General features: G+C 42.7%; 1 protein-coding gene and 2 pseudogenes across 1 annotated transcript; 1 reads left to right on the forward strand and 2 right to left on the reverse strand.

The window, feature by feature from the left end:
• Nucleotides 1–21394: 21394 nt before the first annotated feature.
• LOC122756450 lies at nt 21395–26192 on the reverse strand (annotated as a pseudogene).
• A 5890-nt stretch (nt 26193–32082) lies between these two features.
• On the forward strand, nt 32083–32931 carry LOC122756460. Its single transcript, XM_044006065.1, has one exon. It carries the CDS (start codon nt 32083–32085, stop codon nt 32929–32931), a length of 849 nt encoding a protein of 282 aa, XP_043862000.1.
• A 5167-nt stretch (nt 32932–38098) lies between these two features.
• On the reverse strand, nt 38099–41710 carry LOC120448554 (annotated as a pseudogene).
• Nucleotides 41711–70462: the final 28752 nt, after the last annotated feature.

The raw sequence follows: 70462 nt of genomic DNA on the forward strand, positions 1-70462 counted from the left end.
GATAAATGTAACTTAAAATTTGCCGCGAGTCCAACAGAATAGCGCCTGGGTGCAGAAACTCTTTGCACGATATGATTTTCAATACGTGTGGATACGGAGTGGATTGCTACCGCCAACACCCCGGAAACAAGAATCCATGCACGTCTCGATTCCATGAGTCCACTTGTCGTTTTTGCCAGAAGTCAGATAAGGACGATAAACCGGGAAACTCGTCATACCTTAAGCTCAATCAGAATTACCGATCACATAAGAACCTAGAACAACGAGTTGCTAGTACGATTTGTATTTGAAAAGTAGCAGAAGCATTCTTAAAGAAAAAAAAAAAATCACAACCGATAACATCTATCTTTACATAACAGCCCGGCTAGCGCAGTCAGCAGTGTCGTGGGTCGAAGCCACACGCTTATGGGTGCATAATGAGAACAAGAAAAGAAAATCTACTAAAAAAACAAGAGAGAACGCTATAGTCGAGTTCCCCGACTATCTGATACCCGTTACTCAGCTAGTGGAAGGGAGAAGGAGAGTCTTAAACACGATTTTTGGCGGTTTATAGGCGTTATAGTGGGCGTGGCAAAAAGTTTTTTGGCAAATCGATAGAAATTTACAAGACCAATATAAAAATGAAAAAATATCAAAACATTTTTCAAAAGTGTGGGCGTAGCAGCTTTGGGCGGTTTGAGGGCGTTAGAGTGGGCGTGGCAAAAAGTTTTTTGGCAAATCGATAGAAACTTACAAGACCAATACAAAAATGAAAAAATATCAAAACATTTTTCAAAAGTGTGGGCGTGGCAGTTTTGGGCAGTTTGTGGTCGTTAGAGTGGGCGTGGCAATATGAATCGATAAACTTGTGCTGCTTCTATGTCTCTGGAGTCTGTATGCTTTATCTCAACTTTCTAGCTTTTGTAGTTCCTGAGATCTCGACGTTCATACGGACGGACAGACGGACGGACAGACGGACATGGCCAGATCGACTCGGCTATTGATCCTGATCAAAAATATATATACTTTATATGGTCGGAAACGCATCCTTCTGCCTGTTACATACTTTTCAACGAATCTAGTATACCCTTTTACTCTACGAGTACGCCAAAAACTTGTTTAAGACTCTCCTTCTCCCTTCCACTAGCTGAGTAACGGGTGTCAGATAGTCGGGGAACTCGACTATAGCGTTCTCTCTTGTGTTTGTGTATATCTTATTATTGTTCGGTTACAATTTATTTGGTGCACGAAGGTATATGTATGTAAAACTCCATCACTATATATATAGCAACACCCATGATCCAACGCGTCGAGATCTCATCGCTCTGGATTAAAGTGGGGTAAGTTTGAAGGAACCCTGTTCCCGAGTTTTCTCTATATTCATATATATACATGTATTCTCGTGTGCATTTTATTTTTACGCCATTAGTAAATATAAGTATATTTGTGTCAAGTTTAAAGAAAATTATTCTATTGTTAGCCTCTTCCAGGCAATGTATTTCATTAATAGAAGTTTAATATTTTTTTGTGTTCGATATTGTCTTAAAAAATATTACTTTTCAGCGGCGAGTATCAGCCTTGTTTTTTTTTGTTATGCAAAAACAAGAGCCCTCAGAGCCATCCAGGCCCAGGAGCTTCATGACGAATCTGGCAGACCAAGTCAGGCAGAGGAAACAGCGTTTCAAGGACTACATGGTGGAAATGCAGACCCTAATGCGGCCCTTGGGGATGTCCCAGAAAGAGACTCTGGAAAGAATAAGGGAGAACAGCATTCCAGTTCCGCGCATGTTGGATGGAGTGCGCGAAACTGAGCGTAACGATTCCAGTGGGACAGGCGGTTCGAAGCAGTCCACGCGAGAAGCTGTGAGTGGCAAACGTGGAGAAGGCGACAGGTTGCGGAGGAGGATATTAGCGGCTTCCTGGAGTCAGAGTTAGCTGAGTTGGGAAGAGTACAAGGGACATCAACAGTGGCGGTGCACAAAATCACGATGAAAGTCGATTAACTGGTCAAACAGCGCTTCTACCCGAAGAACCGCAATATGGAGGTAGAGATCAACGCCAAGGTCGACGAGTTGTTACAAAAAGAGTGCATCGAGCCGTCTAGGGGCCCGTACAGCTCACTAATAGTGATATGAATCCGGAGAAGGTAGCGGCAATAGCACAGCTGAAGCCCCGGAAAACGTGAAGGAGCTGCCACAGTACCTGGGAGTGGCGTTGTGGTACAGACGTTTTGTACCTGATTTTGGGACGCTGGTACAACCGCTGAATGCACTTCTCACAAAACGGGCCATCAAAACCAGACCCTATCCTGCCATGCCCCGATATCGCAAAAACATTAGTGTTGCAGACGGACGCCAGCGAATGAGGGCTGGGCGCTATCTTCACACAGCAGTCCGAGCAAGGCGAGCGGGCTATATCCTACTCCAGCAGAGCGCTGAACGGAATGGAAAGGAACAGCAAAGGAATACTTAGCAATAGTGTGGGCCGTCAGAAAATTAAGACTATACCTGGAGGGTTACCACATTAAAGTGATAACAGATCACATGGCCCTGAAGTGGCTGAATAGCATCGAGAGCACGTCCGGAAGGATCTCGAGGTGGGCACTGGAACTCCAACAGTACGATTTCGAAGTCTCGTATAGGAAAAGCCAACTGAAGGTCATCGCGGACGCGCTGTCGAGACAGCCGCTGCAGTAAAGGAGCCGCAGGATGACAGCGAAGGAAAAAGGGCAGCCGGACGAGCAGAAAGGATGCAGGTGGACAGAAGAAGATGCGGAGAAAGGTGAACAGGATCCCCAAAAATTCCCAGATTACCTAGAGAAGGCCACCAGTCGTACAGGTCGTGTCATGGAAGCTGTGTATACCGACCAGGAAATCGAAGCACGGAAATTCGATGCTACTGGTCCTGGTGGACAGGTTCTCCAAATGGACGAGATCGTCCCGATGCGTAGGGCAACCACCGAGATAAAGGAATTCACGTCACCAGTGATTTGTACATTGGAGCACGCGGCAACCAAAAAGACGAAAACGACTCATATTAGCGACTTGAAGCCGGAAAGCGCGTGCGCTGGCGGGCCAGAGGATACCGAGTGCGGAAAAAACAAAAACCAAACCCTTTGTTTAAAAAGTGGGGAACACGATACGGGGTATCGAAAGCACAAAGTCACTCAAACACACACACACAAGCCCGTTGGAGCGCGAGAGTGGGACAGGGAGGCTACGCAACCGCAAAATCCTCTAACGCATACAGTTGCGAATTCCGTGGGAGGCAGGTACACGGAGGAGAATCCCGTTACCGGTACAGGCCCCGCGGAATAACGTCACAAGGAGCAACAGGAAAACCGAGGTTTCGTCGCGTCGTCGACGGCTAGAATCCGTCTTTTAAAATCGAGTCGGCAGAATGGCTACAGCACGCGCAACGAGTACCAATCGGGAGGAGCGGGAGACCGGCACTGGGGAACAGCCCGGAGCGATATGGAGTAGGGATTCCGATTCCTATCTCCAGCTTCTGGCGTGGCGAGGCCCAGGATGGCGTATCGCAGCGTACGGCGAGCGACGCAGGGGTACGGCCGAATCCGCCTCGGGGACGCGATGCCGACGTGGGACCCGGAGAATCTGCGCGAGTTCGCGGACGCACGGAACGCCACTCTGCGACGCTTCGAGCGGATGGTGGAGGAGCGGAAGGCAGTCGCCTCCAATGCCGCGTGGCAGGAGCTGCTAGCACAGTGGCAGGAGGAGGAGGAGGCACTGTGGGCACCACAGTAACCGCCGACGTTGCCGCAGCCACGGATACCACCGCCGCCATCGCAGGCGCAGCCACCGTTGCCACCGACACTACCGCCGCCGTTGCAGCCACCACCGACGCCGTTGTCGCAGCCGCAGCCACCGCCGCAGCCCCAGGCTCAGCAACAGCCGCCGTAGCCGCCAACGCCGCAGCCACCACCACCGACACCACCACCCCATGGTGAGGAGGGGCCCCGGTGCGAGCGACAGCAGTCCTGGCACGTGGACCATTCGCACGTCGCGCAGACGTTGCGCACGATCGGCATGGGCGGCCGCCGGTGGCACCACGTGGACGTGCCCCACACCAGCGTAAGCGGAGGACACGCCGGAGGCCCGCGTGTGGGAGGAGGTTGGCGCAGCAGCAGTCGCTAAACGAGAAGCCTTGGAGGGAGCTGATACGCGAGGAGTGGCCACCCCGGGTGGTCGAGGAGGCCAAGCTGCAGGCGTGCAGACGGCACGTTTTGAGTGGGTCAGGGGAGGGTTTTGGGCACTGCACAGCACGTAAAAAAATAGGGTGCGAAATCATCCGCAGCAGCCAGAAGCGGACACGAGGGGTGACGCGGGGACATGCACGCGGGCCGGCAATTCGACGGGAGGCTGCTGCAGGCGGGGAAACGAGATGGGGCACTTGCTGCAGCAAGATGACCTAAAGGGCGCTCGGGTCCAGGGCGCTCGGGTCAAGAGCATGAAGGGGCATCTGTTGGTGGAGCTGAAAATCAGAAGAGAGGATAAGTAAATGCAATCCGCACGACGTAGAAATATCGGTAGGAACAGGAAGTGGCAACGCCAGTCGCCAACATCGATAACTCGATCGTGGTGAGTATCGGTGGATTTGCCAGAGGGAAAGGTGACAAGAAGGCGGGACAGAGCTTGTGACGAGAAGCAGACGGCAACTTATGTAGGAGGTGCTGAACGATAGGGTCTAAGGGGCTGAGACTGCCAGGCTGAGGTCAAGGAGGCGCAGGTAGACGAAAGGAGTCAGGAGCAATGGATTTTGAGGATCAAGATGCCACGTCGAGATGATAAAAGACAGGGTCAACTAGGCTGAGACGCCAAGGCTGCGATCAGGAAGGCGCAAGGATATTCGAGATGCCAAGTCAAGATGCTGAACGAAGGGGTCTATTGGGCTGAGACTGCCAGGCTGAGAACGAAGGCCGCGGGGTTGACGAGAGAAGAAACGAGGAAGCTGCCTATGTGAGAAGACACCGAAGCGAAGGACCGCCAGAAACATCATATTTTTGAAAACTTCCGAAGAAAGGGGAAGATGTGAGGAGTCTTAAAACTCCCCACAAATGCGAGTGCAGGAGATCGGCCTAGCAACAGCGAAGATGGCTGGAATACGAGAGGAGTCAAGGGCGGTCAGGTCAAACTGTAAATAATGTACCTGGACCCCGGCAAAGCGGAGAAACCGTGAAGTTAGGGTACCACGCTGGACCTTGGACTCGAACCGGCCAAGGGCACAGAGGTCGAACGGTGTGGTCTTTGGACAAGCACAAAGAGGACACACCGTGAACTAACGGGACTTGAGTTGGACTTTGTCCCCGAGCGAGCCGTGCGCAAAAGGGAAATAGCGGGATCCCCGCGGCCTATAAGAAGGACGGCGCAGGCGCAGCTCGGGACAGTCAATCAGTGCGCGGTGTACGGTCAATCAGAAGAGCACGCGGAAGTCCATACAGTCAGACAGTCTATCAGTGAAAGTACGCGGAAGTGGGGGGATCTATTTGAGGTTGTCCTTATGGGCCACCTTCCCCTAATAAGAATAGACGTTCCCAGGTCTGCCTGCACTTTTTGTTCCGTGCATAATGGAGTTAGCTTGTTTTCTAACCTTTTATTGTTTTTGACAAATATCTCTTCTCCCACCTCAAAAACACGGTTTCGCCTAGCTGGATTACATCTTTCGATCTTGTTTTGCTGGGCCCGTCTTTAATTCCATCATCGGAACCCGTGTGGAGGATCTCGACCGATTTCTCTTGAGTGACCGAGTGTAGGGTTTTGTTATATTCTACCGTTGCCCTCATGATTAGTTCTACCTTATCGCTGATTTTTTTGTCTAGCTTAAGACATCTGGCCATTTCTGTCAAGGTGTTGTGGAACCGTTTCACTTCATCGTTTGACGTGCTATGCAGCGGGGTCGCGTCAATGTGGTAACTGTTTATCAGTAAAGAGTTGATAGTTACAGAATTTAAGGCGGCATCATTGTCACAATATATTGTTCTCATTTTGGGGCACAAGCTTACGAGTTGAAGCAAGTGCCCTGTGACATTCACTATCGTTCTGGACAGCACCGGTTGTACTACTTCAAACTTCGAGAACTTGTCAACGCATGCTAAGAATTGCTTCCTATCGGTTGAGAAGATGTCAATGTGCAACATTTCGCCGATGTATCTTGGTATGGGTGTTTCTCCGAGCTCCTGCTTTTTTGGGTGCCTGTCATATTTTACTTAGGAGCATATTCTACAATTTGTAAACACCTCCTTTGCTAGTTTGCTCATTTTGGGGAAATAGTAATCGCGGAGGATTTGCTTGATATTTTCCTGAGCCGCTCTGTGTGCACGATTGTGTCCTGCCGTCATAATTTCTAACTGTTCGTTTCTATTGGTTACGTCCCATACAACATTTTTATTTTCAAAATGCTACTTTTGTCGGCGAAATTTCTTTAGTGGCGAGTTTTGCTACAACACCTAGCTTCGTTTTAGTTTAAAACGTGCTTCTTCTAAAGTAATTTAATGGTTGGTCTGTCATTTCGACAGTGCAGGTCAGTGACAGTTCGCTGTGAATAGTCGCAGCGTCTGGCTGAGGTTCATTTTGTAAGGCGTTAATATTCTGCCTGGAAATAGCGCCGGCCACATGATTATCTTTACCCGGTTTGTAATGAATTTTTGCGTTATGATCGTCAATATCCGCTTTCTTTCTTCTTTCTTTATCTTCGGATTTGGATTCCGATCGGACACCGCAAATGTCAAAGGCTGATGATCTGTATAAATATTAATATCACAAGTGCTGTACAGGTAGTGCGGCAACTTGCCTAAAGCCCTTACTATAGCCAATAATTCTCTTTCATTCGTGGCATATTGTGACTCGCTTTCTTTGAGGGTTCTAGAGAGCATTGTGATAGGTATTTTATCTTGCGATACAACCGCACCAATACCGTTCGCGGAAGCATTCGTTGTTAGAACGAATGGCTACCTGAAATCAGGGTATCTGAGTACTACATCTTCGGAAACCAAGACATTTCTCAGCCTCTCGAATGTATTTTTATGCAAGTCACCGAAGTCAATAGGACATGTTTCATAGACATGTGTTTGCTGATAGAGCAATTTTCTCCTTTCAGCAAGCTTGTCAAAGGCCTCGCGATCGCAGCAAAATCTTTAACAAAGCAACGTTAGTAACTGTATAGACCCAAAAATTACCTTAGCTCATACAGATTATTCGGTTCTGGGTATTCCTTTATGGTTTTTACTTTTTCTGGGTCGGTTTCTGCACCCCCATTGGTAACAATAAATCCCAGATATTCAACACTTTGCTTAAAAAAGTGACTTTTTTCGTTGGACACCTTCATGTTGGCATCACACAGGCTTTTTAAAACCAAATCTATATGCCATGGTCATTTTCATTTTCAGAAAAAATAATGACGTCATCTACGTAAACGTAGCATGATGTGCCAATTTGTTCTCGTAAGACGTCGTCGATCGCTCTTTGGAAGATGCTTCCCGCATTCTTCAAACCGAACGGTAATCGCTAAAGCACATTCTTTCTTGGCCAAGTATATAGCCGGACTTTAAATTTACCAGTATCATGGGAATATTTGGCATTAGGTACTTGTCAGCGATGGTTTTTTCGTTAAGTTTCCTAAAGCCTATCACCAAACTATTATTTGTACTCCCCAGATCATCATGTTCTTTTTTGTCCACATCCTATGCACGTCGACCTTGAAGTTCTAATAATGCCTTTCTGCAATAAATCTGTGATTTCTCCCTTTACAAACTCAGACACACCCATGGGATGCGGGTACAGTTTGGAGTATACCGGCTTATTATCGCTTGAGCGAATTGTGGCAACAACAGAAGTGTTAAATGGCAGTTATAAGCTGAAAATGCCTTGGATCTGTTTGTGATCATGTTTTGAAATTCATCTTTTACAGATTCCGGTACAGCGATGTCATTTACATTATTAAAATTTATATTGTCGCAGATATTTTCCCAAAAATGTTCATTAAACATGAATGGAACTAACTGTGATAGGGGAATCGACCGGCCCTTCATTTTTAAGCTCCTTTAAGCACTCCCTAGAAAGTTTATCTGATCATTATAGTCAGATTCGTCGCCTATTTCGGTCACAGCCGCTACGGCCGCGCTTTCGTATCGGCTGACATTTTTATCGTCAGCCTGTTGCATGGTATTTTGCCTCCGACGCCTTTTACCTGTCATGCTTGTGAAACCAAATCTTTTATGGCCCCAAGTACTCTCGGCCTTGGCATTTGTAGGTTGACTGCTTCCGAAGGATGACGGTTGCCCATGTTGTGCCATAGGCTCAGGTGACTGACTGCGGTAGTTGTTATTGTTATTGGCAGAATTATTATGTTGAGGCCTATTTTGTTTTTTATAAAAATGAGAGTTTTTACCCTGGCCATTTTCGCCCTGCTATTTCTTCCCTGTGGCTCCTGTGAGCGGTTTTGATTTCTTCGATTCTCCTGGGTGAGTGCCCTATCCTCTAAATCCTTTGCATATGTGGCAGCAAAGGCAGTGCGTTCTATGGTAGCTTAGAGGGTATGGCCCTCAAGGGCTTCCTAAGACCAGCAATAAAGGCATGGAGGGCATCTTCCCTAACCCCATTATTAAATAGAATAGCACTGTTCGGTTCGTGTGTCATAACGATCTTATTCGTTATTAACGTTAATCGTTTTTCTACGTCGTCGCAGTACTGCATTAGGCTAAGTTCTCTTGCCTAACTGTTTCAAGTACCTACCGAAGGACACGAAACGACGTTTTGTACGCGTCAGTGCAGTCTAATCGAGCAATAATGGCATCGAAATTCAAGACTGTGTTATCGGCAACTAATAGCCCTCTTGCCGATCCCCCGCTACCATGATATTGTTTGAAAATTTCGTATGCGTCTACGGCTTACTGTCGCCACGACACATAGTCATCTTGTTCTCCCGTAAAATCTGGCATGGTTTTTACAATGCCCAGCTTGACTTCACATTGAATATTTGGGTCTACGGTTCTTACGTTAGCATCCACTTGTGGTGCATCCACGCACGAGCTTTGCACCTGTTGCTTCACTTCATTTCACTGTGATTGAAATGCCCGTTTCAGTCTAGCTTGTTGCTGGCCTCCAGATATAATTGCTTGTAACTGGGCAGCGTCCATGTCTGTAGTGTTATCTGTCGTAGTGGGACGAGTTCTCTCTTGCTGTGCGAGGCAGAAATTTTAGCATTGACCGTTTTGGGTGGCTTGTTGGCGTTAGAGTGGGCGTGGCAACCTGGGTCAACAAACTTGCGCCTCGTCTAAGTCTCTGGAGTCTGCATTCTGAATCTCAACTTTCTAGCTTTAAAAGTTCCTGAGATCTCGACGTTTATTCGAACAGACAGGCAGACAGACGTATATGGTCAGATCGGCTATTGATCCTGATCAAGAAAATATATATTTTATATGGTCGGATACGCTGCCTTCTGCCTGTTGCCACGCCTACTCTAACGCCCACAATCCGCCCGAAGCTGCCACGCCCACACTTTTGAGAAATGTTTGGATATTTTTTCATTTTTGTATTAGTCTTGTAAATTTCTATCGATTTGCCAAAAAACGTTTTGCCACGCCTACTCTAACGCCCACAAACCGCCAAAAACTGTCAGTGCTGAAGACTCACCTTCGCACTTCTACTAGCTGAGTAACGGGTAACAGATAGTCGGGGAACTCGACTATAGCGTTCCCTCTTGTTTATTATGAGGATTTTAAAGAATAAAGCTTTTCAAAAGATCGGTATAAGTTTTCATATGGAGAATGAATATGTCACTACCCTGCAGTTCCATTCACCGACTTTTAAGCAGTAAATCATCGATCATTAAAAATTTCTAGCGCTTAATCACCGCTCAATTTCCGTAAAAGCAAGCGATGATTTTAACATTGGCATCTCATAGGTAATCATCGTTAAGAATAAAGCTTTTCAAAAGATCGGCTTAAGTTTTCATATGGAGAATGAATATGTCACTACCCTGCAGTTCCATTCACCGACGTTTAAGCGGTAAATCATCGATCAATAAAAATTTCTAGCGCTTAATCACCGCTCAATTTATGTGAAAGCAAGCGATGATTTAAACATTTAAACAAATTAGTTAGCTTACTACACAAGCCTCTTACATTTTGATAACAGATAGAGAGACTAGATTTTAGTTTTTTGAAGATAAAGAAGTATAAGTAGTAGTGGGGGCTGGGACAGTGATCTGGCCACGTGAGGGCAGTTTAATTCCCACGGGCCCTTTTTTCTACTTTTAATCTTAGCTTCGAACTTTTTCACAACCATACTATCCGGCCAAAAATCACCAGAACATATGCTCGAGAATAGCTCATTAGGGACAGTTATCTTGAAAAATGAGATGTCTCTAGCGTAAGAAAAGATAATTTTTTCCACTTTTATGTTGTCGGTTTTGTCTTGTATTTAAGACAATACATCAGATGATCAGGGGAAAGCCGAGAAGCGAAAATTTGTTTCTTTAGTGGAACAGTGCGGACCAAATGGAATCTGTAGCAATCCCAGGTTGGACTCCCTCCACAACGGATTGATCGGATTGCTCCGAATCTTTTTTAGCTGCCGATCTAAGCAACATTTGAGGGTTTGCTGCGATCGTCAACTGATCAGCCGTGGAGTCCTGTTGATCGCTTGGAGGTTGCGGGGCATTCCCCTTAGGCAGCCTACCACCAGCGGCATTCTTGCGCTTTGGAGATCATCAGCTCGACGAAAACTATCTCTAGCCACGCCAAAATTTCAAGCCACCATTACTTTTGCGCATAAACAATTTCATTTCATTCGCAACTCATAGGCAAGTATCACAACAGTATTTTAGATTAGGGCCTTTAGCTAGGTCATCACTTGTTCGGCCGTTAAAACCAACGCACTTAGTGTGTACCATTCTATCACTTAGCCAACAGTACACTTTTGACTGCTCAGACTTAATTACCTGACGGCATTTGTTTTGGAAGCAGACAACATTGTTTTCCATATCTAATTGGTTTCTGACCACTGTGCCAAAAGACAAAATCAAAAATGTACCGCAAGAGCGCAGTCTGCACTTTAGGATTTTGTGTGGGAAAGCGAGAGAGCGGGTGCACCGTGCAGTTAAGTACAAAAACAACACCAAACAGCCCTACGGACAACGCACAAAAGAGAGAAAACAAACCGCAAAGACAGAAAAAAGAACAGATTTAAATAATTTATAAAAATAATGCACAAATTCACAGATTCAATCGTGAAGCGAACGGAACTTTAACTGGTACCGATTACGAAATTGAATTATTCAAGAATTTATTAAAATCCACCGCTGGATTTGGCAAAACAAAAATAAATTAGGAGCGCAGAAAAAACCCACCGTTCGCTTTGAAGCTAAAAGAAGTTTTTATCTTAAAACAATTTACCTTAAATGATCACTTCTGTGAGTTGTATTTGTTGAATCCATTACCTGGAATAATTCATTAATTAAATTCGAATATAATTATAAATTTTATTTAATTTACTTAGGGGCCGTCCATAAACCTCGTGACGCTAATTTTGGGCCATTTTGACCCCTACTACTACTACAACCCCTACTGTGATATTACGTGACTCTTCGGCGCACCCCCTCCCCCCCTTGGAGCGCCATGAGGTTTATGGACGACGGCCCCTTATAACTTTCTTGAAACTGGCACTCCATATAAATCGCATCTGCTTCTTACAAAAATGTATTCGGAAAAAACATCGCGAAAAGGGAGCGTGCCCTTTAGAAGAGGAATCCGTTAATCTTTTTCGTTCTCTTATTTTTATTTTCCTTTTGGTCGTCCCCATATAATTTGTGGGAAATTTAAAGATTCTTAAGATACCTAAGCGATCGCCATCTGTAAGCGTCAGCTTTGCAGTCGGCTGAAATTAAATTTGATGATTTCCTTCAAAATATCGCCCCATATTAACCACCTGGATTAGTCACATTAACATAGCTTTTTACTAATTTTTAGGAGAAAGGTGGCGGGCGAGAGAATTGGGAGAGCGTCGGCTGTGCAATCGAAGCAGTTGGCTCTGCTGGCTTGGTAATGATGTTTTACAGATGCGATGAATTGTGGAGCCGGAACCGTTGTTCCGGTCTTTCCTTTAGGACGATGATTCCTTCGTAGAGTTTAGTGATGCAGGTCGCTTTGTTGCGTGTCGCAGTGTGCTGTCTCACCTACAGGAAGTTCTTGACCGCCCGTGCCTATTGTGGATAGCTGGCAAAATGTGGCTCCCGGCTCTACGGAGCAGTTCTTAATCGTGTGGACCTTTCCTTCACATTCTACTTTTATATTATCTACTAACCTCAACATCGTATCATTGTGGGCCACGGGAAGGATGGTAGCCTTATTACAAGCTATCTTAACTTTAGAGAGTTTATTATAAAGTGTAAAATCTTGGGGGGTTGTAAAACCTTCACGGATTCAACGGACAAAATATCCTTGATAGGAGTATCGGTGGGCTCCTCGATTCAAACATTTCCAAATCTGCATGGTTCAAGAAATTTAAATTAACTACGTTAATTTTGGCAGGAGCTATAGCAAGCAAGGTTGTACAATTCCATAATATTTATTCTATTACGAGCTAATAACAACTCATACAAGTGGCCTGAATCTATTTGTAAATTTTTTGAGGCTTTCAAAATTTGATTGACGGTTTTAGTGTGTTCATAAACTTGATTTTGCGTTTTAGTGTTGATATCAACTTGTTAATTGTTTGCATTTGTGAATCGAGCATGTCACGGAAATGATCGATGTCAACAAAAATTGTTCGCTATTCACGACTACAAACGTCTCTTGTCTTTGCATATCAAAAACAAGGCGGATACTGGCCACTGAGAAATAATTGTTATTTAAGCAATATTAAACATTGAACATTTAATTTTTATCAATAAAATATATTTCCTGAAAGAGGCTAACAATAAAATTGTCACGAGGATATATGCATATATAAAAATATAGAGAAAAACACGGGGACAATGTTCCGTCAAACTTACCCCACTTTAATTCGGAGCGATGGGATCTCGACGAGTTGGATCCAAGGTGTTACTATATATACTGGCGAAATTATAAATACATATAAATTCGTGCACCAATAATTGCTAAACCGAACAGTAACGTAATACACACAAACAAAAAAAAAATACACACTAAGTAAAGGTCGTCTTTCTTGACATATATGTATATTTATGTATGTTTTTATGAATGTTAGCGGTGGCACGCTTCGGCTGCTACTCGATTCTCAGATTACTTGAATTGTGCACTCGTTTGGAAAAGTCACTGCTGTTATTTTTGTCTTTGCTGATATCCACATAAAAAGAAATGCACCAGTTCACTTATTCAATGTTTAATTGTTTGGTCGGCTTTCATGTTATGCTTGGTAGGAGGCGAGAAAGTGTTCATTGACGAATTGTTTTGCCCGATACACTGTTCATATCTGTTGAGCCGCCCATTTTAAGACTTCTGTAGGATTATCGTTTTTCTTCAAGCGTGTTTCTTGTATTGGTCCAGGATCCTTCCAGACTACGTCCTGTTATCCTGGGGGTCGATGGAGTCCTCGTTCCTCGGGATCTTTCCTTTGACCTAAGTTATAAGCGTTTTAAGGCAGTCTTAACTAGTATCACAAGGATAAAGACTCGGGAAAAAAAATCAATCGATTTTTAGACATCTAGCAAGTTTTACCAAGGTGCTATAATATCGTTCCACTTGTCCATCGGAAGCCAAAGTAGTTTTCTATGATGGCCGTAATCGTATGTGAGTTGAATGACGGTTCATTGTCACAATAGATGGCCTTGACTGTAGGGAAAACATTCCTACAGGGCACTATGGGAAATTTACTTACTTTTTCTGGCCAAAACCCAATTTCTGAAAGTCGGAATATTACAATAATATTAAATGTACGCATTCATAATCGACCAATCTTTAGTGCTGCATAGTAGAAATTTTAATAGATGGTGCTACAACAAAGAAATCAGCTGTTAAAAACTGCTGTTCCACGTACAAAAACTACTAACTGCTACGTTAAGTTTTTCCTCCCTTACAAAAGTTCTAATATCTTGCGAACCAAAGCTTTAATTCCCAATCTGTAGCTTTTTCAATAGCTGTTGCGAATAATAAGTAGCCGAATATTTTCCGATACTGTTGGTTTTGTTTATTATACTGGCAGCATCGGCCGATCAAGAGCTATATTAAATTCACAAGTTGAGTCTTTGCCGAAAAACGAAGAAGTGACAATTGGCGGGACAGACAGCCGAAATGCAGCGCCCGAGCTTAATGTAGGTAGATAACAAAGAGAGAGAGAGTGCGATGCAGTATGGGCATCGCAACTGCTATTAATTCCCGCCTTATTACTCCAGACGCGGTCCTCAATTCTGCAACTCGAGCGACGCCGTCTCTGCCAGGAATCAACTGCATGACTCTCGCCAAAGGCCATCTCATTGGGGGTAGATTCTCATCCTTAATAAGAACGACGCTGTCCACGGCTACGCCAGGCTTTGGGGTGCGCCGATTATAGTTTAGGCCCGTTATATCTGGCTCGTCAAACGACGATGGCGGACCACCATTGAGAAAATGCGCAGGAGTGAAGACGTCCAGATCGGCTGGGTTCTCTGAAATGGGAACTAAAGGTCTGCAGTTAAAAACTGCCGAGATGTGGCACACCAGCGTCCTCAGCTCGTCGAAGGTCAGAACCGCCGTACCCACAGCGCGGTAGAAATATGCTGGGCCGTTTTCACCGCCGTTTCCAAAGTCAACCGAAATGGGGGACCGTGGAGGGATGAACCGCCAGTCTATCGTCTCCAAAAGGCAAAAATTCTGAACGGAGCCTTGATGCTCGCTGCTGAGAAATAACCTTCGAAGTTCCAGAAGTTCATTCTTGGCGCCGACAAAATTGGTGGCGTTGTCTGACCATATATGCTTCGGCTTCCGCCGGGTGCATATGAACCTCTTGAGTCCGCACAGAAACGCAACTGTCGAGAGATCCTTAATCAGCTCCAGGTGCACTGCCTTGGTTGCAAAGCATATAAATACGCAGACGTAGCATTTAACCTCAGGCTCCAAGCGCTCCTTGGGAAGGTCCGCTATTATGTGCTCTATCAGCCGCGGCTTAATCCGAAGACATATGATGCATCTGTTCACGGCCTTGGTAACCGTCTTCCTCCCCCCAATAGGCCAATATTGGGATCGAATTGCACCCAGAAGAGCTCGAGGTCCGGCATGAAGATTGGTTTCATGGTAATGCGAAATAATCGCCAGTCACCGGATGGGACCTTCGTTGGATTTTCGGGTGGCGGCCATCAAAATCCAATGACGAATTCCGGAGGCGACCTCCTACTCTAAGAAGTCCAAATTGATCCAGGGACGGCGAAAGCGAGGATATGGGACTAGACGAGGAAACTCTTCCCAGCGTTTTTAGGCACTGCATGTCCTCCCATAAATGCGCGCGCTGCACCAAACGCAGCATCATCTGAGTACTCTCTTGAATGTGTGCGACGGTGAGCCCAGGATGACGAATTCCACTACAAAATTTGTAAATGTATGCAAACACTCGTTGCAGTGAGGGGTAAAAATTGGCAAATTTGGAGCTAGCAATTACATCCACGTACGGCGACTTTACGATGAACACACTTCGACGAAGCTCAAGCAACGGTTTGTCAGGACAAACAACTGTTGGCCAATCTCTTTCAGGCTCCGTACGATAGGCGGGTCCATGACCCCAAGGTTGACGACTCGCTAACCTCAGACGGCAGGGATCCTCTGGATAAGATGTCAGCCGGATTTAACGCTGTGGGAACATAACGCCAAGCCGTGGCATCTGTCAGCTCTTGAATGGTAGCAACCCTATTTTCCACAAATATGTTGAACCTGGCGGGCTCATCTCGGATCCAGAAAAGTGCCACCGTCGAGTCGCACCAACAATAGTAGCGTCCTTTAAATACTTTCAAGCCAACTATTTTCCTTATGATTTTGGCCAGAAGATCCGCACCACAAAGCTCCAGCTTTGGTACTGTTATGGTCTTCAACGAAGCTATGCGCGACTTCGAACAAAGCAAAGGGCTAAAACTTTGATTTCCTTTAGAAACCACATAAACGCAGGCTCCATAGGCATCAATGCTTGCATCACAAAAACCATGCACCTCAAGACCAGACTCTGCGCTAAACACGAACCGAGGGAAACTAACAGACTTATTGTTTCAAAACTGCGACATATATCAAGCCATTTCGTGTTATGAGTTTCCGGGAGGCTTTCATCCCAGGACAGCTTTTCCTTGCAAAGCTGCTGCAAAAAGATCTTACACCTTGTGACTACAGGACCGACCAGGCCGAGAGGATTGTAAAATTTAGCAATCGCAGACAAAACAGAGTTCCTGCAGAGTCTCAATGGCGACTGAAAGGCAGAGAACGAAAGCAATAGCCGGAGGCGGGATCCCAAGCGAGACCAAAAGTTTTGGTGAAATCGCTTCCATCTTCAAACTTCAGGAACGACTCCTTATCCTCGCCGGGCACACCCTCCAGCACAAGCGGAATGTTAGAGCACCATTTCCTTAGCTTGAGCTTGCCCTTCGCAAGAATGCCAGCCGTCTGCTGCATTATGCTGACAGCATCCTTTACCGTGTCGGAGCCGGAGATAAGATCATCCACGTAAAAATCGCGCCGAAGGATTTCTGATCCAATGGGAAACGCTGCCTGCTCATCGATTGATAATTGGTGCATAGCCCTTACGGATAAGAAGGAGTCTGGTTTGGTGCCGTAAGTAACTGTGTCGAATTTGTATACTTGAAGGTCATCGAGCGGGGAGTCCATCCACACAATGCAGTGCAAATAGCTATCTCCTGTAACGGCAACTGGGTGTGAGCGAAATCGAATTAGGATGTGAAACAGCTTGGGCTGGATGACCGGGCCGGCCATTAACACATTGCTAAGTGAGTAACCGGTCGAAGTAGCAGCTGATCCGTCAAAAACAACTCGAAGCTTGGTGGTAGAGCTATCCTCCTTCATGACGCAGTGATGTGTTAAAAAATATCGGCACGAGCTGACCTCGGAAGCAGGCACAGGCGACATATGTCCCAGATGACGATATTCCTTCATGAACGCCGCATATTTAACCCTCAAGCCAGGGTGCTTTGTAAGCTTCCTTTCCAGCGACAAGAATCTCCGCACAGCCTGAGGATAGGAATCTCCTAAAGAATCCAAATGGAGTTTTAGCGGCAAACTTACCGAGTAATCGCCAGCTGGCAATCGGGTGTAATTTTTAACAAAGTGGGCCTCGCAATCTAGCTCCTCCTTAGTGGCTTAAACTATTGGGCCGGGACTATTTTCTACCTCCCAAAAGCGCTGCAGAAGTGAATCAAGTACAACATCAACGCTGTTTTCCTCGCTAACTGCAGAACGAACGCGTGAAGCTATTAAGGCGCCACCGCATGGGCGCGCGCAGCCTCCAGACACAACCCAGCCCAGACGAGTTTTTCCTGGCAACAACTTTATCTGACCTACGCACAGCAGCTCATAAAACAGGCTAGCTCCTATTAACAGGTCAACACGCTGAGCCTTATGAAATCCCGGGTCGGCGAGCTGCAGGTTTTCTGGAATCTTCCAGTCCCCAATGTCCACATTAAGGCTTGGCTGGCGATCCGTGATATGGAAAGCGATAACTGCTGTTATGCTCGTTGAGAAACTCGAAGTGACAGACCGCCTCGCAATTCCTACCGAGAATCCATCAGTCGCGAAATTGGAATCCCCGATTCCAGTGAAAGAGCCAGACGACCTCGACCTCTTAAGTTGCAGTTGATTTGCAAACCGAGAGATTTGCAGTTGAATCTCTCTAGGCCCAGAATCTAACAAGGCCCTGCAGGGAACGAACAGTCCCGACCGATTCTGCACTAGAACGGTTGCAGTGGCTAGCAGCACAAGGTCACTACCGAGATCCTGGGCAATTAGAGTAGAAGAACTCGAAAGCGGGGCAGAAGGCTTAGTGTGGGAGCTTGAAGACACTGGAACATACGCTGTATGATGCCTGATTCCACAGGTGCGGCAGCGGCTCGAGCTGCATTGCCGTAGCTGATGACCTGCCTTTAGGCAGTTTAGGCAATGTGCTAGCCTCTTTGCCTCGCGCAGACGATCTACTGGCGCTAAGTCTCTAAATTGCGGGCAATAATATATGGCATGCTCTGCACTATGGCAAAGCATGCAACCAAGAGAGTTTTGGGTGGTAGCAACTAGCGTCGAACGATTTCTGCCCACCTGAACGCCTTGCGTATAGGTTGCCATGGCGCAATTCACGGCCTCCAAAGTCCTACATCGCTGCTCCAAGAATGCCGCCATCGATTCCCACGACGGAATAAGGTTCGCTCCTCCCACTTAGCTTGCATCCAGATTTTGCAGCAGCACTTGCACTATAATGCAGCCAGCGATTTGCTCAGTGGTGCCCAAACCCTTCAACGCACGAATGTGACCGTTAAACTTGTCCGACAATTCCCGAAGCGATGCCACTGAACCATTCCGTACTTCCTTTAGAGACAGAATTTTGGTGATGTGTGCCGGAAAAACTGGCATCAGACGGCTGCGTCTGATGACCACTACACTGGTGGGGCACAACACCTTCCGCAAGCGTCGAGTGCGTCGCGACATGCACATTGCGTTTGGCTATTTCCGCGCGCACACTAGCCTTAAATTCTACGATGAATTCATCGAAACTCTCACTCATTTCACTGCCAATTTCGTCGAAATCCAATTCCTCCAGTTCTGTATGCAGAACATTGAAGGCACTTTGCAGCTCATCAATCTGCTCCAGCCTCACTGTAAGAGTGGGCTCGTCGTAACCGCTTAGCGTCTCATTAGACAGCGACGTTTGAAACCTCTGCAACCTGCTGAACAGCGCATTGGCTTTGCTCTTTTAAAAGGTCACCATGTTTTTGTCACTTTCAGCGGGCATAGCAACAAATCGCTTTAAACTCGGTTCAGCAGGAAGATGAGTACAAAACAAATGCCGAAAATGCAAGCGGAGTCAATGCACGTAACGTGGCGGCTGCACTTGATATATGTAGCAATGTATGTATATAATGCTAGCTCGCTTAAACACAGCCACTATCACATAAATCACCACTCACTTGTCCAACCGATTGCGTTTTAATATATTGATATATTTATTTATAAACGGGATAAGTGTATTAATTAATGCATGCAAATTAACACGATCACCACGCAAATTAACAATCACACGGTCACCAAATGTTAAGCTATTGAGCTTTTTCAATAGCTGTTGCGAATAATAAATAGCCGAATATTTTCCGATACTGTTGGTTTTGTTTATTATACTGGCAGCTAGGGCCGATCAAGAGCTATATCAAATTCACAAGTTGAGTCTTTGTCGAAAAACGTAGAAGTGACAATTGGCGGGACAGACAGCCGAAATGCAGCGCCCGAGCTTAATGTAGGTAGATAACAAAGAGAGAGAGAGTGCGATGCACTATGGGCATCGCAACTGTTATTAATGACTATTTCGGCTTACAATATTAAGATTATAAATGTAGTCTACTGCACAGTTTTTGCGGCTGCATGACTCAACACTGTTGCTTAAATAATTCTTGTTCAGATTATTGTAATTGTTGAATGCTGGGGGTGTGCTGGCCTGGAATTTCCCAAATCGGCTGAAATATAATCACTCGAAAAAAGCTAACACTAGACTTTTGTAATTGCGCGGTCGCGACCGGGTGTAATGTTTATTCGGCGAATACCAATTAGACCCTAATGCTTATTCTAATCAGCTAGGCTCTCCCGAGCGCAGCGGAGACTCCAATTTGAGCTGCCACGGGGAGAGTAGAGTTGGAGACTCTGTGGTGAAGTGCGTGAGAGAGTGAGAGGGAGTGGAGAGCGGGTGACAGTCCTCGCCACGTAACTTGGACATTCCGCCCCCCTTGCAATCACTGGGGTTGCAACATATCCATCCTACGGCATGCTGCAGGCACCGGACACGATCCACCCAAAAACTGTTTTTTGGGCGACCGGCATTCTCTCGTCGAAGGTCAGGAATCCGGATCGGATGACCTTTTGATAAACGTCTGCTCCCAGGACCATGGAGACGGTAGCAGGCCGATGGAACTGGTCATCAGCCAGCATGATGTACTGGAACTTGGACACCACTGTGTCGCCCAATGCCCGGACAGGTGTGCGGATCCGCACACTGGGCTCGATCTTTAGTACGACCTCTAGTTTCGTTTTCGCCCTTCGTCGTCGTACAGACCTTCTCGTCGCCAACATTGGTCATCGATAACGAAAAGGCTGACGATGCAGCTCATGGGGGTGTATGGATCGATGAGTGCTGCGGTCTCGAAGGTCTTCGTTCCGGTCTCCAACTTGACCACCGTTGTCGGAAGGATGTTCACGCTGTGGCGTTGCAGCAGCGACGAGAGCGATGGGCGTGGAGTGGCTTGGTCGATTCCGGGCGTTGTGGCGGTGAACTCCTACGCTGAGTTGGCGGATTTTGCCGGCGGGAACGCTGGGACGAGGCCGAAGCTGCTTGCCTGGTTGGCACAGGTTGGAGAAGAGAGCGCGCTCGCGACCGCCACGACGACCTAACCTGCTCGTGCATATGGAGCATCGTGTGGTGGGATCGGTCGCACTTCTTGCAACGATCACCGCTTCGGCAGTCTCCTGTGGAATGCTCGTGAGCGAGGCAATTGGCGCAGTATATGTTAATGAGGACTGCTCGCAGACGCTTTTCAGCGCTGAGCTTTAGGAACCTCGCGCACTTCCGAAGAGGATGGATACCGCGGCAGACTGGGCAATGGTAGGATTGAATACCTCGGGTACTTCTGCTCTCCAAGGCACGAGCACTGCGTGCGTTTTGTTGACGATGGGCCATAGTGCGCGTAGTTGAATGGCGAAAGGAGATCGAAAACGAAATGAAAAATAATGGATGATTAGTGCTAGTGAACTACATTTAAGGACGAGAGGCGGGCCTATTTATTGTAGAGATTCGAAAGACCCCGTCGGCAAAATCACCACTTTTGCCACTGGACGTTTAACAACTCCACGTGCAGTACGGATATTTGCTACATGGACGTCGCTGTCGGCTTCTGGAAACACAGACACAATTCTGCCGAGCCGCCACTCATTAGAGGGTAAGTTGTCGTCCTTAATGATGACCATGTCATCGATGCGCAGATTTTTGGACGGGGCCTGCTATTTAGTGCGCTTATGGAGTTCTTTGAGGTACTCTTCTTTCCATCGCATACGGAACTGCTGATGGAGAGCCTTCAAATGCTGCCACCGATTAAGAATGGATTTCGTTTCTCCCTTTACTTCGGGTTCCACCATGGACATAAGGGGTCCCCCGACAAGGAAATGACCTGGCGTCAGAGCCAGCAAATCTGTCGGACTTCAGACATAGGAGAGAGCGGCCTGGAGTTAAGGCACGCTTCTATTTTTGACAAGAGCCTGGAGAGCTCTTCGAACGTGTATTTTCGTGTGGCAGTGCATTTGTAAAATAGCGTCTTAAAACTTTTTACGCCTGCTTCCCAAAGGCCTCCCATATGGGGTGCCCCCGGAGGAATAAATTGCCATTGCATCTCTTTATGACTATAGGCATTCGTCACCGACTCTTTTACGGCTTGAAGGAAATCGCGGGAAAGCAGGGTGGCAGCGCCAACAAAGGTTTTGCCATTGTCTGATTGGACTTGACGTGGACACCCTCTTCTGGATACAAAACGAGCGAAAGCGGCAAGAAACTTTTCGGTCGTTAAGTCAGATGTAGGCTCTAAATGGATGGCCTTGGTGGAGAAACAAACAAAAACTAACACATACCCCTTTGTAATAAGACATGCTCTTCCCGTATAGTTCTTTATATCGAACGGACCGGCGTAATCCATGCCAGTATACGTGAATGGTCGGGAGAACGATGCTCTTTCTTTGGACAGGTCACCCATCAGTTGGCTTTGCAACCGCTTTTTGTGGATCACATATACTTTGCACGAATTTACTACTGCTTTTATCAGGTTCTTAATTCTCGGAATCCAGTATTTCGACAAGATCAGGCGCACCATTAACTGGTTACCACCATGGAGAGTAATGCGATGAGTGAAATTCGCAAGGAGGCGAGAAAGCAGGCAGTTATACGGAAGAATCACTGTATGCCATTCATTGTATTGAAGGCTTTCGGAAGCCTCCACACGGCCGCACGCCCTGATCAGTCCTTGCGGATCTTGAAAAGGGTTCATGCTTAGGATGGAACTGTAACTTGGCACTGGACGATTTTCACTTAGGCAGTGATATTCCACAGGGAATTCTCTGCGCTGTGTTCGAAATTAGGAACTGCTTGAGGACATAAGCGAGGACCCGTAGTGCTTTCTCAAGCTTGGAAAAACGTGCCAACAACTCTTCAGAAGGAGCTTTTGCGAGATGGACTTTCAGAGCACGCTTCTCCAGATCGGTCACCGGAGCGTTGTCGACCTGAGTCGGCCATTGGTTGCGTGGATTTTGCAACCAAGTCGGTTCGTGCCACCATAACTGGCTATCGGCTTGATCTTGTAGGGAAACTCCTCTACTTGCAAGGTCTGCTGGATAATGCTCAGATTGAACATGAGACGAATTTTCAGCTTTTGTGGCCTGTGCGATCTTCGTCACAATATTGGCTACAAATGTGGTCCACTGGCACGCTGGCTTGCTAAACCATGCAAGCACAATTGTGGAGTCCGTCCAGCAGTAAAGTTCATCTGTGGAATGATGGCTGCAGCCATTTCGGAAAGCAATAACGCTCCGCACAGCTCCAGTCGCGAAACCGTTTTGACTGGTGCTACCCTGGTCTTCGCGGTTAGGAGTTGCACCATAATGGTGGTGCCCACCACCGCGGACATATATTGCCGCCTAATAAGCCTTTTGCTATGCATCGCAAAAGCCATGATGCTCGACCTTAAAATCTCGATGAAACGAGGCCAGCGTGGAATGCGTATCTGCTCTAAAAACGAATAAGCCATCGCTGAAAAAGCTCATTTGGAATGTTTTCGTCCCACCCAAGCTCCTGTAGTTAAATCTCCTGCATGAAAATTTTAGCTCGAACGATAAACGGCGCTAACCAGCCTGCAGGGTCGAACAATTTGGCAATTTGGGACAGGACTAAGTGTTTTGTGAAGGACGTTTCAATAGCCAACTGTGGCGGAACGAAGAAGAATTCGTCGGAGGTTGCCTTACAGCGAATACCGAGGGTTTTGGCAATGCTTTTTGCATCGATCTCGAGAAAAAAAGTATTAAAGAGATGGTCGCTCTGAATGGCCGCTAAAACTTCCTTTTGGTTGAAGGTCCATTTCCTCAATGGGAATACGGCGGAATTCAGAGCGTCTTGGAGCTCTTGCACCATGAGCTGAGCTTCTTCCTTGGAGTCCGCTCCGGCTAGAACATCATCCACATACATGAAATTTCGAATGATATTGCCAGCTTTTGGATGGCTGAGGTCTACGTCAGCTGCTAGCTGCTGCAGTACTCGGATGGCCAGGAAAGGCGCGCAATTGGCTTAAAAGGTTACTGTTTTCAATTCGAAATCTCTGATTTCCCCTCTATTATTTCGGAAAAGTATTCTTTGGAATGGAGTGTGCTTTGGATCTACCCAGATCTGCCGATACATTTTTTCGATATCGGCGCTAAACACGGATCGGAAATAGCGCCACTTCAGAATTTGAATGGTCAAGTCGGACTGTAAGACAGGGCCAGCATGAAGGATATCATTTAAACTTGTACCATTCGATAAAGGGCTGGAGGCATTGAATACTACACGGAGTTTAGTAGTTACGCTCTCCGGTTTTAAGACGGCGTGATGTGGCATATAATAGGCGTTGCAATCATGGGTAGGAAGAACTTGTCGCATGTGCTTTAAGTCGAGATATTCCTGGATCACCGAATCGTATCTCGCTTTTAAGGCCTCATCTCTTTTTAGACGCTGCTCATTCCTTAAAAACTGAGCCAACGCGAAAGACCTGAAATGCCCTAGCCCGGAACCGATGTGTTCTGGGTCGCGAAAAGGCAAAGTAACGACATATTTGCCGCACTCGTCTCTCGTGGCCGTTTGAAGGAAATTTTTCTCGCACATGGAATCGGATTCTTTTACCAACATTATTGGTATATTCTCCACCTCCCAATATTTTGTGAGTAGTTTGTCCAGTGAATTGTCGTACACGTGGGAGATCTGCGTCGAAAAGGAGGAAATTCTGCTTTGTGCTGAGGCTGACAATGGCCCAGTTAATACCCAGCCGAAAATGGTCTCTAGCCCCAAGGGAGAGCCCCAGATCTTGGTTTTCGCTCCACTCAGAAGCACCAAAGGCAGAATGTCGGCTCCGATAAGGACATCTATTTGTGCGCTCTCATAGAATTTTGGATCCGCCAGTGGAAAATCGGGAAGGTCCCGAAGGAAATTTTGCGGAATTGGGTAGGAAGGCAGATTTCCGGCTAGTTGAGGGAGGACATAGGCCGTCGTCTCCAACTGCAAAAAATCGAAAATCGGATGGTGAAACTGCAGAGCTTCTTGGACTGAGCTGCTACTGTTTGGTTTAAGCCTGAGACTTGGGCTTGAACCACCTGGAATGACAATTTAATTAGATTGAACAGTCGCTCGGTTATGAATGTTGCCTCTGATCCGGAGTCGATCAGGGCGCGTACCTTAAAGTTAGTGCCCAAATGGGAAATATTGTTCACGGCATTGCGAAGAAGAATAGCTCTCGAGCCCGTGGCAAAATAATTTTGAACACCGGCTTGCTCATTAGGAACGAAATTGGCTTGATTAGCAGAAATTGGCTTTGCAGGATTTGAAGGACTTGAATTGCTGGAAAAGAGGTTGTTTCGGTGCAACAACGTGTGATGCCGGCCACGGCAAGTAAAACAATTGTGCGTGCTTTTGCACTCACGAAGCTTATGTCCCTTTGCAAAGCAGCTTAAGCATAACTTCTTCCATTTAATGCAGGCTGACCGGTCGTCAACCGACATTTGGAGAAAACGCGGACATACACGGACAGGTTTTTTTTCCTTGTTGCACAAGTCGCAACTTTTGGAGCCACTTTCGTCTCATAGGAATTTATTTTTCTAGAGGGCCCTTTTGAATTCATCGCTTTGGAGTGCGACTGACTTGGTACGGGCGGTCTCACATCATCGATGGCCTGTAGGGTTCGATGGCGTTCTGTCAGGAAGGGGTTCAGCTCCACCCATGTTGGGATGTCGGCTTTCTTATGGAGCGACTGCTCCCATAAGGAGAGAGTTATCTTCGGGAGCTTGGATGAACACACTTATACCAGCAGGCAGTCCCAGTTCTCAATGTTGATGCCTGACATTTCTAAGACAGTCAAGCAACCTTGAACAGTACTTTGTAGTACCTTTAAGGCATCCCCAGATTCCTGTGGTATCGACTGCACATTAAAAAGGATTTTCAATTGACTGTTTACCAACAATCTTTTATTTTCAAAACGCTCTATTAGGGTTTCCCACGCAGAGCGGAAACCCTCGTTGGTGAGAGGCGAAATCGAAACGATGGCATGCGCGTCGCCAGTTGTTTTGGCATTTAAATGGAAAAACTTTTCAACCGGAGTCAGCCGAGGATTATTGATATAAATGGCTGTGAAAAGATCCCGGAAAGTCGCCAGCGAAGATAGTCGCCTGCGGAAACTTCTGTATCGCATGGAGGCAACCGACAGCCAGAGGAAAAGTACGCCTGGGGCGCAGCGTTCGCGGCTGGGATGGACTGAGACGTTCCCTGCTCGATTTTATCAACGAGCTGGGCAACACACCTTTTATAGACTGAATAGCAATAACTGTATTTAGCCCTGAGAATAGGCATGTTGCCTGCTGCCGCTTCGCCTTCTGACACAAGGCACTCTGAGCAGAGGTCGAATTCCTTTTCCACCTTTTCCCATAGGGTTCGGACTTGGTCGCGACGGACGCTAAGCATCGTGACGGTTGGAGCTGCAGATTCCGGAGTGTTGATCTGTGCCTCAAATTCGCTTAAGCGATCAGAAACCGAAATGAATTTGGCTAGCACTAGATTGGAAGCAGCCATATTTTTAGCTGTGCGCTGTACTGTGGCTTTGGATGGAGTAGCACAGTCGTCGGAAATCTGCGCAGGCGTTTTCACCGAAATGCTTGGAATTCTTGGACTCTTCGGCCCTTGTGGTGAAAAAGTAGACCTCGGCTTGTCAGCGGACAATTTCTTCTTATCGTCCCCGATGGGCATAATCGAAGAAATGCGAAATGGAAAGGAAGCGGTTTTGGAGCACGGTCACACTTTTTCAAATATGGACAGATTCGTTAGACTGCACTTAATAAGTTTAAGATTGCAGCCGTGAACGGAAGAAAGCAGCGAAAAAAGACCGTATAGGATGTAAAGGGTAAAAAAGTGGTGTAAAATTCACTAAGTGGGAACGCCGTAGTTTGGACTAACTGGACAGCTGACTTGGAGTGAGCAGCGAATTGTATAAATGACCGGTGATTTATGGTAATCAGGTCCACCTGATTTACGGTTGGAACACTTGGAAGTTTGAACACGTTCGAAAAAATGTTTATTAGAACGTAGAAAATTTTATTATTTCTTTATAACTGGAAACGGAGAAATTTGGAATGGTGGAATTCTCCGCGTTGTAAGTACTTCTAAAAACAAACACAAATTAATATCCAAGCACTACAGGAAAAAATGTTTGTCGGGTGAACGACTTATATTTGGCGGTCGTCTATTTATTATACCCGTTACTCGTAGAGTAAAAGGGTATACTAAATTCGTTGAAAAGTATGTAACAGGCAGAAGGAAGCGTTTCCGACCATATAAAGTATATATATTCTTCTAGCCGAGTCGATATGTCCATGTCCGTCTGTCCGTCTGTCTGTCCGTCCGTATGAACGCTGTGATCTCAGGAACTACAAAAGCTAGAAAGTTGAGATTAAGCATACAGACTCCAGAGACATAGACGCAGCGCAAGTTTGTCGATTCATGTTGCCACGCCCACTCTAACGCCCACAAACCGCCAAAAACTGCCACGCCCACACTTTTGAAAAATGTTTTGATATTTTTTCATTTTTGTATTGGTCTTGTAAGTTTCTATCGATTTGCAAAAAAACTTTTTGCCACGCTCACTCTAACGCCCACAAACCGCCAAACCGAGATAGACGGATAGTACATCGGAAGACAAGAGTTAAAAAATGATTTATTTCCAGTATACAAAATATTTATGGCATCGGCTATTATTTGCAAGAATAAAGATCGAACCAATTAAAGCCAGATATAAAAAGATTTAGCCTCCGAAAGTTTGCCCTACGAGAACAATGATCTCGTTTGGTTGACTTTTCTGGTCTCTCTTTTATTACGGTACCTGTCTCAAAAGTTGGATGGTTTGGATCTTCTGGTTGACTAAGAGGTGCTACTCTAGTCAGAAACACATTTTCAGGACTTGTAACAAAGCATAGATCCAATAAACGGTCCAATTTGCGACAACGATATGTCGAGCAAGCCGTCAATAAAGTCATGCTGTGCTGTAGGCAGAAGATTGTTCGACTGTTCTTCTGTGGACCACTTAGTGCCTGGTATATTAAAGTCACCTAGAACAACTAGTTGGTCCCTATCGGACAGTATATTTGAAACGGATTTGATAGCGGACAAATGGTTTATATATTCTGGAAATTCAGAAGAGGTCGGAATGTAAGAGCTCATAATATAAACATAGCTATCAGAAAATGACAGAATTCTAAGTTACGGAACTCGTCAAAAAGTACCTCCTCTGACGTGAGGAAAGACCTAACAGCAAATAGGTCTCCACCTCCCCGCCTGGAGGGACGATCATGCCTCTAGACTGTGTACATACCTGGGAAACACAATAATATGGGATGCAAAGGAAAGGCTATCTGAATACAAATTAGTTAGCTTACTACACAAGCCTCTTACATTTTGATAACAGATAGAGGGACTAGATTTTAGTTTTTTGAAGATAAAGAAGTAGAAGTAGCAGTGGGGGCTGGGACAGTGATCTGGCCACGTGAGGGCAGTTTAATTCCCACGGGCCCTTTTTTCTTCTTTTAATCTTAGCTTCGAACTTTTTCACAACCATACTATCCGGCCAAAAATCACCAGAACATATGCTCGAGAATACCTCATTAGGGACAGTTATCTTGAAAGATGAGATGTCTCTAGCTTAAGAAAAGTTAAATTTGTCCACTTTTATGTTGTCGGCTTTTGTTTTGTCTTGTATTTAAGACAATACATCAGATAATGTTTGACCGGGGGAAAGCCGAGAAACGAAAATTTGTTTCTTTAGTGGAACAGTGCGGACCAAACGGAATCTGTAGCAATCCCGGGCTGGACTCCGTTCACAACGGATTGATCGGATTGCTCCGAATCTTTTTTAGTTGCCGATCTAAGCAACATTTGAGGGTTTGCTGCGATCGTCAACTAATCAGCTGTGGAGTCCTGTTGATCGCTTGCCGGAGGTTGCGGGGCATTCCCCTTAGGCATCCTGCCACCAGCGGCTTTCTTGCGCTTTGGAGATCATCTAGCCACGCCAAAACTGCTGATCAATTCTTTCAAGCCACCATTAATTTGGCGCATAAACAATTTCATTTCATTCGCAACTCATAGGCAAGTATCACAACAGTATTTTAGATTTGGGTCTGTGGCTAGGTCTTCACTTGTTCGGCCGTCAAAACCGGCGCACTTTGTGTGCACCATTCTATCACATAGCCAACAGGACACTTTTGACTGCTCAGGCTTAATTACCTGACGGCATTTGTTTTGGAAGCAGACAACACTGTTTTCCATATTTAATTGGTTTCTGACCACTGTACCAAAAGACAAAATCAAAAATGTACCGCAAAACCGCAGTCTTCACTTTAGGATTTTGTGTGGGAAAGCGAGAGAGCGAGTGAACCGTGCAGTTAAGTACAAAAACAACACCAAACAGCACTACGGAAAACGCACAAAAGAGAGAAAACGAACCGCAAAGACAGAAAAAAGAACAGATTGAAATAATTTATAAAAATAATGCACAAATTCACAGATTCACTCGCGAAGCGAACGGAACTTTAACTGGTACCGAGTACGAAATTGAATTATTCAAGAATTTATTAAAATCCACTGCTGGATTTGGAAAAACAAAAATAAATTAGGAGCGCAGAAAAAAACAGGACCGTTTGCTTTGAAGCTAGAAGACAAAATATGATAACACCCAAAGCTGCCACGCTCACACTTTTGAATTACTCTACAAGTAACGGGTATAAAAATGTTTTGATATTTTTTCATTTTTGTATTAGTCTTGTAAATTTCTATCAATTTGCCAAAAAACGTTTTGCCACAAACCGCCAACAACTGTCAGTGTTGAATACACTCCTTCGCACTTCCACTAGCTGAGTAACGGGTATCAGATAGTCGGGAAACTCGACTATAGCGTTCTCTCTTGTTGTTTATGTGTTTTTGTTTGAAAATGGGAAATGTTTAATTTATTTTTGTTTATGTTTTGGTACCAATTTGATGAGTGTTAATGGCTTCATAAATGACTATTATTTCTGCTGTGTAGACGGTAGAATAGGTTGGAAGAATTCCCATTTTTAAGATGCTAGAATTGGTTGTCACTGCAAAGCCAGTGAGATCCTTTATTTGTAACCCATCCGTGTAAATAAAGGATGTTTTATTGCTATTGAGTTCGGTTTGTATTCTGACAAATTCTTTTCTAAACGTTTCGGGGGATGTAACGTTTTTATTCAGGTAGCTAAGGTAGGTATTTATGGCTTTTTGGTTAAGTGCCCAAGGCGGTGAATTTGGGATATGTTGTAAATAATTGTATTTCGAGGTGTTTTTGCGATTCTATAATTTTGTCTAAAACAGACAATTTTTTTTCTTAGGGGCTTTATATTTTTTATAATATTGCAAATGGGCGCCTCTGCGCTATTTGTGATGCTTGTAAATAGATTGGTGGTAAGGAGCTTTTGTCTGTTGGCCTCAAACACCAAATTTCGTGTTGGTGTTGAACGAACGGCACCAAGAGCAGTTCTAATAGCTGAATGTAAAGTTGAGTAAACTTTATTAAGGACATTTTTTGGGGCAGATCTGTAGAGTGGTAAAGCCAAATAAATGTTTAATACTATTAAAGGTTCACTACAGAAATTAGTGTTAATGTGCTACAATTATATTTTGGATTAGATAGGCATTTAATAATATTAAGCCGTTTAAGCAGAGCAACGACAAGGTGGTCTATGTGTGAGTTCCACTTGTGTTTATTGTTGAATATCAGGACTACAATTTTTAGTGAGGTAACATTGGGAAGTTGAAAGCTGCCAAAAGATACATCGTATCTGCAATGGTGTTTGTTGCATATATGCATGTGCTAACACTTTTCGGGTGAAAGGATAGCACTGATAAAGGCGATCCTTGTGGGATACCATTATCGAGTGGTAGTGTGTTGGAGAAATGTTTGCCAACTCTAACTTTTATCTTCCTGTTGGTCATAAAATTGCGAACATAATTAATAATTTTGGAGCCAAGTTTCCACTTTAATAGTTGGTTGATAATCGCAGGTAAACCAATTTTGTCAAATACTTTGCAAAAGTCGAGCGAGATAATAGAAAGGTGATCCTTGGTAAACAAGGTTTTGTTAACAAGATCGTCTATAAAGAGTAGACTGTCCATAACTGACTTGCCTTCTAAATCATGTTTGGCTATTGTGGAGAAGTGTGTAGTTTACACACAATTTTATGGAGAAGTTGACCATGCAAGAGTTTAGCGAAATTGGGCGATATAATAATGGGTCGGTTTTATCTTTGTCAGGCTTGAGAATGGGAATGATTACAATAATTATACCCATTACTCGTAGAGTAAAAGGGTATACTAAATTCGTTGAAAATCCGACCATAAAAAGTATATATATTCTTGATCAGGATCAATAGCCGAGTCGATCTGGCCATGTCCGTCTGTCTGTCCGTATGAACGTCGAGATCTCAGGAACAATAAAAGCTTGAAAGTTGAGATTAGGCATACAGACTCCAGAGACTCCAAGTTTGTCGATTCATGTTGCCACGCATACTCTAACGCCCACAAACCGCCAAAAACTGTCAGTGTTGAATACACTCCTTCGCACTTCCACTAGCTGAGTAACGGGTATCAGATAGTCGGGAAAATCGACTCGGTATGTGGCCGCGTAGTATAAGATTATATAAGTCGATTATCAGGTGCTGGAGGTTCATAGATAGAGCTTTAATCATATCGTAATGAATTCTGTCAAAGCCTGCTGACGAGAATTCAATAAAGTTAACGTCAAGCCGCATCTGGCCAATCACCAGATCGGTCGAAAAACTTACAACGATTACTGAAACTAATACGAAAAAATTTAGACATAAACGGCTCCCCAAATTCGATAACGACCATAGGCATCTCAAAACGGACACGAATTGGACAATGGAACGTTACATCTCTAAGAGAACCATCTAGGTTAGCACAGTTCGAGGCGGAGATGGAAAAACTCCACATTGCAATAGCTGGAATCAGCGAGATGAGGTGGGCTGGCAGTGGGGAAACAACAACATCAGATAGCAACCTAGTCCTACACAGTGGCAACAGTGACGGCAGCAGATATGGAGTGGTAATTTTCGTGTCAAAGCGCATAAAGAATGCACTGGTTTCCTGGGAACCCATTTCTGATAGAATCATGACCGCCAGGTTCAGATGTAGAGCTAGATACATAAACATTACTTAATGCTATGCCCCAGGGAAGACGTAAACGACGACCCCAAAGACGACTTCTATGCTGCCCTTACAGCAACCCTCAACAAGCTACGGCAAGGTGACATTAAAATCTTCATGGGTGACTTCAATGCAAAAATTGGCCCCAACAACACCGGTCTAAGATCTGTCATGGGCCAGCATGGAACTGGGACTCGCAACGATAACGGAGAGAGATTAGTGGAACTCTGCCAGCTATTCCAACTGGTCATCGGCGGCACATTCCCACACAAAGATGTCCACAAATACTCCTGGACATCTCCAAGTGGTAATACGCGCAACCAGATCGACCACATATGCATTAGCAGCAAATGGAGACACTCGCTACTGGACGTACGGAACAAAAGGGGAGCAGCCATAGACAGTGACCATGAGTTGGTCATTGGAGAACTTTCAAGAAAGCTCAACTGCAAACACTCAAGGAACACTGGCAACAGTCAACACCGGCGAGCGCCCCCCCCTGAACCTGCACCTCCTTAGGGACTCTACTCTGAAGACGAGAATGACGTCCACGCTGCGAGAACAAATGATCCCCCTAGAAGAACACCCATGTGAGCACACCTTCAGGCAACTAAGGACCACGGCGAAGGAAATACTCGGCCTGCCACAACGCGGAAGATCGGACTGGATATCTAAAAGGACCTGGGACCTGATTAGAAGGAGGAACCACCTGAAGCCTCTGGCGGACCAGCTCACACAGTACCGTGAGGAGTATCGCGGACTATGTAGAGCGGTGAAAAGATCGCCCAGAAAGGACAAAAGAGCACAGCAGCAGATTGCACGGATCACAGGAACCCATCACAAACAGAACAAACCAGTCAGAGATCTAGAAGGTAACCTCTTATCCAATGATGACGCACAAATCCGAAGATGGCGCAAACACTTCATGGGAATTAGCCACACCACATCACCAAACGTTGCCATAGACTACAGGAGTGTTGTGCCGCCAAGTGGGAGTAGCAGGATACCCTCTGCACCCCCGAATGTAAGAGAAATCGTGAATGCAATAAAGAAGCTGAAGCACAACAGGGCAGCTGGCGAAGACAACATACCAGCCGAATTGCTTCAAGTTGACACCCAACTGATGGCTGAAATATTGCATCCACATTTCTCCCGCATATGGGAAGGCGAGACGGTGCCAGCCTCCTGGAAAAGCGGAATCATTGTGAAGCTTCCCAAAAAAGGCGACCTTAGTGACTGCAACAACTGGAGAGAATAACACTGCTCAACACCAGCTACAAGATCTTAGCTACACTGCTGAACCAACGCCTCCCGGAAAAAATCGAGCCAACAATCCGAGACGAACAGGCAGGCTTCAGACCACACAAGAGTTGCGTAGACCTGGCAATACACATAATAACCGAGCAAGCTGTGGAATGGAGAGCCCCGCTTTACCTCCTGTTCATCGACTTCAAGAAGGCATTCGAATCAGTTGAAAGAGCAGCAATATGGCGAGCACTTGCAAGAAAAGGAGTACCTGCAGATCTCATCGCCATCATCAAATCGATGTATGGCGATGCCAACCTGGCGGTACTGCACAACGGAAAAACTAGTGCACCTTTCCAGACAAACACCGGAATTCGGCAAGGATGCCCGCTGTCACCACTCCTCTTCAACATCGTAGTCGACGAGTTAATGAGCGAAGTATGCTCTTTCAAGCGCGGAATTACGTGGAACCTCACCAGACATCTTGAGGACTTGAACTACGCAGACGACATCTGTCTCATATCGCACAGACTCGACGACATACAGAGGAAAAGTGACGACCTCGTCAGGATAGCCAGCAGCGTAGGGCTCGAGATAAACATAGCGAAAACAAAAGCTATGCGCTTCAACCACTACAGCCAAGGAAACATCAACATAAATGGGAACCCAATCGAGTTCATTACCAGATTCCCATACCTTGGCACCATCATATCCAACAGTGGTGAAATGGTTGATGATGTTTCCAGTCGTCTTGGCAAAGCCCGCTCAGCATTTGGGAGATTATACCGCATATGGAGAGACCGACAAATCAGCCGACGAACAAAGCTCAGGATCTACAATGCGTGTGTGAAATCCATACTGCTATACGGAAGTGAGACATGGCTCGCCACGAAGAAGATAACGCAGAAGCTACAGGCTTTCAGCAACAAATGCCTGAGAGTCATATGTGGGGTATTCTGGCCAAACAGAATAGCCAACACAGACCTGTGGCGCGTTACAGACGAGTCCCCGATTCACATACAAATAAGGAAGAAAAAATGGATGCGGATAAGGCACGCTCTCAGAAGAAACCCGAGTAGCATAGTGAGGATGGCACTAGACTGGAACCCCCAAGGAAGCAGGCGAGTAGGAAGGCCAAAAGCAACCTGGAGATGAACCGCTCACCAAGAACTAGTCCAAATAAACACCACATGGGCAAGTGCAAAACAGACAGCTCAAAATAGAGTTAGATGGAAAGCTCTCGTAGAAGCCCTAAGTTCCCGAGAGAAGAAAAGGAATTAAAAAAAAAAAAAAAAAAAAACGTCAAGCTCAACTGGGAGAGCTCTTTTGTCGGGTGTGAGTCGTGTGTTATCTTGAATTATTATACCCGTTACTCGTAGAGTAAAAGGGTATACTAGATTCATTGAAAAGTATGTAACAGAAGGAAGCGTTTCCGACCATATTAAGCATATATATTCTTGATCAGGATCAAACCGGCCATGTCCGTCTGTCCGTCCGTCTGTCTGTATGAACGTCGGGATCTCAGGGACTATAAAAGCTAGAAAGCTTAGGCATACAGACTCCAGAGATATAGACGCAGCGCAAGTTTGTCGATTCATGTTGCCACGCCCACTCTAACGCCCACAAACCGCCCAAAACTGCCACGCTTACACTTTTGAAAAATAATTTGATATTTTTCCTTTTTTGTATTCGTCTTGTAAATTTCTATCGATTTGCCAAAAAACTTTTTGCCACGCCCACTCTAACGCTCACAAACCGTCAAAAACTGTCAGTGTTGAAGACTCTCCTTCGCACTTCCACTAGCTGAGTAACGGGTATCAGATAGTCGGGGAACTCTGTTCTCTAGCGTTCTCTGTTGTTTTTTCCTATAATCGATAATGTTTTTGATAGTTATATTTCTTTTAAGAGCATGCCATGCAGTATTTTTGGGAATGAGTAGGGTTTAGAGCTCTTTGTTCCACCAAGGTACTGACCTTTGTGCTTTTAAAGAAAATTTGGGTATGCTTTGGTGTGCACTTTCTAAACTAATATTATTGATAATGGCTGCTTCGTGATTGATATTCAGGCTATTGGGGTTGTCAGATTAAATGAGTTGGCCAGCGAGTCAAACAATTTCCAGTCAGCTTTATCTGTATTAAATGGGGATCTATTTATCATTGAGTTGTTTTTTGTGGAATGAAATAAATGCGTGATGACTGGAAGGTTATCACTTCCGAAAAAGTTGGTTTCTATTTCCCACTCTGCATGTATTGCCAGCTCTGCTGAGCAAAGAGTGAGGTCTATGCGTGTAAGAGTGTTGTGTGTCCTCAAGTGTGTGGGGCCCTTGTCATTAAGAATGATATAGTTCGACTGCATAATGAATTTTTCCAGGATGGTTCCTTTTTTCTTGTTAGTGCGGGAACCCCAGCTTCTATGAAGTCCCCAGTAACTAGCGTTGGCTTGTTGTTTGAAGGGAGCAGTACTGCTTGCAGCTTTTTGATATTAAACACTGATTTTGGTTTGAGGTAAGTGGAGATTATATTAATTTTATTTTGGGAGCATATCTCAATGCAGATTGCATCAAAATCAGTGGAGAGAGTAATTTCTTTGAACTGGATTGTCTAATTAATAAGTATTCCAACACCACCATAAGAAGGTGATGAGTTGAGTGTAAGAAAAAGATAGTTTGTGGAAATAGGGTACATTGAGTTGAATCTTAGATGAGTCTCTTGCAATGTTAATATATGTGTGTAATGTTCTTTTATTAATGCTTGCAGCTCACAGTAGTTATTGACATAGCCATTTATGTTCCATTGTAGAATTTTTAGAGACATAAGATTCGTAGGGAATTAGATAAATGCTATTAGAGACGGAGTTAAGATGGTATGCAGATGTCTGGAGGCCTACACTCTCCGCATGGACTACTGTGAGTACCGCTGTAATTCAGAGCCACTCCCCCTCCCCCGCCAAGCGGAAATAGGGTGGAATAGGGTACATTGAGTTGAATCTTAGATGAGTCTCTTGCAATGTTAATATATGTGGGTGATGTTCTCTTATTAATGCTTGCAGCTCACAGTAGTTATTGACATAGCCATTTATGTTCCATTGTAGAATTTTTAGAGACATAAGATTCGTAGGGAATTAGATAAATGCTATTAGAGATGGAGTTAAGATGGTATACAGATGTCTGGAGGCCTACACTCTCCGACATGGACTACAGTGAGTTCCGCTGTAATTCAGAGCCACTCCCCCTCCCACGCCAAGCGCCAGTCCCCACGCTGCTTAGTGCAAATCGATTGATTTGCCGGCACCGGGAGGAGCGCTCGGCGGAGAAAGGGGAGCGGACTCAGTGAACTACGGCAGTTCATTAATTGTCAACATCTGAGTTGTCGGGTTACATGTCAATGTCTGAGAAGTTGACTTCAATCGTCTTCTTATAGCTTGAAAGTGCGTCGGAAAATAAATTCTTTTTTAAAGTGTTTAATTGTTTTTTTTCTTTCGCCTTAAGTAGGGTCTTCGCACGATTAAATAAGTTTTTGGAAAATATTAAACGAGGGAGTTGAGAGGGGTAGTTGTAGGTGAGGTGGAAAAGTGTTTGATTTCACTAGTGGTGTTTAGTGGTGTAATATCATTGTAGGTGATAGGTTTTCAAGCAGCCATATTTGCAGCATCTTTGGATGTGGATGGGCTTGAATCAGATTTATGCGTTGAATCCTGGTTAGTGGGATTGTCTTTCTTATTATAATTAGTTGATAGATTGGTCTTAACTATACTGGAGTACATTGATCCATCGTGGGCGTGCCTCGAGTTGTAGATTGAAATAGCCTTTTTAACATCGACTTTTTCTAGAGTTTTTATGGCTTGGATTTCTTTCTGCTTGACAAGGATCCTCTGTAAATTGAAGAGTGGTTGCTGTCGGTTAACTTGGCTTCTTTGCAGCTTTTATCATAAGAACAAGTTTTATAATTTTCTGGATTGGTGTGGAAATCGCATGCAAAGTTGATGCAGAGTTTACTGTGGCGGCATACGTTGGAGATGTGTCCGAATCGGAAGCAATGGTTGTAGCGAAGTGGTGAAGGTATGTAGACACGGACTTTAACTAATTTGTAGCCGATTTTTATATTCTCTGGCGTTGAGACAGAGGCGAAAGTAAGGATGACTAAACCAGTATCGACTAGAATTTCATGTGATTTTTTTATTTTTTTGTTGTCACATATGTTTTGTGCTTTTAATTCCTTCTTTATTTCTTCTTCAGTAAGGGGCGTAAACCATTTGAGTAAATAACACCTTTTGTGATCTTGAGCGTTGAGTGTTCCGAAACTTCAATTGCGAGCTCTCCCATGATTTTAAGTCTTAGTAATTTAAATGCTTGGAGGCCATTTTTCGTTTTTACCAAAAGATTCCCGTCACGTGTCTTTTTAGCAAATATAACTTCTTCATTACAGGTAAAGTCAATTTGTTTTTTTATCAAAAACGGTTTGCCATAGATTCATTGTCTTTACGTTTGATAATTAGAAACACTGGTTCGTTAAGGTTAGGGGGCTTATCAGGTGGATCATCTGGACCCATTGTAGCATATCTAAATCTACTACTAAATATACTATATTAATGGGTACAACTTAGCTTCAAAACATTGTTACACTTTGTCATAACCCTTCAGTACCAGTCCCTAAGGATTCCCTAACGAGTCCCTAGGAAGTCCCAAGGACTCATAGAGGAATCCTAGGGGAAGTCTCCATACAAATCTGACAGGAATTTCCATAAAACAGGCGTTCGTGGCGAGGAATTCAAAGTTCCCGAGGAAATCCTCTGGAATTCCTCAGGTATTCCTCGGGAATATCGAAAAATAAACAACGGGTTTTCCCGAGGAATTACCCAGGAATTCCCGACTAATTCCCGAGGATTTTCCCAAGGAATTCCTTGGGAATTCCTCAGGTATTCCTCGGGAATATCGAAAAATAAGCAAGGGGTTTTCCCCAGGACGAATTCCCGAGGATTTCCTGGACGAATTCCCGAGGAATTCTTGGACGAATTCCCGAGGAATTCCTGGACGAATTCCCAAGGCATTCCTAGACAAATTCCCGAGGAATTCCTGGACAAATTCCCAAGGAATTCCTGGACGATTCCAGAGGAATTCCTGAGGAATTCCCAAGGAATGTACCTGTAAATCCAGAAAAATCTCCCAAAAAATTAAAAAAAAATTTTAAATTGTAAATTAAACTTGTTTTTTTTGCTTTATTCGACTAGTTTTTTCCTTTTTTTGTTTGCATTATTTTTAACACATGCCAGTGCGGGGGCCAAGGCCTTCTCTCCTGGCTGCTGGCCTTCTAATGTGCTTATGCTATCTGTAACGAAAAGTATTTTTATAATAATATTATTAGATTATAGCAAAATAACAAATATACATACCAATCAGAACGGAAAAGAATTTGGGAAATGCTTTTAATGACTTTTTCCCGTTTAAGCCGTCTATGTTGTAGACGCACAACAGCGTTTCTGACAGTAACGCCCTTTATTGCCTTTAACAAATTGTTGCTTTTTAAAATTTTTGTTATTGCTTCCATCTGAAAGAAAAAAATAAAAACACAGAATGAATTTTACGATCACTTAGACCATATATACTTTACTTACGTAGCGTTCTTGGGACCCTGAGCTTATGTTCTGATCTAAAGCCACCAGGTCTTCCTCCGATGTGACTGGGAACGCCACATTCTTCGCCTTCCCCTTTACGAAAATCTCCAACAAGGCCGTCATCCTCGCAACCTGGTTCGTGGTCTCCGCAAGCTGCTTCGTGTTCTCCGCCAGCTGCTTCGTGTTCTCCGCCAGCTGCTTCGTGTTGGCCTCCAACACCGTCTCCAATGACCGAACCCTTTGGCTGATCTCGGCCATTTGGTCGTTTATTGTCGGGGGTTGCCGGGTTTCCATTACCAGATCGTCCTCTATTAAATAGAAATTGTACTTATATAAAAATGACTGCAATAACATTTTATATGGTTCACTTACCCTCAAGGGAGAAAACAAATTGGGTGAGCTTTTGGCTAGTTGTCGGCTCTTCAGACATCTTAAAAGAACTATAAAAAATGATATTGTATTTTATCTGTTTTTCTTGTTATACTTTAATTAAATACGTTTTTTTTTTCGGTCATCGAACCGAGGCAGGTGAATCTTCTAAAGATACCTTAAACGCCGTCGTTTAAGGTATGCCCGATTCATATTAAAAAATACGCCTACGGACTAAACACCTCCAAAATAAAATTTAAATAAAATTAACAAAGGGAGAATGTAAACCCTACGAAAAATGTATATATGGAACTAGCACTATTTCGCTCTACCGCATCTACCGCTTTTCTAACCATATTAGTAACCTTAAATCTTTCTAAATCGAGTGCCATATTCCCACTTGCTAAGCAAATACCTAGAGCCAAAGACGATACAGGCGCATTATAAAAGCTACGAATATCTAAAAATCTCCTACCTATAATAAAAATACCTTCTGCGTCCTGTTCAAAAGTATCTACTTCAATCGGGATGTGTTCTAGTACATAACAATAACTATCTGGCTTTTTATTCCTAAGCGTACATCCCTTCAACTTCAAAACACTACCTTCTAAATTTACGGGATCATTGTCCACTCGAATTACACTATCCTCAACAATCTTCCTATAAATTTGTTGTAATATTTGTGTCGGCTTTCGGACAAATCTCTTAAGAGTTTGTAAATAGTTCTCGAAATCGTAAGAAGAGCCTGAAACCGGATCTCCGATTTGCTTAATCGTCTCTTTTACATGAAGTAAACCGTGAACATTGTATGAAACTCTACTTTCTCCATAAATAATTGAAAAATTGTTCACAAAATAATCCAACATTTGCTGGGCATTATTTATGTTCGACTCTCGTTGCACAGTGCAGCAAAAGGAATGAGTAATACTGGTCATCATTAATTGTATCTTTAAGAGCTACAATACCAGTGTATAACAAAAATTGACTAAACTCTGTGGCTTTCCAATGCGGCAATTCATCCAATGTTCTTGGTTTTCGAGCAAACTCTTGCGGGACGCAGCTCTTTATCGATAGCAAACATTGGGATATTAGCTGTTTCCTTGGTTTGGAAACCCTTTATTTTTGCTCTATTTTATTTTCCACTATTCTTTTTTGAAAATTTTCGCATGACACCCAAATCAATAAGGTGCATGCAATCTAAAGGGACTTGAGTTACCATTAGAACCCCAAGTTTTTCTAAAGCGGACTGAACAGTTAAATATTCTACTTTATGGTGGTTACGATATGTCCTTTGCCTAAAGTTTTCATCTGTAATTAATTCACCACGTTCAGTGCTAAATGTCAATACAGAATCTACTTTTCGTCCTACCTGGCTACATTTGCTGCAACCATGGCTAGACGTATGTCCAGGCGTGCCAGTAATAAATGCTAGAGCAGGAGCATCACAAACTATGGCTCTAATTTCCAAACCAACTTTTTTATTAGAGATTGTCAAACCATTTTTAATAATTTCGGAAGTTTCAGACACAAATTTAGATAAAAACTCTTCGCAATTAAATGGCTTATTATGTCCCATAAAAACTCCAATTGGCAATACGGGGCGGCCATGGATATTATTTATTCTTAGAAGAATGGGCCATAACTGTGCTCTAGAAATCTGAAAAATTGGAAGTCCGTCAATGTTTATATCGATGATCAGTACGTCCGGCAATTGGGGAAATACTGATAGTTTATTTAATTGTTTTGCTAAACCGATATGTAAATAGGAGCCGCCCGCTACTTTACTTATATCGGGTTTATCAAAACAATTAAATTTATAAAAGGGCTTAATTTTTAACTTATGAGCGTTTAAAATCTCAATAAGTTCTATGGCACATGTTCGTGTTGGCTTATGCTTTAAATACCAATTTTTTATCTGTGTATTTAAGTCAGAGCTATCACGAACATGTGAATCTAAGCTACCTACATCAAAATTACTAGCTCCTATCTCATCTTCCCCCATAAGTGGCTCCAAATATTCCCTATTTACTGTTGTGCTAGGCCCTGCTACTTCACCTATACCCTCGCTTTCGATTTGATTGGGCCTTTCTAGAGCACATCGCCTCATAATATTTTCCCTTTCCTTAGCTGCTAATTTATTAATATATCTAGAGCCAACCATTTTCTTCCTTTGCTAATTTTAATGAGGACAAAAGAATTACTTTATTTTAACGTATTTAATTAAGTGTTATTTATTTATTATTTTTATTTATTTATTATTTTTAATATTATTTAATTTATTATTAGCTTTATCATAAAATAATCAGTAATAAATAATAATAATTACCACCGTAGAAGTCCACAGCAAAAAGCGATTTTTTCAACCAATATTTATATTGTGATTGGTTTTTTGTTGTGGATTTTTTCGCGCGATTAATCAAAATTAAAATTTTTATGCTACTCTATTTGTATGACAAAATAAAAATAGAGGCGCATGAAAACTTATCTTTAAAAAAATAGCGCGGCCCATTTTTAACTTTAATTTCGACTTGGGCGTGGTATATTTTATAATGAATATAAAATTAACATAACAATTTCATTCCATAGTTTTTTTTCTGTGCACATTCTTTTAGCACTTCACATTTCTTGCGCTTAACATATTATGAACTTTTCGCAAAATCATGCACTTTGGAATGCAATTAGCTATGCTAACTTATCAACACGAATCACTTTACTTACCGGATTTATATTTTTTTTTGTTGAAAACAAATTGCATTTTTTCACAAACACGACGTGTTACTTTCACAATTAATTGCAAATGCAAAAGAAAAGGGGTGACGGAAAACGAAACCGAAAATTCTGACAGGCGCGTGCCAGGGTATTTCCGACCATAATGATCCCGTGTAATTAGAATTACATAGGGAAATAATTAAAAACGGACGCACTTGCGTTGCCTATAGCGACAGTTTAATTTCTTAAAAAGCTTAAAATCCTTAAATCAACAAATACAAATTATTTATACACTTAAAACAATATAAATATCCCACCAATTATTAGATCGGTATTTAGAAGTCTATACATTGCGTTTTTTCTCGACTCTGATTTTGTCTCCTCTCATCTCTCACTCTCATTTTCGGTCACTGCTCTGCAGCGGCAGAGCCACGACAGAATTCGGCGTGACTTTGCTGTTTGAAACGTTGCTAGAAAAAGCCTGTGAGATTTGTTTTTGTTTTTCGAACTCTGGCGAGGAAAAATATGGGCAAGGAATTTTGGTACTGAAGGGAATAAACATAACGTTCAAGTAATACGATCTAACACTTATACATAAGCCGATCGCGGAACGTGGGAATGCTGAGCTTGCACTTTGCACTTTATGGTCAGGCCATACATGACATATGCATGCCTTCTGCATACATATGTATATGTATATGGAACTATATGTATATAGAATAAGTACTATATGTACGGGTCAGCTCACCCCAAATTGAGCGCACAAGAAACATTCGAATAAAGTAACTCTAACTGAGCAGACGCTCTGACTCTACAACACCAAACCTTCTTTGGAATCCTTTCACACATCATATGGCGACCGTGACAGGACCTCAGGTCCTTAAGACATCAGGTCATGAGACTAAGTCTCGCCAACACACAACAATTGATGGCAGAGGAGGCACAATTTTTAAACGCGCAGCCCACGATACAAAGGGGCAAGTCCATTGACAACGTTTTATTTTACTCCAACTCCAATCAACAATATATATATTATTCCACATGAATTTCATTTGGAAGACCCAAATTTTGCAATACCATGTGATGGAATAATAGGCATTAATATTATAAAGAAATTCAATTGTCAACTAGATTTTAAACGAAGTGAAGACTGGTTTATAATTAGACCCCAAAATTTAAATTATCCAATATATGGTCCGATAACATATAGCGCTGGCAACAATACAGTTCTTCTGACAGCCAGATCACAAGTTATTCGGAAAATAGACATTAATGCTGTAAATAATTACATATTTGTTCCTAATCAGGAAATACACAATGGGATTTATGTTGCAAATACAATAGCAGCATCCAAACATTTATACATTCGACTTCTAAATACAACTAATTTCGACCAATTGGTCAAAGTAAACAAAATCCAATATGAAAATTTAAAAGATTATGACATTCATAATACCAACACAGAAAATAGAAGCGAACAAGTACTTTCAAAACTAAAAAAAAATTTTCCAGACCAATTCAAAAATCAATTAACTGAATTATGCACACAGTATAGTGATGTGTTCGGACTGGAAACCGAACCAATATCAACAAACAATTTTTATAAACAAACATTAAGACTTAAAGATGATGGACCCATTTATATAAAAAACTACAGAAGCCCGCATAGCAAGTTGAAGAAATTCAAAAACAAGTAGGGAAATTAATTAGCGACAAAATCGTCGAACCGTCTGTATCTGAGTATAACAGCCCAATCTTGTTAGTTCCGAAAAAATTATTACCAAATTCACAAGAGAAGAAATGGCGATTAGTAATTGACTATCGTCAAATAAATAAAAAACTACTTTCTGAAAAATTTCCACTCCCTAGAATTGATGACATTTCAGATCAACTAGGTCGAGCTAAATACTTTTCATGCCTTGACTTGATGTCAGGTTTCCACCAAATAGAACTTGAAGAAAACTAAAGGAATATAACATCTTTTTCACCAAGCAATGGCTCGTATCGCTTCACGCGATTACCATTTGGTCTTAAAATAGCACCAAATTCATTTCAGAGGATGATGACTATATCATTCTCGGGTTTAGAACCCTCTCAGGCATTCCTTTATATGGATGACTTAATGGTGATAGGATGTTCAGAAAAACACGTGATTAAAAACTTAACTGACGTTTTTAATGTATGTAGGAAATATAACCTAAAGTTGCATCCAGAAAAATGTTCATTTTACCTGCACGAAGTGACATTCCTAGGTCACAAATGCACAGACAAAGGAGTATTGCCAGATGACAAGAAATATGACGTCATCAAATATTATCCTGTCCCTCATGATGCGGACAGCGCAAGACGATTTGTAGCTTTCTGCAACTATTATCGTCGATTTATAAGGAACTTCGCCGACTATTCACGGCACATAACTAGATTATGTAAAAAGAATGTCCCTTTTGAATGGTCATGCGAGTGCCAGAACGCATTCGAATACCTTAAAGAAAATCTTATGCACCCCACATTGTTACAATATCCTGATTTTCGCAAAGAATTTTGCATTATAACGGATGCTAGTAAACAAGCTTGCGGAGCAGTTCTAACTCAGAACCGTAACAGGATTCAGCTCCCAATAGCTTATGCATCACGTTCATTTACAAAAGGAGAAAGCAATAAGAGTACAACGGAACAAGAACTAGCGGCAATTCATTGGGCAATTACCCATATTAGACCATATATTTATGGCAAACATTTCACCATTAAAACGGACCACAGACTTTAACGTACCTATTTTCTATGACTAATCCCAGTTCTAAATTAACTCGCATGCGGTTAGAGCTTGAAGAATACGACTTCACTTTAGAATACGTAAAGGGGAAAGATGATTTTGTAGCAGACGCACTCTCGCGTATAAATATAACAGAACTCAAAGACATGCAACATAAAGTCCTGAAAGTCACTACCAGGCAACAAAGTAGACAAGATAAAATCTGTACAGTAACAAATAAGGAACTATTGCCTAGGCAAAGTATCCAAAATGTATCTAAGCCCAACGTACACGAAGTCATAACAAATGATGAAGTACGAAAAGTAGTGACCTTGCGAATAACTGAATCTATTTGTTTACTAAAACGAGGAAATAAAGTTATTGCAAGAATTGATGTTGACGATTTATATACCAATGGAATTTTTGACTTAGGTTAGTTCTTCCAAAGGCTTGAAATGCAAGCCGGTATACTAAAAATCAGCCAACTCAAATTGGCACCGAGTGAAAAAAATCTTTGAAACCATTTCAATAGATAATTTCAAAAATACGGGCAATATAAAATTAAATCATTAGGAGTAGCGCTACTCCAGCCGGTAACCATTATAAAAACTGAAAAAGAGATACAATCAATACTGTCTACATATCATGACGATCCAATTCAAGGAGGTCATGCAGGCATTACAAGAACGCTAGCAAAAATAAAAAGACACTATTATTGGAAAAATATGACTATATTCGAAACTTGTATACTAAAGTACGGTCCAATGAAGACGTTTATTTCGGACATGGGTACCGAGTATAAAAATAAAGTAATTTTAGATATGTGCAAATACATGAAGATAGAAAACCTAAAATCTACCGCATATCATCACCAAACTTTAGGGCCAATAGAACGAAGTCATAGAACATTCAATGAATACATTCGTTCATACATCTCAGCAGATAAAACTGATTGGGACGTTTGGATACAATATTTTACATATTGTTTCAACACAACACCATCAGTCATGCATGATTACTGTCCATATGAACTAGTCTTTGGAAGATTACCAAGTTCGCAAATTTTAATAAAACAGATAGAATAGAACCACTGTATAATGTAGAAGATTAATCTAAGGAATTAAAATTTAGAAAAAGCTAAGTCTTATAGAAAACGACTTTATGATAAGAAAACTTCAGATTTTCAATTAAAAATAGGAGATAAAGTTATACTAAGGAGCGAAACGGGTCAGTATATTTAGGTCCTTATACTGTAGAAACCATAGAAGACATAGTAATTAGAGATACAAAGCAAAAGAAACAAAAAGTACATAAGGATAGACTAAAAATATATAATCAATGAAACGTTTCTGATCAACCACAAAAAAAAAAAGTGTTTTTTTTTTCTCCTAAGACAGTTAAACATAAAACAAAAAAAAAAATGTAATTCAACATAATTTTTTTTATTATTCTGGCATTACACAAAAATGCTTTGAGACAAAACATTGCTAATAATTATAAGAAAAATCAATATAATTTTAAAAAAATATTTAATTTTTAAAAAAATATTAATATTGAGAACTAAATGACTACATTTAGAATTCGGTTATAATGACTCCGCTTATAGCGTCAGTTAGGTTATTGCGACGGAAACTCGATGGCTTGGTTGGTCCCCATACAAATTTATATGAAAGGACCTCCGGTTAGTACGTCTCCGCTTTTAGTGACAAACCGCTTATACCGACGCGATTTTTCATAATTGAACCGGATATGTTTACAGCGTGCGTGCAGGCCACATGCCTATATTCCATGAGATGTCCCGTTATATTTCTAGTTTTTTCTGCCATTTTCTTATGAAAAACCATGTTATTTAATTAAATTTCTTAAATTTTTTATTTGATTTAAGAATTTATTTGTTTTATGTTAAAACATATTACGAACATAGCAACAATTTTTTTCCAGCTTTCTGATGATGCGTCTTCCGGGTATAACGACGTAAAATCGCCGGTCTATTGAAAGTCGCTATAACCAGATCCTACTGTAATATTATAAAAAAAAATGAATTGCTCCATGCAATGCTTCATAATATGCTAATTTACATAAATTGATATTTATATTTATTCTGCAAGTCCGAGTTCATCTCTCAAAGTTTGGAACCTTGCCGTTGGTAGAGGTTTCGTCAATATATCTGCCAGTTGTGAGTCTGTGGAAATATACTTTACAGAAATTAGTTTCTTTTCATTTTGTTCTCGGGAAAAATGATTTTTAATATTTATAAATAAATAGCCGAAGAAAGTTTGTTTATTTTCCGATACTGTTTATGTTGCGAATTGTTCACGGCAGCTAGGGCCGACAAAGAGCTATATCGAATGCACAAGTTGAGTCTTTGCCGAAAAACAAAGAAGTGACAATTGGCGGGACAGAAAGCCGAAATGCAGCGCCCAAGCTTAACGTAGGTAGATAACAAAGAGAACAAGGAATGAGCGCCGTACAGATAAATGCGTGCGAGAACAGCGGTTTGCACTATGGGCATCGCAACTGTTACCACTGACTACTTCGGCTTACAATATTACGAGTATGAGATTAGTCTACTGCACAGTTTTGGCGGCTGCATGACCCAACATCCTCCCCCCGGTGGAAGCTTGGCTTCCAACAGAGTCCTCAAGGGGAAGCAGACACAGCTTGTTCACTGCCCGCCTTATTACTCCAGACGCGGTCCTCAATTCTGCAACTCGAGCGACGCCGTCTCTGCCAGGAATCAACTGCATGACTCTCTCCAAAGGCCATCTCATTGGGGGTAGATTGTCGTCCTTAACAAGAACGACGTTGTCCACGGCTACGCCAGGCTTTGGGGTACGCCCGTTTAGGCCCGTTATATTTGGCTCGTCAAACGACGAAGGCGGACCACCATTGAGAAAATGCGCCGGAGTGAGAACGTCCAGATCGGCAGGGTTCTCTGAAATGGGAACTAAAGGTCTGGAGTTAATAACTGCCGAGATGTGGCACACCAGCGTCCTCAGCTCGTCGGAGGTCAGAACCGCCGTACCTACAGCGCGGTAGAAATGATGTTTGGCCGTTTTCACCGCTGCTTCCCAAAGTCCACCGAAATGGGGCGACCGTGGAGGGATGAACCGCCAGTCAATCGTCTCCGAAAGGCAAAACTTCTGAACGGAGTCTTGATGCTCGCTGCTGAGAAATAACCTTCGAAGTTCCAGAAGTTCATTTTTGGCGCCGACAAAGTTGGTGGCGTTGTCTGACCAAATTTGCTTCGGCTTCCGCCGGGTGCATATGAACCTCTTGAGTCCGCACAGAAACGCAACTGTCGAGAGATCCTTGATCAGCTCCAGGTGCACTGCCTTGGTTGCAAAGCATAAAAATACGCAGACGAAGCATTTAACCGCAGGCTTGTTGCTTGTATCCGACTTGTGAAAGAAGGGTCCACAGAAGTCTATCCCAGCAACCTCAAAAGCGTGATAACCATCCAAGCGCTCCTTGGGAAGGTCCGCTATTATGTGCTCTATCAGCCGCGGCCTAATCAGAAAACATCTGTGCATCTGTTCACGGCCTTGGTAACCGTCTTCCTCCCCCCAATAGACCTATATTGGGATCGAATTGCACCCAGAAGAGTTCGAGGTCTGGCATGAAGATTGGTTTCATGGTAATGCGAAATAATCGCCAGAGTCACCGGGTGGGACCTTGGTAGGATTTTCGGGTGGCGGCCATCAAAGTCCAAAGACGAATTCCGGAGGCGACCTCCTACTCTAAGAAGTCCAAATTGATCCAGGAACGGCGACAGCGATGACATGGGACTAGACGAGGAAACTCTTCCCAGCGTTTTTAGGGACTGCATGTCCTCCCATAAATGCGCGCGCTGCACCAAACGCATCATCATCTGAGTACTCTCTTGAATGTGTGCGACGGTGAGCCCAGGATGACGAATTCCATTACAAAATTTGTAAATGTATCCAAACACTCGTTGCAGTGAGGGGTAGGAATTTACAAATTTGGAGCTAGCAATTACATCCACGTACGGCGACTTTACGAGGAACACACTTCGACGAAGCTCAAGCACCGGTTTGTCAGGACAAACAGCTGTTGGCCAATCTCTTTCAGGCTCCGTAAGAGTGACGATTCGCTAAGCTCAGACGGCAGGGATCCTCTGGACAAGATGTCAGCCGGATTTAACGCTGTTGGAACATAACGCCAAGCCGTGACATCTGTCAGCTCCTGAATGGCAGCAACCCTATTTGCCACAAATATGTTGAACCTGGCGGGCTCATCTCGGATCCAGGAAAGGAAAAACTTTGATTCCCTTTAGAAACCACATAAACGCAGGCTCCATAGGCATCAATGCTTGCATCACAAAAACCATGCACCTCAAGACCAGACTCTGCGCTAAACACGAACCGAGGGAAACTAACATGACTTATTATTTATGAGTTTCCGGGAGGCTTTCATCCCAGGACAGCTTTTCCTTCCAGAGCTGTTGCAAAAAGATTTTACACCTTGTGATTACCGGACCGACCAGGCCGAGAGGATTGTAAAATTTAGCCATCGCAGACAAAACAGAGCGCCTGCAGGGTCTCAATGGCGACTGAAAGGCAGAGAACGAAAACAATAGCTGGTCGGAGGCGGGATCCCAAGCGAGACCTAAAGTTTTGGTGAAATCGCTACCATCTTCAAACTTCATGAATGAATCCTTGTCCTCGGCGGGCACACCCTCCAGCACAAGCGGAATGTTAGCCGCCTGCTGCATTATGCTGATAGCATCCTTTACCGTGCCTGAGCCGGAGATAAGATCATCCACGTAAAAATCGCGCCGAAGGATTTCTGATCCAATTGGAAACGATGCCTGCTCATCGATTGACAACTGCTGCATAGCCCTTACGGACAAGAAGGAGGCTGGTTTGGTGCCGTAGGTAACTGTGTCGAGTTTGTATACTTGAAGGTCATCGATCGGGGAGTCCCTCCATACAATGCACTGCAAATAGCTATCTTCTTGCGAGAACCTTACACATCGGTACATTTTACATATGTCACCTGTAACGGCAACTGGGTGTGAGCGAAATCAAATTAGGATGTGAAATAGCTTGGGCTGGATGACCCGGCCAGCCATTAACACATCGTTAAGCGAGTAACCAGTGGAAGTGGCAGCTGATCCGTCAAAGACAACGCGAAGCTTGGTGGTAGTGCTATCCTCCTTCATGACGCAGTGATGTGGTAAAAAATATCGGCACGAGCTGACCTCGGAGGCAGGCACAGGCGACATATGTCCCAGATCTCGATATTCCTTCATGAACGCCGCATATTTAACCCTCAAGCCAGGGTGCTTTGTAAGCTTCCTTTCCAGCGAAAAGAATCTCCGCAAGGCCTGAGGGTAGGAATCTCCTAAAGAGTCCAAATGGAGTTTTAGCGGCAACCGTACCGAGTAATTGCCAGCTGGCAGTCGGGTGTAATTTTTAACAAAGTGGGCCTCGCAATCTAGCCCCCCCTAGTGGCTTGAACTATTGGGCCGGGACAATTTTCTACCTCCCAAAAGCGCTGCAGAAGTGAATCAAGTTCAACATCAATGTTGTTTTTCTTGCTGGCTGAAGAAGAAACGCGTGAAGCTATTAAGGCGCTACCGCAAGGGCGCGCAGCCTCCAGACACAACCCAGCCCATATGAGTTTTTTGAAGCAGTGGCAGTCCTGGCAACAACTTTATCTGACCTACAGCAGCTCATAAAACAGGCTAGCTCCTATTAACAGGTCAACAAGCTGAGCTTTATGAAATTCCGGGTCGGCGAGCTGCAGGTTTTCTGCAATCTTCCAGTCCCCAATGTCCACATTAAAACTTGGCTTGCGATCCGTGATATTGGGAGCGATACTGCTGTTATGCTCGTTGAGAAATCCGAAGTGACAGACCGCATCGCAATTCCTACCGAGAATCCATTAGTCGCGAAATTGGAACCCCCGATTCCAGTGACGGAGCCGGACGACCTCGACCTCTTACGTTGCAGTTGATTTGCAAACCGAGAGATTTGCAGTTGAGAGCCAGAATCTAACAAGGCCCTGCAGGGAACAAACAGTCCGGACCGATTCTGCACTAGAACGGTTGACGTGGCTAGCAGCACAAGGTCACTACCGAGATCCTGGGCAATTAGAGTAGAAGAAGTCGAAAGCGGGGCAGAAGGCTCAGTGTGGGAGCTTGAAGACACCGGAACATGTGGCTGCGAGGAAGGCGGACCATCTAGATGGAGCAGCGTATGATGCCTGATTCCACAGATGCGGCAGCGGCTCAAGCTGCATTGCCGTAGCTGATGACCTGCCTTTAGGCAATTTAGGCAATGTGCTAGTCTCTTTGCCTCGCGCAGACGATCTACTGGCGCTAAGTCTCTAAATTGCGGGCAATAATATATGGCATGCTCTGCACTATGGCAAAGCATGCTACCAAGAGCAACTAGCGTCGAACGATTTCTGCCCACCTGAAGGCCTGGCGCATAGGTTGCCATGACGCAATCCACGGCCTCCAAAGTCCTACATCGCTGCTCCAGGAATGCAGCCATCGATTCCCACGACGGAATAAGGCAAAGACCGGATCCTCCAAGCGCTCCTCCCACTTAGCTTGGCTCGCCGCTCAGTGGTGCCCAAACACTTAAACGCACGAGCGTTAAACTTGTCCGACAATTCCCGAAGCGATGCCACTGAACCATTCCGTACTACCTTTAAACCCAGAATCTCATTGATATGCGCCTGAAAAACGAGACGCCGATTATCAAAACTTTTCTGAAGCAACTCTAAAGCCGCTACGTAATTGCTGTCTGAGATCTCCAATGATCGGACAGTTTCCAGAGCCGAATCCCTCAAACATGACCGCAGATGTTGAAATTTCTCAATGTTGGAGAGGTCCGGATGGCTGTCGATTATGCTCGTGAACACGGAGTAAAAATCCGCCCAGTTTGCGTAGCTTCCGCCAAACGTTGGCAGCTGCACAGGCGGCAACGGCATCGGCCTCGGCCGCGGCTGCGTTTGATGACCACTACACTGGTGGGGCACAACACCTTCTGCAAGCGTTGAGTGCGGCGCGAAATGCACATTGCGTTTGGCTATTTCCGCGCGCACACTAGCCTTGAATTCAACGATGAATTCATCGAAACTCTCGCTCATTTCACTGCCAATTTCGTCGAAATCCAATTCCTCCAGTTGTATGCAGAACATTGAAGGCACTTTGCAGCTCATCAATCTGCTCCAGCCTCACCGTAAGAGTGGGTTCGTCGTATCCGCTTAGCGTCTCATTAGACAGCGACGTTTGTATCCTCTGCAACCTGCTGAACAGCGCATTGGCTTTGCGCTTTTGGTCACTTTCAGCGGACATAGCAACAAATCGCTTTTAATTCGTTTCAGCGGGAAGATGAGCAAAATAAATGCCGAAAATGCAAGCGGAGTCAATGCACGTAACGATATATGTAGCAATGTATGTATGTATATATGTAATGCTAGCTCGCTTAAACACAGCCACTATCACCGAAATCACCACTCACTTGTCCAACCGATTGCGATTTAATGTATTTATATTTATTTATAAACGGGATAAGTGCATTAATTAATGCATGCAAATTAACACGATAACGTCGGAGTCACCAATGTTTAGCTATTGAGCTTTTTCCATAGCTGTTGCGAATAATAAATAGCCGAAGAAAGTTTGTTTATTTTCCGATACTGTTTATTTTGCGAATTGTTTTCGGCAGCTAGGGCCGACAAAGAGCTATATCGAATGCACAAGTTGAGTCTTTGCCGAAAAACGAAGAAGTGACAATTGGCGGGACAGACAGCCGAAATGCAGCGCCCAAGCTTAACGTAGGTAGATAACAAAGAGAACAAGGAATGAGCGCCGTACAGATAAATGCGTGCGAGAACAGCGGTTTGCACTATGGGCATCGCAACTGCTACCACTGACTACTTCGGCTTTCAATATTACGAGTATGAGATTAGTCTACTGCACAGTTTTGGCGGCAGCATGACCCAACAATCTTCATAAATGTCTATTGGTAAATCCAAGTCTATCTTTATTTCATTCATTAATGACTTAAGCCATAATGCTTCTCTAATGCCTTCATATAAGGCCATATATTCTGCTTCGGTAGATGAAGCAGCTACTTAATTTTGTTTCATGGTACACCAGGAAATCAAACATGTATCAAACATTTTAAACAAGTACCCTGTAGTACTTATTCTATCAGTCTCGCAACCTGCCCAATCTGAATCAACATATCCAACAAGTATGCAATCATAATTCATATTCATTTTAAAGATACTATAAAACTATTTTCAGGCATTCCCGCCACTCTTTATTATTATAATTACTGTATCGACTCAAAAAATGTATTGAAGTACTAAAATCCAGTCGAGTACATATATAGCATGATGTACATTAAACATCTAATTAAATTTTGACATTGTGCATGTTTCTTTGGACTGCAAAGCCTCAAAATTTAGTTTGCTTGTTAAGGGTGTATTTACTGGATTACAGTTTTCCATATTGAATTTTCTTAAAACATTATTAATATAAGATGACTGACTTAGACGTAGTTGATCGTTATTTCTATCGATTTTAATAACAATGAAATATGGGATTTCAAATAAATCCGTCATTCTAAATTTAATCTTTAAGTAGGACTTAAACTCTGACATTATACTAGAGCAATTTGTAGCAATTATTATATCATCTACATATAACAATAAGTATATGTTTTTAGAAATTTTTCCTTTATTTAAAATATACATACAATGATATACTCATAGATTTTCAAAACCAACTTTCCTGAGTACATTTTCGAAAACTTCAAACCAACACCTAGCTTTATTAAGCTTACAAACTGTGTTATTATCATATGTCAAACCCTGTGTAACTGTCATGTAAATTTCATCTTTTAAGATTCCATTTAAAAATACGGTTTTGAGATCCATATGATAAACTATTAATTGATATTGATTTGAAAATTCTAGAAGAAATCGAAAACTTGAAATTCGTGCAACTAGTGCAACTTGACTGTGTAACTGTCATGTAAATTTCATCTTTTAAGATTCCATTTAAAAATACGGTTTATACATCCATATGATAAACTTTTAATTGATATTGATTTGAAAATTCTAGAAGAAATCGAAAACTTGAAATTCGTGCAACTAGTGCAAATATTTCATCATAATCAGTCAAATATTCTTTTTGTTTTATTGTAAATACCCCCTTACAATTTTTTGTTTTCAGGCCTTTGCACCAAGTTTAATTTTCAAAATGAGATCTTTACTCATCTTGCATAGGAATTGGGAATATCATTTAAATATGTTTAGGCATTTATTAGACATTTTTCTAACAACCCATAAGATACTTTGGCTTCTCATTAATTCTATCACTGCGTCTGAGTTCTTCATTATTTTCACCAATTTTTAAAATCGGATCGGCATTCTCTAGATTTGTGGAATTTTCAATATGTGAGCCAACCACATTTATTAACAACTAATATTTCCACGTCTGCAAAATTTTTTTTAAAATGACAAAATATAACAATTCTTAATTCTTAAACGTAAAAATTTTTATTTTTGATTTTCTAGAAGAAGAAAATAATATAATAATAATGAGAAAAACTCATAAATAGAAAATCTCACTTTTTCCTTCAAAAAACGTTTCATTGAATATAAACTAAAAAAATGGGATGGTTTAGCGATTCTAGTGAGGCAAAAGACAATACTGCCAACGTAGTTAATAACGTAAAAATTATAGATCACACAGACGATATAAATGCGTTGTGGATCTTATTGCTGATCATTACAATAGTGCTAATTCTACAATTTCTGCTTACAATTTATGTTAAGCATAACAAAATCATCAAAAAACGATATATGAATAGGGCAATCTAAAAAAAAATTGAGTAGAAGAAAGCTTCATAAAAACTTTTTTTTACGACAAGAATGGAATGGAGCGAAATAGCGATACAAATAGACGAATTTCGCTACAGGTTACAAGTCTTATAAATGTATCAATAGAGATGCAGTAATAAAATCGGAAACTTTGAAAAATCATATAGAGATAGTAGTAGGAGAATATAATAATATAGTTACATTAGTAAATAAATATGCAAATAGACTCACATCTGAACATAATAACAAATGTCTAAATAAAATCCCTAAACGCAAGATTAAATAATATCAGAAAAAGAAGGCATATTCTGATAGATGTACCAGAAAGTCTAAGTCAATTGGTAAAATTCAACCCAGACCAGTTCAAAGAACTAGACGAATATGTACAATCAGGCGGCGCTGAGTCCGATAGTGACATTGAAACACTAAAAGGAAGCGACCGAATTGAATTTAAATCTGAATCAGTGACAGACTTTATCAGGCTAGCCACATCTCTGATACCAGAGTTTGATGGTAAACCAGAAAATCTACAAAGTTTTTTGGATGGTTTAGGTCTACTAGACAGCTTAAAGAGCACACATGAAACGACTGCGATAAGCCTAATAAAAACTAAACTTAAAGGCCATGTAAGAAACCTTATAAGTAATAAGCAGACAATTGCTGCAATCATTACCAAACTGTCAAGTGCAGTAAAAGGAGAATCGGTAGAAGTGATATCTGCCAAGCTTCTCAATCTACAACAGAGAAATAAAACGGCTAACCAATACACCCAAGAGGTGGAGAAATTGACAAAGGCCCTTGGAGGTGCCTATATCAGTGAAGGTCTCATCCAGTCCTTAGCGAATAAATTCAGCACTACAACAGCTGTAAAAGCAATGGCACAGTATTGCTCCATTGATAAGGTAAAATTTATCATGCAAGCAGGCACATTCACAAACATGAATGATGCCATCTCCAAATTTGTAAACAGTTGCACAGAGATAACAGTACAAACAGAAAAAATAATAAACATCGAAGGCATAGGCCAAGGTGTGATAAAGTCTCGAGGAACAACCTCAACCTCCAATCAACAAAATATATTATTCCACATGAATTTCATTTGGTAGACCCAAATTTTGCAATACCATGTGATGGAATAATAGGCATTGATTTTATAAAGAAATTCAATTGTCAACTAGATTTCAAACCAAGTGAAGACTGGTTTATAATTAGACCCCAAAATTTAAATTATCCAATATATGGTCCGATAACATATAGCGCTGGCAACAATACAGTTCTTCTGCCAGCCATATCACAAGTTATTCGGAAAATAGACATTAATGCTGTAAATGATTACATATTTGTTCCTAATCAGGAAATACACAATGGGATTTATGTTTCAAATACAATAGCAGCATCCAAACATTTATACATTCGACTTCTAAATACAACTAATTTCGACCAATTGGTCAAAGTAAACAAAATCCAATATGAAAATTTAAAAGATTATGACATTCATAATACCAACACTGAAAATAGAAGCGAACAAGTACTTTCAAATAGTTCCGAAAAAATCATTACCGAATTCACAAGAGAAGAAATGTGTCTTTTTATTATGCGACGTTTTATATGGTGTTTTCCTTATATTATATTTCCCAGCGCTCTACTTGGGCGTCTGCTTATCAGATATGTTGCTGTTAAAACAGCTTCACTCCAAAAACTTTTACTAAGCACACAATTTAACTGAGGCGTGTGAGGATCCGTTAAATGAAAGCTGATGCCTTTTTCTGTACAAAACTCACGCATCTTATTAGATAGATTTTCCCTGTCATTGTCAATATATAGGTTTACAACTTTAGAGTTGAAATGAGCTTCGCTCTTAGCAATGAAGTCCTTAAAAACAAAGAATACGTCAGACTTGTATGTTATCAAACATGTAAATTGGTCAATAAAAACTACATAATAATTTTTATTATCTATTGTAGAAGGTGTGATAGGACCACACACATCAGAATGAATTATATTAAGGGAGAACGATATAGTCGAGTTCCCCGACTATCTGAAACCCGTTACTCAGCTAGTTAAAGTGCGAAGGACAACACTGACAGTTTTTGGCGGTTTGTGGGCGTTAGAGTGGGCGTGGCAAAAAGTTTTTTGGTCAATCGATAGAAATTTACAAGACTAATACAAAAATGAAAAAATATCAACACATTATGCAAAAGTGTGAGTGTGGCAGCTTTGGGCGGTTTGTGGGCGTTAGAGTGGGCGTGGCACATCGATAGAAGTTTACAAGACTAATATAAAAATGAAAAAATATCAAAACATTTTTGAAAAGTTTGGGCGTGGCAGTTTTGGGCGGTTTGTGGGCGTTAGAGTGGGCGTGGCAACATGAATCAACAAGCTTGCGCTGCTTCTATGTCTCTGGAGTCTGTATGCTTAATCTCAACTTTCTTTTGTAGTTCCTGAGATCTCAGCGTTCATACGGACGGACAGACAGACGGACATGGTCATATCGACTCGGCTATTGATCCTGATCAAGAATATATATACTGTATACTATATATATACGAATACTATATACTATATATGGTCGGAAACGCTTCCGTCTGCCTGTTACATACTTTTCAATGAATCTAGTATACCCTTTTACTCTACGACTAACGGGTATAAAAAGTGGCCTTTCAATAAATTATTTATTTTTAGATATTCGAAATTTAAGTCTGGATTGTTTGTCGTTAATACAAGCCTCACATAATTCATTCTTTAGTTCGACCTTTCTAACAATATCAATATCTTCAAATAACAGGTTGCGTTTAATTTCTAAAAATTTGCCAATACTTACATATGTGCCCGGCCGTCAGTCGGGTGATGGACAAGGGGACTAACGTGTAGTTTCAAGCTTGCTAGAAGAACGCGCCGTAATTGTCCATACACCCGGAAGTGCGACTATACTCTCCACGCGAGTGCGGCTGGAAACAGGTCCCCTGGCAAGGTTATGTCCCTGGCAGAGGATGCTGGCAAAGGGTAGTCGGGCGTGTCACAAAGCCGTCACCATGGGAATATCAGTGCCATGATGGCACTGGGCGTGGTCGATATAAACAACCCGAGTGACAGGATTCCACGAAACAAGTGGAAGTGGGTGGAAGCAGACCTAGCCACAAAATGCTTTGAAATTTTAGCCAAAGAACCTGGCCCACCTCCTGTCTGCAAAGACGTGGGATAATTCCAAGGCGGCGTCAAGGTGATCGTCTGTGACGATGAACGCTCTACGGAGCTGTACAGAGCCGCAGTAAAGGAGCTGGGGGAGGTGTATGAGGGCGCCGGACTAGTTGCGCTGAGCTGGTCCGACGTACCTTGCCGACCCCGTGCAAGGATCTGGATCCCGGCATCCATCGAGGCGCCGGACCAGATCCTCACCGAGCTGCAACGATGCAACCCGAATCTTCCCACCTCGGACTGGCGAGTTGAAGGTCGACGAAATGGAGGGGCCAACAAACCAGGCCATCCTCACCCTAAACTAGGAGTCCCTAGCTCCAATTGAGGCCGCTCACGGGCAGCTAAACTTCGGGTTTAGCTCAGTGACCATAAAGGTTAATAAATCGGACTCCGCCAAGGAGGATCAGGAAGGCAGTGGAGGAGTGATCGAGGAGATTGCCTCCGAGATCGAGGCATCGGAAACCGAGGACGGCTACTCGACCGATGCCTTAATCCTCCGCAGCCTTGCGAACATGGGTCCAATGACGGACCTATACACATCGGACGAGGAGGGTGCCGATACAACCGTGGTGGAGATGCCCACAGCATATGTCCGTGAGGCTTCTGCAAATAAATATCCATCTGGCTGATGGATATTTATTCCTGATCCAGGAACCTTGGATAGTGGGAGGAAAAGTTTCAGGATTGGGGACTAAGGAATATAAGCTTCTAACAGCTCCCAGCGAAGGTGAAGGGCCTGCATTTCAGCCAAAAAGCACCTTAACATTTTTCTGCTCCATAATTACAGCGGTGCAGATAACGCGGCAGCCACCGTTGAGAGTTAAATGAAAGCTGATGCCTTTTTCTGTACAAAACTCACGCATCTTATTAGATAGATTTTCCCTGTCATTGTCAATATATAGGTTTACAACTTTAGAGTTGAAATGAGCTTCGCTCTTAGCAATGAAGTCCTTAAAAACAAAGAATACGTCAGACTTGTATGTTATCAAACATGTAAATTGGTCAATAAAAACTTCATAATAATTTTTATTATCTTTTGTAGAAGGTGTGATAGGACCACACACATCAGAATGAATTATATTAAGGGAGTTCCGAGTACTGTCATCGTACATGGCCTACGAAAAGCAAGAACCGCCGAGTGAGCTGGTAAGGAGACTGGTAGTAGACAGCGAAAAGCAAAACATAGGCCTACTAATAGGCTGTGATGCTAACGCCCACCATACACAATGGGAAAATACAGACACAAACGACCGCGGTGATACTCTTTTTAACTTTATCTTTAGTTCAAATCTTTTCATATGTAATAGGTAATGACCCCACCTTTATCATTAATAACCGAAAAGGGGTAATAGACCTAACTCTCTTCTCTAAACCACCATTAGAGACAGTAACGCACTGGAGGGTGCTAGATAAGCACTCGTTCTCGGACCACAGGTATATAGAAACGACCCTCACAACCAACCCCTCAAAACCAGCAGTATTCAGCAGGAAAACAGACTGGCAAAAATACAAAAATATCTGGGAAAAAATCCCAATGGATCCACCTCCATACCCCCAAACAATTTCTAGTCTAAACGAACTAGTTACAATTTTCACAGAAACCTGCAACTATGCACTAAAAAAGGCCTGCCCAAATAGCAAGCCCAAAAGAAAAAGAAAACCTCCCTGGTGGTCAGCAGAACTGTCCCCCCTCCGAATAGACTGCAGAGCCCTTTTTAACAGGGCCAAGGCAGGAAATGAGGAGACACTGTGGACCGCGTACAAGAGAGCCCTTGCAAACTATAAAAAAGCCATCAGGAAAGCAAAGCGATCCTCGTGGCTTTCCTTCCGCTCAGAAATTGAAAATACAACTGAAGCAGACAGACTTAGAAAAATCCTCTCCAAATCAGCAACAACCTTAGGCTACCTTAAAAGAGCAGATGGCTCCTGGACCAGCACGAGTGAGGAATCTCTGGAGATACTTCTAGACACTCACTTCCCAGGAAACAGCCAAAACGCTCTCACCTCCCAACAAACAAACGCCACACTGGCAAGTATCGAACTTTGCATAGACCCAAAGGTCCTCCATACAAATCTGCAGGTACAGACAAAATCATACCCACACAAATCCAACAAGCGGGAAATATAGCCATAAACTGGCATCTTGACTTTTTTAAAAGGTCCCTACTTCTTGGACACCTAACACAATCGAGGCTAGAGTCCCAAATTGTCTTCATCCCCAAAGCAGGGAAACCATCACACAAGACCCTCTAGGATTTCAGACCAATCAATCTGTCATCCTTCCTACTAAAGACCCTTGAAAGAATCATCGGCCTGCATCTGAGATCAACTCTCAACCTCTTATTACAGACAGGCAACACTCCTACAAGAAACGGAAATCGACAGAGACAGCACTACACTCTCTCGTCTCCAAGATAGAAAAATCAATGTCCCATAAGGAATATGCACTGGTAGCTTTCCTGGACATAGAAGGAGCTTTTAACAACGTTATCCCAACGGCGATTAGCGGAGCCCTGACAGACCTTGGCGTGAACCGCCACTTGGTGGAACTCATAAACCAACTGCTCACCTGCAGGAAGTTTATGTCTTCACTAGGCGCGTCAACCCTCACTAGGCACGTCAGCAGATACCCCCAAACGCAATGCGATCTCATGAGCAAAAAACTCAGTGTTTTGTCCAGCTGGACCAAGAATAACGGATTAGGAATTAACCCCTCAAAGACCGAGCTGGTTCTCTTCACTAGGAAGTATAATATACCAGACTTAGTCCCACCTATCCTCAACAATCAAAGACTTTCCTTCAGTAGCAGCGCAAGGTACCTGGGCGTAATACTTGACAGGAAACTAAACTGGAACCTGAACCTCACAGACAGATACAAAAAAGCTTCAATAGCACCCTTCACGTGCAAGAAAGCAACAGGGCTCAAATGGGGCATGGCACCCTATACAGTAAACTGGATATATACGGCCATCGTCAGACCAATACTACTGTACGGGGTCGTGGTATGGTGGCCGGCTCTGAAAAAGAAATCCAGCATAAAAATGCTAGCCAAAATGCAAAGAGCCGCGGCGCTCTGCATCAGCAGTGCTTTACGCACCACCCCAAACGAAGCCCTAAATGCCATACTCAACCTCCCAAGCCCAGAACTAGCTGGCATGGAACAGGCTACAGTAGCGGCAATCAGGCTTAGAGATACCAAACAGTGGAACCCACAAGAAGCGGGTCACTCATGTATCCTAAAAAACATTCAAATAGTCCCCTCCAGGACAGACTACTGCACTCCAACGGAGTACATACAAGCACTTTTCAACACAATTATCCCAGAGAGGGACGATTGGAACTCACGAACACCTGGCCCCCAGAATGCTTTATGCTTCTATAAGGACGGGTCAAAACTACGGAACAGAGGAGGAGGAGGAGTTTACTCCGAACAGCTAAGCCTACGCACCTCGTTCAGACTCCCCGATCATTGCAGCGTCTTCCAGGCTGAAGTGGCAGCAATAAGGGAGGCCCTAAAACACTTAAAATCACTAAAGCCAGAAGTCTCACATGTAAACATTTTCAGTGACAGCCAAGCAGCAATCAAATCGATTGGCTCAATCTCTAGTCACTCGAAAACATTATCGAATTGCCGATGATCTTTACACGAGACAACAACAATTCGTAATCAGCCTTATATGGGTACCCGGACACAGGGACATAGAAGGCAACTGCATCGCAGGTGAACTAGCTCAAGAGGGCACTACCGCGCCACTCATACAAGAGATGGAGGGCATGAGTATGCCCTTAGCCACTTGTAAACTACTACTTAGGGAAACACTAAACCGTAACAAACAGACAATATGGGAAAACACCACACACTGTCGCCTAACACACCAAATATGGCCAAAAATAAGCTCAAAACTTTTAAGATTGACCAGAGCAAACCTCAGCACTGTTATGAGAGTCATCACAGGGCATTGGTTGATAGGCACCCATGCCAGAAGACTAAATGCCCCGTATAATTCTTCTGCCGTAGCTGTAGGGACGAAGAAATGGAAGAAACAGTAGAGCATCTACTATGCCACTGTCCAGCTTTGCAAGCGAAATGACTTGCTCAATTAGGAAGCAGATTCCTGATACACACGTCCGACCTCTCCGACACCGGTCCACTGGGGAAACTGCTAACTTCACACGAACCTCGACGGGCAAAAGGGGAAAACATACACGGTATCACAATGGACCTCTAATGGTCTAAGTGCGTCGGATAACCGACGGCCGGTAAAACCTAATCTAACCTACATATGTGTCCAAGCCTTGCATGCCATAAGTTATAGTCTGCCCTATTAAGATTGCACAAAGCAAATACTCTTGGATTTAATCTAAATTTTATAATTGGATACTCACAGATACCATCAAATACCATCAGATAATCCCTTCCGAATTTAATTCAATCGTCATTCCACAGTCTTGCATCTTTTTGACGGATAGTAAGTTTTGAGGAATGTCTTTCGAGAACAAAACATTTTCCAGCGTGATTTCATTTCCACAGCTACTCAGTTGAACTACTCCCTTGGATGTAGCATGAATATATTCTCCGCGTTTGGCGATTTCAATTTCCACAGGAGTTTTCAAATTCACATAGTCATAAAGTATAAAGCGATGTCTTTTATAAGGTGATCTGAAGCCCCTGAATCTGGGATAAATGCTACCTCGTTTTCTCTCAAGTGATTTTTCTTTGAACTCAGCATAAAATCAAACCCACGATCTTGCTGTGATGTTGTTGCTATATGAGTCTGACTTTTAAACAGAAAACCGTCCCTTTTTACATGCCTTATTTACCACAGTAAAAACATTTGCTTCAATTTAAACTGATTCCTAAAGGGTTTCTTAAAATTATTAAAAACAAATTTTTTTTGTTTTCTTTATAAGCTTTACATTCTATAGCCTGCAAAACTTTATGACTGTTGTCTTTGAGTATGCCCTTTATTTTAATTTCTTGATCCAGAAGTCGTGTACTTAAATTATTTTCAGACAAAGTCTCAATAGCCGTAATGATCCCATTATAAATATTTGGGAGAGTTAAAATCAAATGTAAAATTGTATCCATCTCATCCAGCTTAGCTCCTGCAGTTACTAGCTCTGTTATAAGATCTTCAAAGAAGTTAAAGTGATCTACCAATTGAATGTCCCCTTTTAGTTTTAATGCCAATAACTGCATTCTTAAAGAAAGCTGTGATGCCAAACTTTTACGCTCATATATTACATTCAAATTCTTAAAAATCTGCCTAGCAGTATTTTCACCATTAGCAAACACAAGGAACCCATCACTTAAATATTCAATCAATATTAATTTCTCTACTTCTTTTTAAACTCATCTGTTATTTCAACCTGTGATAGGTAACTAGCGGAGTGAATATAACTTATTTAACGACTATCGTCGAACTTACGTTTATGAGCCTTTATTTAATTGAGCTCTTTATTTAATTGATTCAAAAACAAGACTGAACACTAAGTCTAAAATATATGTTTAGACGATTGTTCATTGTCAATAGCATAAAAATCAATTACGTAAAGTTTTTTTGGTTATTTGTTTCTGGGGTTATTTCAAAAATACGTTTTGTTGGTTTATGTTCTGTCTTTGAAAGATTACAGATTTCGCCATCATATTCTGATGAATGGAAAAGTCTCTGTCTTTATATATGTACATATGTAAATTACGTTAGTGTGGCTTAGAAAGTATTTTACTAAAGGGTCTTTGCCTTTTGGTAGATTCATATTTTATAGTAATTTTTGTTTTGGTTAAATATTTTTATATGTCTACTTGGTTTATGATATCTTTTAAAAATTATATTTGTCTATAAAATGGTTAATAGGTTTTTCAGTGATTTGAATAGAGTGTTTGTTAGTTTTTCGCCGCCGCGAAACGGAAAAGCAGAAGCGAAAATCGTTTTCTTGGATAGTGCAAAATCATTTCTAAAAGGTACAAAAAAAAAGTTCTAAGATGTGGTGGCCGAATGTGAAAGGAAATTCAAGAAAAAAACTATAAAGTCATAGGCCAAAAGTGGCCTGGTTTTAGTTAAGTGTAGGATAAGTAGAATTAGTTTCTTTATTTTTTGTTTGGTGTTCAGCAGGCGAAATTTGTAAATCATCCGGCAAGAATAAAAAACGGCAAGATCCCAAAGAAGAAAAGGGCTTGGCCGAAGAAAAATTAAGTGGTTCTTGTTTGTTCTGTGAGTTTTGGTTTTGATTGATTTTCTGTTCGCCTCTGCTCGGTATAAAAATTTACAGGCCCTTGAATGCGCTTTCAAGGAGGGACTTGTCAGCGAGAATTGGTGAGCGAAAATATCTAAAAAATAAAGTTATATAGAAATTAAATGATGAGAAGCCCTTCAAATTTAACTTTTGCTTAATTTTTGACTTATTTACTAAATAATCATAATTATAATCGATACGTTTTTTTATACTTTTAACTCACCTTTATAGTCATTCATATTTATGTTTATCTATATTTATACCAATTATTTATATTCAATTTAGCATGTCCTCATATACATATATCGTCTCCTTTCAGCTTTTAAATAAACTTTTATAATGTTTTAGAAAAACAGTTATTTTTGACTCGGCATGACATTTACCCCTTGAGACCCCTGAACACCGAAAGGGCCGTTCAATTTAAGTGGGTAAATAGTAATAGAACGGCCAAGTAGGGAGGGCAAAAAGTATCTCAACTCCGTCTGAGATAAGTAGGTGTTCGTGATGATGTAGTGCAATATTTTCCTTTTCTTATCAATATCTATCCTTTTTCCGTGTACTTAGACTAAGATTTGTGTTATCCCGTGCCCCTAAAGAGCTTAAACAGTACACTCTTTCTTAATTTTGAGTCAATAGATTTGTTCATTAAACGCATAGGAACCGCAGGCTTTGGAATTTAATAGTTTCGCAGCCTGACCACGTTTAATGGTCAAATAAATATCATAACAAGTCAAACATATAATTTCGCCTAAGTCGCTTGGAAATGCAGTAAAAAGCATTCTTAGAGAAGAAGCGATCACTGACCACAATCGATGGCGAAACCAACATACCCAATTTCGCAAAGTGCAGACAGACCGCTGGATCATAGGAATAGAAGTCGAAGTCTAACCGCAGTCTGCAAACAGTGATTGTTGTTGTTGCCGGTTGGCGCCAACAGGCGCCAGGCGCCAGGCGCCAAGACCTTTGCGTTGTTGTTGTTTCTTTTTCGTTTCTTTCATGCACTTGTCTTTATTAGGTTTTATTCTCAGGGGTTTAGTCATGCTAGATGTCATATTTATACATGCAATTGATGTTTTTAGTTCCGAATTCTTGTGGTTTTGGTAATCTGTTTATTTTATTGTTAGCAGAATTTGTTTTTATTGTTCGACGGAAGAACATTTGAGTTGGACTCAGGTATTAAGCTCTGGCTTGGTGCTCAGACGATTGAGCTCAAACTTGGTGAGAAACCTAGAAGTTCAACAACCTCGGAGACTAAGCGCTCATAAGAATATTGCTCTGGTTTCGTAATCTTCCAATTGGGCTTAAACTTGGCGAGTTTTTTTTGCGGTATAAAGGGAACAGCGGATCAAACCGCAGTTCAATTGCTGATAAAAATATTCTGTCTCTTTGTTTATCCGTCGTTTAACTTTATATTTCAAAGAATTTTTTTTTACATATAGTTAGTTTAAGGTGGTGAAGGGTTATATTTTTTAGAATTTAATCATCAGAATTTTATTTTTTTTGATGCGGAATATATTTCGCTGCGAAAGTGTTGTCTATGCGATACCTGCTTGGACAAAAACAAAATATACAAAACGAAATGCGGTCATGAGTATCATCAATCTTGCATAGCAGCGTATTCGAAGACCCAATCCACATGCCCGGTTTGGCAGACCACATGTTTCGAAAAACTATGAACTCCCTCACAAAATACTAAAGCGCAAAAAGGTCAAGTTTTGGCTGCAAGTGGCTCCACGACGAGTGGTCATCGAGATCCAGCAGTTTTGTGGGCCGGTCAAGCAGATCTAATTCAAAAGACAATTATAGGTGCTGTCAAAAACATGCAGAAAGATCTGCTGACCCAGCTAACAGAAAAAATGTCTCAATTAATAGGGACAATTCTAGCCGCACATCTTCAAACACCAAGAATTGTTTCTGAGGCAGAGAATGACTGCGGATCCAAAAGAAAAGTGTTCTGTTACGGATGTGGTGCTGCGAACATTTATAAGCCGGCTAACGAGCACTGGCAACAAACGCCTGCAGCCAAGTCTTCTAAAAAGCAAGGCATCAAACCCCGAGTCGAGTCACCATTAGAAGTTCCCATTTCTTCGGTGCCAGAAATAGTAGACAAGGCCATAGATTCTGGCCAGATTGTTGGCCAGAAATAGTTGAGAAGAATATTAATTCTAGTAACACCACAGCGAATATAAGATCAAAATCAAGAAATACTAAGAGAATGAGAACTTTTTGGAAGTCCATAAAAACAATTAATGCTATACGATTTAAGGAGAATGATATGCCGAGGTTTGGATGTTGGATAGGTTGGTTGTTGGATTGTTGGATACCGGAGCGGCCATAAATGTTATCGGAGGCAAGTTGGCAGAACAGATTATAAGTAGCGGGGTAAAATTTAAGAGCGTTTCAATGGTAGAGCATACTGCGGATAGAATAAAGCAGGAAGTTGTAGGGAAATTAACAACCGAAGTAAAATTTAAAGGGGTATCAAAAGAACTCGATTTTCACATTGTGCCTTCTTTGGCCAGGATCTGTATTTAGGGATACATTTTTGGAAAATTTTCGACTTGTTGCCTTCGTCCATGGAAATCTCAGAAATCATATCGGGTGCTCAGCCAACGAACCAGCCTCATTGAAGTTTTTTTTTTTTCCAGTTTGGAGCTTTTATTTGTTGTATCTTTTCAGTACCGAAAACTAACAACATGTTAACAAATCTTAAGTGTAAATACTAATTACCAGTACATTTCTTGAACTGTATTATAACAGCGGCCCTAAAAAAAAAAAAAATTACTGCTGGGTTGGCAAGTCGTTTCGACGTAGGCGTGATCGGCTGCTTAGCCTTGTTAGACTCCTCGCGAGCTGGTTAGGATGCGTTGATAGCTTGTTAAGGTACTTTTCCTTTTTTTCCGCAATTTCGTCTTTTACAGGTGGCACGTTTAGATCTTTGTGAATGTTGGCGTTTCGAACATACCACAGTGCCCCGGTGATAGTTCTCAATATCTTTGTCTGGGCTCTCTAAACGATGTTGCTGTTGCTGGCATTTCCCCATAGCTGGCAGCCGTAAGTCCAGATTGGTTTTAGCACTGAGTTGTAGAGCAGCACCTTGAAGTCCAAACTGAGTGGTGAGCGGGAGTTGATAAGCCAATGAAGGCTGTTGGCCTTCAGTTTTAAGTAAGTTCTCTTGGCTTCGATGTGTCGGCGCCAAGTTAGTCTTCTATCGAGGTGTACTCCCAGATACGTCACTTCCTTTGCTGTTGGAAGTGCGACGATGTTCAGCGTGAGCGGTGGACAATCTTGCCTGTTAAGGGTGAAAGTTACTTGCTTGCATTTTTGTTCGTTTACCTTTATACGCCAGTCGAAGAACCACTTTCCCACGTCGACTAGCTGAGATGTACGCTGCCTTGTGGGACACCGGTTTCAATACTGTGTTCGTCGGATATCGCAGTGTTGCACCTCACTACAAACTTCCTGTTGTAGAGGTACGATTCTAGCAGTTTATGAGTGTTGTTTGGAAGCGTTGTTTTGATTTTGTACATCAGAGTATTCCAGCAGTATTCCCGTTTTTCAAATGCGTTTCGTATTTCTGATGTTATGCGGTTAAGTTGCTCAATAGTCAAATGAATTTTTAATGATGTCGCTTGTATATAGATAGTTTTTGGCAGTCTCAATATGACAGTGGTGCTTGAGACGGCTTCTTATCAAAATCCCGGTCCCGACATGGGCCTTACCATCCGATTGGTTCCGTAGAAAATATATCCTCTTATGCTGAAGTTATATTTGTTTGTGAGGTGTGTTTCCGAAAGTAGCATTACATCGATGTGCTTTTCAAGTAGGAATTGAGCTAGCTCAAGTTTGTGCTGTGAAACGCCATAGGCGTTCCACGTAGAGATTCTTAGCGAGGTGATACAAGCAATTGTATCAACATGTTTTGATTGCGCATTAGATCTTGAATGGTTGTCCGCATAAACGCCATACACTCCGCCATGCTCTGCTGCAAGGTAAATATCATTGCTTCGAAATTGTTTTGTTGTTGTTCCATTGGCTTTTTGTCTTGTACCGAATTAAAGTCCACATATTTGGCTTGTGAACATGGCGCATTGGAGGCTGAGGGCTCTGCAGCTGGCTTTGTCGTTGAGCCCGCCACAGACTACGCACACTGGGCGCAGCGCTCAGTAAGACTTTGAAAGGCCGAATTCTTGGCAGTTCATACATTGTACCAGATTGTTACGTTTATGAGGTTCTTCTACAGCGATTCTACGATGAAGTAAAAATTGGAGTTTGTAGATTGGATGCACATCGTTTCTATTCGGCATCTTTGCTTCTGGTGCAAGTTCCACCTTGAAGAGTGGTTGCGGCTATTTTTGTTTAAGATGTTGAAGACTGATTTTGCGGTAAATCCTTTATCCTGTAGCGCCAGCTTTATTTCGTCTGGTGTTACATCAGGCTCTATGCCCTTTAGTACGACTTGCAGACCCTTGCAGCTTTTTAGCTGGTATGTGTAATAGATTTTTTCTCCTTCGTCCAAATACTTTGTTAAGGCTCTAAAGTGTTGTTCAGACTTGGTCTGAACTTTAGTTTCATGAATGTTGCCCCTAACTAAGGAAATTATGTGGAAATTTGCGTCACCTATGAGCTTTATTACATTGTTTTCAAATGTACTAGAGCTTTTCTCACGTACAAATATTGGTGGTGGCTTTGGCTTATTTTTGTCGCTTCCATCAGCTTCAACGGGCAGGTCCTCAATAGTGTCTGCCAAAATGTCGAACCTGTTGGCATTGTTCGGTACTTCGCCTAAAGTTGTGTTGGCGTTGGCGCGTGTGATTTTTGGTTTGTTTACATTTTTTTGGGGGCTTAGCTTTCGTTTTATTTGGATGTAGCGATCCATTTCAGTCTGTATGGCCGGCTTTGCGTTTTCGTTTTTTGCAGTTTGTTTTGCTGTCTGCGCAGCTTTCGTTGAGTTTGTATCTGTTGAGCGGCATCGGTGTTGTTTTAGTTATTGAGGTTATCGCGACAATTGAAGAGTTTAAGCTTGCTTTTACAGCTAAGTTCTGTTTTCTTTGCTTGGTGTAAGCAGATTTTGTTGGTAAGGGAGACGAAGAGCAAGATCGTTCTTTGACGTTCGCTGTAAGCAGGTGTTCGTTTGGCGGGTTGGGAGTTGCCGATCGCGGGCGGTCGGATTGCGTCGGCCCGATAGATAGTAGCGACGGCGACGGGGAGCAAGAGCGTTCACTGTCGCGTGTTAAGAGAGAAGGATCAGCTGTCGGGTTGGGGGTGATTGACCGCTCGCGGTTCGATTCCGCAGAGACGACGGAAAAGTAATCGTTGTTGCGTTGCAAAGAGAGCCGTCGCTCATCTTGCTGACGTTGACGCTGCGCGCGAGCTTCGTTTTCACTCATTGTTTTTGGTTAGTTTATTTATATTTGTAATTAGTTAATTGATGGTTAATAACTTATAGATTTGTTAGGAAATCTATATGTGCAGGCATTGCACTGAGCGTCTTTTCGCTTATGGTTTTATGTTTGGTTCACTTCACTGTTTCGATTTTTGGAATTGTTTAACTGGAGCACTGTTAAAAACACGTCCGACGTATATGTGATTGAAGTGATTGGCAAATTTCCCGCGTTCGCAGTCTCAGGGCTGGGAAGGACTCATTTAATATCTCACGAAATTGATGTTGGCGAAGCTAAACCGGTAAGGCGGCATTTTCCCGTGTCTCCCGCTGTCGAAAAATTATTATATGCGCAAGTAGACAGGATGTTAAAAATGGGGATGATAGAAGAGTCTCAGAGCCCCTGGTCGTCTCCAGTTGTTCTCGTTCAAAAAGCCGGGGAAGCCATTTTACCATATACAGTAATGCCTTTTGGGTTAACTAATGCTTCCCAAACGATGATACGTCTGATGGATATGGTTATTCCAGCGGAATTAAGAAATGATGTGTTTGTGTACTTAGATGACCTGCTGGTAGTTTAGGATAATTTCAAAATGCATTCTAAAGTGTTGAGCGTAGTTGCAGAAAAAATCAAATCTGCTGGTTTGACATTCAACGTAGAGAAAAGCCATTTCTTCATGCGTTCAGTCAAATATTTGGGGCATATAGTCGGAGAAGGAGTCATAAGAACTGACCCGAAAAAATATCTGCAATGTCCGAATTCCCTCCTCCGAAAAGTCTGAAATCTCTGCGCAGTTTCTTAGGAATGGTAGGATGGTATCGCAAATTTATAAGCAATTTTGCTTCAGTCGCTACCCCATTGACCGACTTGACTTGACTCCAGATGACTCCAGAAGTTGAAAAATCATTTGATCAGCTGAAAGGCTATGTTCGGCTCCTGTTCTTCGCAGCACAGATTTTAACAAGCCATTTTTCGGGCAGTGCCATGCGAGCAAGACTGGTGTGGGTGGAGTCTTAGTTCAGAAAACAGAACAGGGAGATAAGTATCCTATAGCCTTCGTATCCAAAGAGTTGAAAAAGGCACAGAGGAGTTATTCGGTCACTGAACAGGAATGTTTAGCTGCCATAATTTGCATTAAACGGTTTAGGCCGTATATCGAAGGACACGAATTCACAGTCATTACGGACCATGCTTCTCTCAAGTGGCTTATGTCCCAGAGGGATCTTCATTCCCGCTTAGCTCGCTAGGCATTAAAACTGGAAGACTTCAATTTCAAAATAGAAAATCGTAGTGGAAGACTTAATGTGGTGCCAGATGCGTTGTGTAGGGTGAATGAGTCAGAGCGGCTGTGGAGGCAAGGCAGGGGCTGATGATCAATCACCCCACTTTAAATCTTCAGCATATTTAGAGTTCGCGAA

Source organism: Drosophila santomea, chromosome 3L, assembly GCF_016746245.2.
Source record: "Drosophila santomea strain STO CAGO 1482 chromosome 3L, Prin_Dsan_1.1, whole genome shotgun sequence".
NCBI classification, from domain to species: Eukaryota; Metazoa; Arthropoda; class Insecta; order Diptera; family Drosophilidae; genus Drosophila; species Drosophila santomea.

Bases quoted from the DNA above. Each gene is read 5' to 3' on its own strand.
- LOC122756460 (XM_044006065.1), top strand. From the start codon at position 32,083: ATGAGTTGGTCATTGGAGAACTTTCAAGAAAGCTCAACTGCAAACACT.